Source organism: Numenius arquata, chromosome 1, assembly GCF_964106895.1.
Source record: "Numenius arquata chromosome 1, bNumArq3.hap1.1, whole genome shotgun sequence".
NCBI classification, from domain to species: Eukaryota; Metazoa; Chordata; class Aves; order Charadriiformes; family Scolopacidae; genus Numenius; species Numenius arquata.
Genome location: NC_133576.1, coordinates 75734779 through 75806867, shown reverse-complemented (window position 1 = coordinate 75806867; position 72089 = coordinate 75734779). Strand labels below are relative to the sequence as shown.

The window sequence follows — 72089 nt, the reverse complement described above, 5'->3', positions numbered from 1 at the left end:
CAAAACTTGGAGGTTTACATTTTATCTTGCTAAAAAAACATTTCCAAGCAAAGATCAGAATCTCAGCAGAGCTTACCTAGGTCAGGGCAGAGCTCAGCCATCCCATAATGCAGGTGAGGAAGAAGCTACCCCTATCGGTAGAGTGAGCAGGCTGATGTAGGGCGGGTCCCTCTTCTGGTAGTAAAACTGCTTACTTAACCTTAGAGATTGACCTTTGACTGCTTCAGAAGCCTAATGCCAGTTTAGCCTAAATTTACTTTGCATCATCAGCGAGCTGCTCCTCCCTGGCCTCAGTCAGCTCCTCAGTGCTGAGAAATTACACTCCCCTGTGAGGCAGCAAAACGACAGACAATCAAACTGGACTGGCCGTGGGAATTTCAGGCCGCGTCACCCAGATTCTTCTGGTGTAAAACACAGGACACATTATATTGGAGCTGGGAGGAGGCAAAACAGTGTCTTTGCTACAACAACTAGAATCTGCAAAGTCTTGGTCAGCAGATTTGTTTCAAGGGATCAGCAGCCTCCTAAGAAGTTAATCTGTCCCTTTTGATTTCGATTTAAAGGGCTTCCTCTTGAGAGCGATATGTCTAATTGTCCGGAAAGAAAATGACATTGCAGCTGAATCCCCACCTCCCTCACCCTCTGCCACCTCCAGTACTCGCTCACCACCTGAACTTTTGTTCTTCTCTACAGGCCTGTCCACCTCACACCACACAGGGCAACCAAAAAGTCTGTGTCTGACCCACCTGGGAAAGGCAGGTTATCCTGCAGGATATCCTGCTGGGAAGCATCTCTTCCACCATCAGCAGTGTCTGGATGTCCACCGGGCAAACTTCTTAGTCTGGACCTCTGGGTTTGAGGCATTAGTCCACATGAGAGTTCACCTCCATCACGATTCACAGCAGACTCACCTGCATGGTCTGTCAGGTGCCTCTCCTTCCCAGGGATTTCAAGCAGAGTAAGGGAAAGCACAAAAAAAGCCCACAGACTTAGTTTATTTGAGGGTAATTGTTAAGTGATGAATTGTATGCAACTGTAATTATAGTTAATACTAGTACCAAAGCCTTGTAATGTGTTTGTTTGCTAGAGAGATCTGTAAACCAACTGCACTCCAAACTGGAGGCTTCTCTCTGCTTACTCTGCACAAAAAAAATAGCGTCTTTCCATCGAAAAAGGCAAAACCAGGTTTTGAGAGATAACTGTGGGTTTTTTTTTTCCTAAGCTTGTAGTTCTAGAACATAATATACAGATACTTCAATTACCTGATATAATTGCATCCTTGCAAATAAAAAAAAGGATCCCCTCCCCCAATACCTGGACAGGAATATATAAATATTTACAACAGAAAATTAGGCATGGAAAGAGAAATAAAGTAGTCTTGATTACCCAAGTCATCCTCTTTCTAACACGTCAGATTTTGAAAATAAAGTACACTTTCTTTTGACAGTATCGAGGTTTTAACTTCAGTTCTTAGGATATTTCATACACAATAAGGTCACTCCTGCTCTGCTTCTATGGTTTGCTCCTTCACAGTAGCTGTAGAATTTGCCTATCAAATGATTTTTTATTTGTAATATTAACCTTGAAAACAAGGAAAGAAAAAAGTAAGGAAGTTTGTCACAAATATATCACAGTACTGCAAATGAGAATAACTACATGTTTTATATAGCTTCTTAACAAGAACATTAGGGCTGAGTCCAAAACTCTTGGCTTTAACCAAAGGGATTTCAAATAGAACAAGTATATATAGAAAAAGAATCCTATTTTCTTCTTAAAAAAGGAAAATGTGCTTTCTTAAACAAAAGAGCGTGTGATTTCCTGGACACGGACCCAAGTTATAGTGGGGAAGGCTCAGAAAGCTCCAAATTAAGTATCGCATTCATTAAGGATGATTTAAGAAGTTGATTGGGAGAGGTTCAATCAGCCCATTTAGCCTGGTAAATCTAGAAATGTCAATGCAAAAAACCCTACTCTTTTTTGCTTTCTGCTAGACAGTGTCACACAATCACAGGACTGAAAACATGTTGCCTGCAGAAATGGTAGACAGCGATCACGCACGATTTGGTTGTATTATGTCAACACTGATTGCCTTGTCCAACAAGAGGTTCAACGTCCATTGGCCACCGAGGTGCAGTCCTTAGCAGTTGTTTCACATGTGTGAGCTTCGTCTGCTTCTAGTGCCCAAGGATACACGAAGCCTTGGCTCTCTTGCTTTATAATATTCATTGAAGTCCAACCTAAAGCTAAGAAACCGAAAGCTTTTGTCGGACTTGGTTGTCAGCAATTTTATCTCCAAAGAGGGACTTCACCTTTTTCCCATGTTATATGTAGAATGCAGGCCAGGCCAGCATTAGACCACTGTTTACTTCAAAAATACACATTTGCTATAGGCTACACAGCAGCAAGGAGTACCCAGCACAGCAGAGCACCTGCCCAGCAGGGCAGTCGGTGACACTGACCCAACCAGCTTCTACCAATTTAGAGCAAAACCCAACTACAGTCTAATTACTGCTGACAGCTCTTAGAAAACGTTGGCTCAACTTTCCCCAGGGAGGGAGAAGTGCAACGTTTCGACCCAGATGGCAAATTTCTCACAGATTTAAAGCCCCCATGTCAAAGTCCAGGATCACTACAACCTCCAACAACAGTCACCAGTATTTTTTATCTGGGGACACTGTTCTCTTTTCCATTAGACCTGAAGATGAGGCACTGAGCTCCTTTTGACAATGCAGCAGTTCATTCAGTGAGGCTATAGCTGAGCCAGGTGGAAACTGGAATTCTTAATGATAGAAAAGGCTGCAAAATAATTAAAAATACATGGCTGTTATGAGCCCCAGCCTTATCTTAGAAAGCCACAGTACATAAATAGCACACATTAATACGGAAGTTGTACTTTGTCTGCACTTTGAATTACAATTTATAATCCATATGAAAACATTGAAGGATCCTGGACTATGAGGCCAGAGCTGAAAATGTATCATTTGCAATTCTCCACTGTCCTCTAAAGGCTGTTTCAGGAATTTCAGCCTCGGAGTTTGAACAGCAAATTGCTTCTGCTCTGTGTCCATGTACTAGACAGAGCACAGGCCAGCAGGCTGAAGAAAAGTGGGAGGTTTATGCAGAGCTTCAGCTGGAGCTCTACAAGCCCTACAAGAGATCGGTCTGACCAGAGACACAGAGAGCCCACGGCTGTGGGGTGTGTGACGCTGCTCTGGCAGCATCACTGTCTCTGGCAAGGGATGGGATCAGCAGGATTTCTGTTATTCTGCATCCTGATACATCCGGTTCATGCTGCTCCTGAGGCCTGGAAGTCCCTTAGCATGTCTGGGCACCTGCTGCAAATAGTAACGTGCATCCAAATTAGCTTGCCAGGATGAACTTAAAAATTTGATCTTGTTTAGTACCTACCTATGCCTTTATAAGGTGCTCTCGGGGAGTTCTTTATTTATGATGGAGAAAGGTCAAGCCTTAAAATAAGCCTACAATTACATAATTGCCCATTAGGAAACCCTATAGTTTAAGTCAAAAGCACCTGTAAACTTCTTCTACACAGCTGTTTCTTCTGAGTCACTTACAGTATTGCCCTTTAATGGTCTTAATTAAGGAAATGGTAACATTTTTTCTTGTCTTATACTTCCTGGCTACCATCCAATTACTCTTTTTGTAATTATTTCCTATTCTGTTATTAATGTTTGGTTTGCTCTTTTGGTTTGCAGGAGGCTTTGATTTATTTTAATTTCCAAAACTTTTTGTCTGTGAAATTCTGGAATCTGTCCCCATGCTCTAGGATACTCCAGGATAAGTTTGGATCTGACAGGTACCATTCTTCTGCCGCTCCAACTCTCACAACTGCTTTGCCACTTTCAGAAGATAGGACATCTTGCTAGTAAAGGTGTCTCTTCACGATGCTAAACCTATTTTTTGCTTGTTTCTTTGGTGATTTTGAAATGTGTATCTGCTTCTTTTGCCCACAGGGGCTTATGGAGGAGATCTAATCAACTATGAGGCAATGAGGTAACGTGGTTGACAGAAATACAGAAGTCTTGGGAGTATGTTGCTTGTAAGGCCTGTGCCATATAACACTGGAGTACAAAGGCAACATCTGAATGCAGTTAGGAGGGTGCCCTGGGCAATTCAGAGGGGATGTTTGTGTAATGCTGTGGTTGTGATTATTTGCTAACTTATGGCTTTCTAAAGGATCCACCTTTCTTGCAACTCTTGACTAATTTCATCTGTCAAGAACTGCCTTCATAACATCCTTTTAAACACTCCTTCCTAAATGTATCAAGGATCCCATAACTCCCCATGACCTCTGAAAGGGAGAAATGAGGAGACCAAGACGAAAGGGAATCTGTGACATAATTTATTTTCAGAATGTATCCATCTTCTTAATTTTTCAGTCCTCTCTTAAAACAAGAGTGATGAGAGGTTTAGGTAGTAAAGTCCCTGCATGTCTCCTCTTCAGTTGCTTTGGGAAACACTGATCTCCAATGGTTCTTGCAGCTCAGTTGCAAATGGGTCTTACAGAAGCGTGGGGCTTGTTTTGTCTGCAGCGCTTATGAAATCCATTTTCTGTAACACCTAATGCCCTGTCTGGCACTTTGAAGAGAAACAGCGTTGGCTCATCCATTCCAGTGTAGCTGTGAAATCTGTATCCTGTCTTTTTCCATTGCAAATAAAATGACATAATAATTATATTCATAGCAGTCTAGTGACACTTATTAATTATGTGCATATATTATGTACATACATATACATGTACACAAAGGGTATAAATTTATACTGAGTTAATACCTTTTACAAGGTAAGAAAAAATATTTCAGTTTATTTACGGATGTTTTAATAATCTGGATCACAGCCATCAAGAAGATATTCTGGTTTTGTCTTAAACTTTAGCTGTATTTGATAAAGTCACAATGAATGGGAATTCTCCGGTTTTTCTCATTTATCAAATGCTATTTTCACCCCACATTTTATAATCTCTATTTATGCCTTCTGTTCTCCACTAAAGGGTGCAATTTTACCTCTGTCCATCTGATGGTTAAATGGCTTGTTTTCTAGAGAATTTTATTTTCTCCATTTTCTGCCCATTATAATATGCTCTAATTCTTACTTTTACACACCAGATTGTTAAAGGAAAGTTCCCATTTGCCTTTTTAATTGCTGTTGTAAACCCATCTGTAATTTCCCTCTGTTTCTTTACGCCCTTCAGCACTGTTCATGAGAAACAAGAGGTAAAACTCAGTACAAATACCCTCTTTAAAAGACTGAATGCAGCGCCTTGTTAGAAAGCAGAGCAGAAGACTGTGTTTGTTGCCTCACTCTTGGCAATTTTTGGAAAATCTTTAAAGGGCCATGAAGTGGCCTTGACTAGTTTTGGGATCGTTCCCACGGTAGAAGAGAGGGATGCTAGATGCCTAACTACCTTGTTCTTGTGGCATGTGTCTCAAATGCAAATAATTGGTTTTAATTCTCCATGGCACTGGAGAATTTCACACATGGGGGAATCACCTTGTGACAGCCTTTTCCTATCATACCTTTTAATATTCAGGCTGATGGTAACAATCACTCCAATCGCACTTTCTATACTCTAACGTTTCACTAACTTAATTGCTGTTCTGATGACTTCTGAAGGAAAACATTTAACAGAATTTGTTCCACAAAGACCTAAAGTAAATTAACTGCGCAGTGATAGAAATTTCACCTCCTACACTCAGATTTTAGTTTTAATGTTTTTCTTTCTCTGCTCTTTCCTGAGCATCTCTTCGGTCACCATTTGCTCTTTCAGGATCCCTGCTCTCTTGTCTGCTCTTCTCTCCTCTCCTTTTGTGAGTGATTACCCATCACCTCAGTTTCTTTAACTTTCCTGACCTCTGGATTGTCTCCAGCCCCGTACACCTCTGCTCCTCTCTGACCTTTCACCTGTACTCGAGTCTCTATTTCCACCTGTGTGGAGCTCAGATTTTGGCCCAATGATTTTAGGAGAGAATGTTCAACACTGGGTAGTTAAAATGCATTAGCAAAAAGCTAACTTTGGAATAAAAAGAAGGAAAACAAATACTGTTTGAGGCACCTTTGCTGCTCTTCTGGTGAAATAAAGTAACAAGTTAACCCTCATGAGTGATTCTGATGCCTTAAAGACTGCATTGCTCCAAGCTAAGATAAAGTAGTTAAAATTCTATGTCAGGGAGCCTGGCTTAATATTTTGGAGAGACCAAGTGGTTCATGTGTTAAATGTGTAGCATTCCCTGTCAACATAAAACTAACATATGCTCATTATATTTTAAAATTGCAGTTCAGCAATCCCTCAGAGTGACAAATGACTAGTTAAATCAACGGCTGCAGAGATTTTGCATTCTGAACTACTACAGGCAGAAAGGGAATATATTGCTTTGGCTGTCTATTGTAATTTTGCTTTGTTAAGTAGGATAGAACAGGTGATGGTTACAAACGCCTTCTAGAAACATTGCAGGATTATTTTCTCTGATTTCTGCAACAGCAAGTTCTTATATCTGTCCCTGCTCTACCTACAAACGCTTGCACATCTCTTTCAGCTCTCCCAACTCTTTTTTCCCCTCTCCAATGAGCAGAATCTCATGAGAAGTTAAAGTGGTATTTTAGGTTTCGAGCAGCCCAAAAACGATTTTTAAAATGAATTAGGCACTTCTGAGAAGTCTCTGACCACCTTTACTTGTGTGTGAAATATGCTCTGTCATTTCTGAGGCTGCTCTTTCGGGTGAAAATTGAAATGAGTACAAATGTGTGTACAGCCACAGCTGGCCTCTAAGGTCAGCATGAGGAAACATGTAGGAAATGTCACAGAGAACTCCAATCTTTAAGTGTAGAAGTTTTTTAATAAGCTTCAATTTTCTGTCCAGGTACCTCTCTCGTTTTTTTCCATCCTTCATTAACTTTCAAGTCTTAGTGTGTTTAAAAATTTACATGTACACTTAAAGAGTGTCCTTAATAGAGAAAATCGTTATTAGATGTGGCACACTAGAAGCTACAGTTTTCACACTGACCAAAGGTAAATTTTGACAGAAATGTTATTTTGAAGGGCTGAAAAAAGTTGTCCAAAAATTGTACATCTTAAATGACCTTTCACAACCAATTTTAAGAAAATAACTCATGTAGATTTAGGGGTTTTTTATAAGGAAAAGTATCCTCCCGTGTAGAGTTGAGACACCTTGGCATTTGCTCACTGCATCCGGTATAAGGGGAGAAAATCCACAGGGCCTTGAGTGAAAAACCACTAAAATAAAACCAGAGTATGATTATATTCTGTCCTTGATCTCCTATCCTAAACCTGTAACTAATTCACTGAAAAATGTATTCTGTCATGGGCTTCTGCATTTCCTAGTGGATGTTTCTAAGATATTAAATTGCATCCTCCTGTGTGTACCCTGAGGCAGGTGAGCTGTTGTAACTTACAGAGGGAGATAAAATCTTCAGGGGCTGGTTTTTAACTTTTTCTTCCTCAGAGTTCATATTGGTTAAGTTATAATTTCCGTGTCAGTTATCATGACAAATTTCCCTTGTCGTTTAAAAGAATAAAACATAAGTATTTGCCAGTTCTATTCCTTTAAATGCATTTATGATGCTGGTATCCACACTACCACACGGATGGCCCTTCATTCCAGGAGAGTTTTGTGTATTGTAGGACATCCTAAGGTGGGTGATAATTTTATCCTCAGTTTCTGCATTTCTGCTTTTTACTGCAGTTTCTCAGAAATTTCTTTAGTCCTTGGCAACTCTGAAAAGGAGGAGGCCGAGTGTGTGGGGTGAATCAGCGACAGCTCTGGGATAGGATGCAGGCGGCAGGAGGAGCTGGGATTGTTTCAGCCCAGAGACGGGACTGCTCGGGCCCTCAACCTGTATTTATATTTTCAGATACTGTAGCTCCAACAGAAAACAAATTGAAATTACCAGCCAGAAGCCTGCATTACATACCTTAGGAAATAAAGAATCGCCTTGAAAGAGTAAATGTGTTATTAATAACGATAATCTTTAACATAGATTGTAGTAGATAAGCAGTTCAGTGTTAAAAAATAAAGTAAAAAATGAAGTGAAAAGGTAAAACTCCTATGTTTCTCTTTAGAAATGTACCTGAATGGTGCTGCTGCCACCCACTGAAAGCTAAGCCGCTTGTGCAGTCGCAGCAGGAGGAGGTTGTCAACTTTTACACTAAGTATGCACATTTATGTAGAATTCAATATTGGTCTCCAGGCACAAATGAAATGTAAGATCCTTTCTCTCATACTTTTGTTGCTGAATTGCTGAATCCCAGCAGCCTGACAGTGGCGAAGCTGCCACAGCTCCACAGCCACAGGTCCCACCAGTAGGAAAGCTCAGGATGCATCCCCCATAAGCACACGCACACGGAGCACACGTACACACCATGTATGTGTATATACACGGCTGTTCACACGGGCCAGCCCAGACAGACACACAGAGCACTCATGTGAACACAGGCAGCACCAACGGCCTCATCCTGCTCCCGCTGTGGCCGAGGAGGATGGAGGCCCATTAGTGGGAGATATAAATATAAATAAATATATAATAGCATGATAAATAAATGATAAATAGAGTGACCAGCAGAAGTAGGGAGGTGATTGTGCCCCTGTACTCAGCACTGGTGAGGCCACACCTCGAGTATTGTGTCCAGTTTTGGGCACCTCAATACACGAGAGATGCTGAGGTGCTGGAGCGAGTGCAGAGGAGGGCAACGAAGCTGGTGAAGGGCCTGGAAAACAAACCATATGAGGAGCGGTTGAAAGAGCTGGGACTGTTTAGTATGAGGAAGAGGAGGCTGAGGGGAGACCTCATCACTCTCTACAACTACTTGAAAGGACACTGTAGAGAGGTTGGTGCTGGTCTCTTCGCACAGCTAATTAATGACAGAACAAGAGGGAATGGCTTCAAGCTCCAGCAGGGTAGGTTTAGACTGAACATTAGGAAAGAATTTTTCACAGAAAGAGTGGTCGGGCATTGGAATAGGCTGCCCAGGGAGGTGGTTGAGTCACCATCCCTGGATGTGTTTAAGAGACGTTTAGATGTGGTGTTGGGGGATATGATATAGGGGAGAACTTTGTAGTGTAGGGTAGATGGTTGGACTCAATGATCCCAAGGGTGTCTTCCAACCTGGATGATTCTATGATTCCATGATTCTAAATATAGTCTATATTAGTGGGAGATATCTCCCACTAATATTGAATATATAAAATATAAATATATATAAAATATAAAAATAACTTATAAATATCTATACACACAAGTAGAATGTTTTGCATCAGGAGGTCAGCCAGAGAGAGAGTGTGCAGGGTTCTTTCTGGATCTCAATAAGAAATGCCTGACAACAAACGGCTTAACGAAAGAGCTGTTTTAATATGACAGAATAAAAACAGGAATATAAATAGGATAAAAAGAGGAATACAGGTAGCCAGTAAAGCTCATGGCCCAGCAGATGCTGGGCACCCCATGTTTGTGCAGCACTGGACAGAGCCTTCATGGGTTTTCCCGTGGTGCACTGTGCAGGTCTCATCTGTGGAGGGTTTCCTTCTTCCCACACCCTGGTGCGCAGGATGGGCTGGCACGGGGCGCTCCTTGGGTTCCCATACAGCGGCTGCTCACACTGACTTTCAGGCTGCTCAAGTGCCAGGTACCCAATGAAGCAGACACGTCCGTTCAACATCATCAACTCCTTGAATACACCACCTTCTGCAAGGTTCACAGCACAAACATGGATCTCTCTGGTAGCTGGGCTTAGGCACAGTCCAGCCAGCAGCTGACGCCTGGACCCTCACCTCCAGACACATACGTCCTCTCGCTGCAGCATTTGCAGTTGTTGGTACCCCAGGCACACCTCCCACCTGCAATCCCACTCCAGTCGCTGCACTCAGACCCCCCCATCACACACACTTGGGAAAAGGGAAAGTGACTTAGTAAGGAGATAGGACAGCCTGACCAGCACCCTCAGCCCTTTTTATCTGCTTACCCCACTACTTTCCCCACACTTTCTCCTTCCGAAACACCTTTGGGTCACCTGGTTAAATTGCTGCTGGAGAAAAGGGTGAGTTGGTTTTCCCAGCATTCTTGGTTGGATGGCTGCTCCGCGCAGTGAGGCATTTCCAGTGGCAGCATCCTGAAGTGCAGTTGGCCGTGGGCAGCACTGTGAGCATTTCTGTTGTGAGCTTTATAAAAATCAGTCTCCTCCTTCATATCGATGAAGATTGTTTCACAAAAGCCATGCTTTGTGTTGCAGAGAAGCAGTGCTGGGTAATGCCAACAGTGGCCCAAAGAGGGAAGACCCAACTGCAGGTGAAGACAAAGCAAAAATCAGCAAAAGGGGAAAAAATGGCTGAAATTGCCATAAAAATTGAAGATGACATTCCTTGCTCCCATCCACTTCCAGGGGATCTTCCAGCAGATCCGGTCCAGTTACTCTGTGGCAGGCACTCAGAACCTTCCCCCCAGCCCAGTGGTCAGAGAGGGTCCCAGAGCGGTGACGGCTCTTCCGCAGGTACAGGCACAGGTAAATCAATCTCTGAGAAAGAGAGAAGAATGGATGCCATTGCCCAAGAAACTGAAGATCTCAGGAACAGTTCCTGTCCACTTCCAGGGGATTTTCCTGCACAGCTAATCAGGTTATTCCATGCCTTGCCTTTCAAGTATTCACAGATGCATCAAGTATCAATGTTCTGCTCTGGTTCGAGCAGAAAATTCCTCTGAAACTTGTCCTCTAGTTCTGACATTGATGTAACATCTCTGGCCTGGGGACTGCCTAACGACACATGGGATCACACAACAGGTCTCTCAAGGCAATGGCCAAAAGAGTGCCCAGGCAGCTAAATTTTTTTTCCAACAGCTTGAGCTGCAGGAGAGCTTTTGGTCAAATATTTTGGTCAAAACGCAATCACATAAGCTTCGTAGCTCTTTCAGACTTTAAAAGAAACCCACCACAGCCACAAACACAGAATCCTCTTGTCTATCAAGATTTTGTGATGCTCAGCATCCTTCAGCTTTCCTTTGACGCACAGAATATCACTGGTTTCAGGATGCATATTCTCCTACAACTGAAATGCTGCCTGCAAGCACTCCCACGAGGGTAGCTGCACTGGCAGGTCTTTTAAGGGCACAGGGTTAAAAGCTTTGCGTGTTTTATTTAAAAAAGCAAGGACTCCAAGGCTTCCACAGTGAAAGGAATCCTGGTGTCTGGAGAGCAAACCTGCTAGTCCAGGGCTGCAAGTCGGAGCATTGTCCCCACGAGGGTTCACCTCTGTCATGACTCACAGCAGCCTCAGCTGCGTGGCCTGGCAGGTGCCGCTGCTTCCCAGTGCTTCGAGTGGAGTAAGGGCAAAAGGCAAAAAAGGCCACAGACCTGGTTGATCTGAGGGCAGTTGTTAATTAATGAATTGCACACAACTCTAAGTAGAGGTAAGATTAGTACCAAAATCCTGCAATGGGTAGGGATCTGCAAACCAATATAGTCCTAACTGGAAGATTCTCCTTTCTTACCCTGGGGAAAAATCATCATCTTTCAATTACAAAAAGCAGACCACTTGTTTGAAAGATAATTGTGTTTTTATTTTTCTAAGCTTGCACTTGTGGAACATAATAAATGACCTGATATAATGACAACTTTGCAAAAGAAGAACCTCCCTCTCCCCAACATCTGAACAGTAATATATAAATATCTACAATGAAAAAATAGGGAAGGGAAGAGAATGAAGTCAACATTAGCCAACTCAGTTTGTTTCTACACTTCTGATTTTGAACATCAATTATATAATTCAATTCAATCTTTACCAACACTTTCCTTTCACAGTACTGAGGCTTTAACTTCATTTTTCAGATCTTATGTGCAATAGATACACTCCTGCTCTGCTTCTATAGTTTTCTCCTGTACAGTAACCATACAATTTCCCTGCTAACTTTATTTCAGTTTGTTAACTTTGAAAAGAACAAAAAAATTAAATATAAGTTTATGTCTCCTGATACAAAGTTTCTCACACAGTCAAACACATCACAACACTGAAAATCAGCATAATGAAATGCTGTACAGCTTCGTAACAAGGACATCAGGTTTGGGTCCTATCTGTTGACTTTAACAAAGGCTCTCTTCAAATAGAACAAGTACATATAGAAAAAATAACCTTCTTATTTTCTCGTTAAAAAAGGAAATGGTGCTTTCTATAAACAAAAGATGCAATTTCCTTGACACAGATATAAGTTACAGTGGAGAGAGCTCAGAAAGCTTCAAATAAAATTGGCAATTTTTTAAAAGGATGATTTAAGAAGTTGATTGGGAGAGGTTCAATCAGCCCATTTAGCCTGGTAAATCTAGAAATGTCAGTGTAAAAAAACCTACTTTTTTTTTGCTTTCTGCTAGACAGTGTCACACAATCACAGGACTGAAAACATGTTGCCTGCAGAAATGGTAGACAGCGATCACGCACGATTTGGTTGTATTATGTCAACACTGATTGCCTTGTCCAACAAGAGGTTCAACGTCCTTCGGATACCGAGGTGCGGTTGTTTCACATGTGTGAGCTTCGTCTGCTTCTAGTGCCCAAGGATACACGAAGCCTTGGCTCTCTTGCTTTATAATGTTCATTGAAGTCCAATCTAAAGCTAAGAAACCGAAGGCTTTCGTCAGAACTGGTAGTCAGCAGGACCAAGAACTGCTGGACGATTCCCTGAAGGAAAAAAAAAAAAAAAACAAAAGATAGTAAGATGACATCAATGGCGTGTTTTGCACAGGGATGCTGGGTGGTGCCCAGGTCTGGCAAGGAGGCAGAGGGAACACAGGAAAGGGCAAGCACAAGCATATATACCCAATTGTTAGCAAATGAGTTATGCTAGTTACTCTGTAAAAACCCAGAGCTTCATTTTATCTTCAAGTGTCTGCTATGCACTTCAGAGTCTCCAGTGTGAACAGCTTGGTCTTTTAAACAGACCCCTCCTTGCCCTGCTGGCATCCTCTATCCGTCCCAAGGCTCCCAGAGAAGCTGCCACCACTGGCCTGGCCCTCCCAGGGCAGCCCCACCGTACCTGGGAGACCATTCAGGACCCAACCCATGCCAACAGAAGACCTCACCTTGTTTTCCTGTTGCATGTACGATGCAGGCCAGGCCAGCATTAGACCACTGCTTGCTTCAAAAATACATATTTGATGGGGGTTATATAGCAGCAAGTAGCACCCAGAACAGCAGAACATTTGCTGATTAGGGCAGTCGGTGCTACAAACCCAATAGCTAGACTCTATGTGTTTGGACTGGTTTTTATGTGGGACTTGCACTCAGCATGCGGGAGACATGCTTTTGGACCCCATCCTCCCATTTATCTTTAACCAAAGGACTGCAGGAGCTCCACAGAATGCAGGAAAGGAGAGAACTTTGGGAGGGATAGGATGACTCACTTGAAGAGCTCATTCCTGATCTCCATTAAATACTAGCATGGACATGCCCATAAACTAGAGGACCCTAATACTTCCATAGATGACTAAGGCTGGCCAGGGAAGTCCTGCATGGAAAATCCATAGTAGTGCTCAGCAGGAATATAGGCCAAGCAGGCAAAAGCTACATTGCCAACCTGTAGCAATCCACACAAACTACAACCTCCTCACAGTCTACACTTCTTAAAGAATTTGGCTCTATTTTTCTCTGGGAGGGAGAACTGCAATATTTGGACCCAGGAGCAAATTCCTCCCAGATTTGAAGTCCTCACATCAGAGCTAAGGATCTCTATAGCCTTCAACAAAAGCCATGAATATTTTATAACCTGGGTACCCTGTTTTATTTTAATTCAAACTTCCACGTGAACTGACCTCTTTTGACAATACAGCACTTCACCCAGGGTAGCTATGGCTTGGCAAAGCTATAGACAATACAGAAACGGATCTGATGCAAACCACCAGAGAGAAGGACTGGGAAGTGCTCTGCACATGCTGTACAGGTGCTAAGTCACAACTATAACTTTTATAAAGAACAATTGTACCCTTGCAAGATAAAATGAACATATGCATAATAACCCAGCAAAATCACTTTAACCTCATTCATTTACCTAGGGAAACAATGCATGGTTACGTGTTTAATATTTGTCTAAATGTGTATTTATGAATATTAAAATAAGAAAGAAAGATACAAGAAATGTCAACAGCAAAATAGAAGAAAGCAGGCCCTACAGCTTTAAGTCAAACTTGGTATCAACAATGGAGTTGTGGTAAAGTTAGGATTTTTTTTAAATCCTTAGGCATGCCAAAGGTCATAAATAAGAGAAGTTAAAAGGCACATTACATGACATCAAGAGTATCTCATGTGTCAAAGTCAAGAGTTGAGTTGGGGTTGCTTTTTTTGGTTTTCAGTTGACCTGGAGTCTAACCCTGAAAGGCTGCTGTGGCACACAGTGCTGTGTCCCCCTGTTTCATCGCCTTCTGGAATGCCTTCCCTGAAATCTAACAGCTGATTTTCCTGGGAAATAGGAGCTCTAGAATCAGATATAACAAATTAAGACAAAGCCAGAATCAAAGAAAGATACCCTGTGCATGTTCCCCCAAACAGCTTACCCACTGCCTATCTCAGTGGGCTTAAAATCAAGTCTTAGGCCTTTAACAAGGACCCTTTCTGCACTATTTAATAGCAATGACTTGCAAAGATGGTAAGAAGAAATGGAATGCAGAAGGAATTCTATCTTTTTTTTTTTTTTTCAGATTACACCAGAAGATAGCTATTACTTCCGCTACAGGAGGAAAGGGGAGACTTACATAAAAAGACTATTTCTTTTTGTCAGGGGAACATACATGATCATAAAACCTGCTGTCTACTGAGGAACAGTGAATATGGGATTCTAAGTAGAGAAGTAAAAAATTAAGACTGCACACATGAATACAGAAGTTACACCTACTCCATATTTTAAATTGATTTCTACATATCAAAGTTCAGCATCCATATTTAAAAAATATAATCTAAGGGGCACCTGGTAGAAGTGAGTGAGTATTCGCAGCTGTGAGCACATTTTGGGTATTGAGTCTTGAAATTCTTTCATCCTCTTGTTCTCTTCTTCATCTTCTGCTGCCGTTACACCCCACTTGCCCTACACAGAGACCAAATGAGTTAAGAGGTCAAGTGATGAAAGCTGCTGATTGAGCTACCATATGCCTGGCTAAACCACCATGTTTAATACAAACCAACCATTGCCATCGAAAGCCAAACACGGAGCCTCTAATTTTGAAACTATCAGTCGCCTTGGTGGTTGTACAGCACATGAAAGAAATCTGAGGTTAGCAAAGCAGGTGAGTCTCACACCCGCACTGCATGTCCCACAGACTGACAGTAGGAAGATAGTTATGGAGCTGTGGCATTTTTTGCAAAAAGGTTCAGAATATTAAAAGCCTTTTCCATTTCCTTCACCTAAAACAGCTCTAAATTTCTCATCCTCCAAAGCCCACTGCAGAATGTATTCACCTAGAGGTTTTGGGCAAGACAGAAATGAAAAGTTATGTTTGAATTTGTTTGAAACTAGCTACTGCTGATGACTTTCACATTTGTCCCAACCCCGTTTTTCATTTTTGCTGTACCTTTACATGATATTTAAAATCCTCCATACATCAAAAGACAAGTATATCTGCCTCAATTAATTTTCATGTTCTAGCAACATCATTACCATACCTCAAGCTCACGCTGTTTTTTCCTCTCTTCAAATTGCAACCTCAGCTGCAGCTCCTCCAAAGCAGCTCTGTACATTGCATCCTGGGCATTCTGGAGCTCAATGATCTGATCAAAAACAGCTCGAAGCTGGTTGAGAAGTACCTGTGAAACAATTAAGCAACAAGACAATGAAAGAGTTGTATAGCAAAAGAGTTTTAAGTTACTAGTACTCTTCAGAACATGAGTAAATTAAATCTTTTTACACACAGCTGGAGAGACTGTTTTGCAAAGCCCTAAGTCTTTGCATGCATCAAGTTGTTGCGTGATGACACAGCTTCTTAGGACCAAAAGCAACTGGCCCACACTGTAACAAGTTTTCTAACCAGCATCTGTCACTGTGTGTGGAGAGTATGTCTAGCCCCTACCATAATAAGTCCTTATATCAGAGGAATAAAAATTACTTTTCCCCTTGCTCCTACAACATAAGAGAAGATGGCTCCTGACACACAAGCCAAGACCACAAAGCTACAATTTAATGCAAAGGAGAAGACTTACCCTGGAATCACTATCCAGCAAGCACCGAGCTATGATTGTGTCTAGAAAAACTTCATGAGCTGCAATGATGTGATCCAAATCCTGTGCTTGTTGGACCTTGTTCCAGAGTTCATCCCACGAACATTCAAGCACCTGGAGCAATGATTCAGGATTGGGCTGTTTTGATTTGCTAGATGACAAGCTCTTTGAAATTTAAGACACACACAACACATACAGAATATTAAAAGTACTTCATTTTTAAGCAGCTAATTGGGTGGATAGAGTATACCTCAAATGTAATGTAATACTGCATTTGATGAATGAAATGGACCATTTCTGATGCCAGAACGTGACACTGATGCAGCACCCCAGAAAGCTCTGTAAAAAAAAAAATCCAAAGAGATGGCATGTTAAAGACCACAAGGACAGGCAAAGCCATCAAACCAGCCTGGTAAACTTTTTCTACAAAATTGAATACTTCTTAAAACAGACACTAATCTTGGATGGTAGCAGCTGGCAGCAGATGAGCAAAGAACATTGCACAATAACTCCTAGAAATTGTGAGCCAAAGACTGTGTGCTCAGGCAGTGCTGGAAACTTGCTGAGGTAAAAAAGACACTCTCGGTCCCAAGAGACCAAAATACAGTAAATGTGCCATGAGTCCTTTTGGTTGAAAATCTGAGGCCACAGATTTACAGCTGCTTCCGGAGCCTCTCATCTCTTACCTTCAAACCACAGACAGCATATTTTGTATTACTTAACTACATTACTTAACTACACTGAGACCAAAAGAGAGGGTGGTTGTGACAGAGGTAGGGAATTTGCAGCTTATGTGGCCCAGGCTCAATTCCCTGATCCATCAGAGAGACTTACAGGTAAGTCATTAATGGCCTCAGCTGCTCACTTGTAAGAGAAGGAATCTCTGTTGCAGAAGAGTATTATCAAGATTACCATCAACTGCAAAAATTCTCTGGAATGAAGATACTCAGCCTTGTGAAATCAGGCAGATACCCAGACAGAGGAAGTAATTTCTAAAAAGCTGCCAAAGTAATTTGGCACTGCAGACAAGCTGTGAGACTACTACGTAAGAAATTCTACGTTTTCGTATCTTGGGATGTTACAGAACTATCCAATGATCTGAAAGATATCACAAGCTACTGTGTTCTTTATGTCTTATGCCTTTCCAGGAAGACTATCCCTAACACATTATGTTACATCTACTTTAAGTAGGATCAATGGAAAAAATCCTCTAAGATTGGCTAAACAACAGAAATTCCTCAACATTGGTGAGTTGGATACATCTGTGTTTCTTCTTCAAATTACTGATAGGAAAAGAACGAGCTTGACACTACTGTCTAGAACTACGCCTTTAAGGCATTAAAATCCCTGGCTGTTAAGACTTTTTGGGAACTGTGAATAAAGCTATCCTTGAAAGTCAAAGCTGCATTTTTGTGGTTGAAAAACAAAAGCTGTTTCCTCCTATCACTTACTGCCTTCCATTTGCTGCTCTGTGACTGGAAGGGCAAGGTACTATTTTGGAGGGAGAGAGAGAAAATAAAAGCAAGTTCTACTACTTCTTCATAAATCGGTGCTGGGGTGGACTCTCCATGTACTTTGGAAAAAATTCTACTCACAGTTTCCAACTTAAACATGCCAGTGAGCAAGAAAGACTCCTGTCCCTCCAGGCAGAATGCAGTACGGGTCTTTGTAAACATACTCTCCTTTGTCAGAGGCACAAACTGAGAAATACAACACTCGCCTCCTTCTGCCAGCAACAGCTATAAGAGCTTGGCCAGCATTTTAAATGTATGCATTAACTAAAACACAGCTAAATCTAAAAGCAACAAGAACTGAGCTTTTACTTACAGATGACTGCTCCATGGAAAAGCATAAGAAAGGCCCCCCAAAACGTGACTGGGGGGAGTAGGGGGGTGAAGGGCAGGGGTACAAAGGAAGAAAACCAAAATTCCTCCTGATAACAGAAGAACAAACAAAACCCTAGCAATGGGAGACAGCTCCAGGCTGAAGACCCTCAGGTGATGAGAATAAAATCTGTTAACTGCACCTTAGTCTGAAAGGGAACAGAAAGCAGAAATGCAGTAGACCACTGGTTTTGAGTCAAACAAGCACTTATTTGGGGAGAGGGAAATGACAGTAAACTAAATCCTATCTCACAGAAACAGAAAGGAAACCTAGTTATCCTATACAGTTCCAGAGATCAGCCTTGTACACTGGAGTAGACCTTACAAAAGCTTGTTTCCCAGTGACCTTCTGAGCCAAAGTGTCCACTCTCACCCCCAAACAGTTCCTAATTATAAAAATATAAATACATCTTTGTAAATATTACTATGCCATAAACAAGCAAAACCCTTAATAGCTATTTTTTACTAAGAGAAATATAGCTAGGTAAAAAAAGTCAAGATGGAGCCAGTACAGATGCTCACAAACACGACTATATTCTCAGCTGAGAAGTAGGATCAAGAAGTCCCAGTCCATTAAACATACACCAGGGCCACTACAATTAAGAGCTGTCCTATTCCTACTCAAACATTTGTTTCTCTTATCTTAGCCTCTTCTGTTCTTAGCTAAACTAAGGAACAGGATTGAGAGAAGGTAAAACTAGCAAATTCAGAAGTGTGCATGCGTGAGATTTACTACTTCCAGCACAAGAAAGAGGGAGACACGAAGTACATCAAGAAAGATGAATAAAAGGAGATGGAAGAGTAACAGTCTCTTCCAGAGACACGAGATGCTTTGTTCGCTCACTGCTACAAAAACTCACAACCAAGGATTAAGTAAAACAAACAGAAAACTTCCATTTCCAATTATGTTATTTTATCTTCATCTACCATTAAACAGTCAATCAAGAGAAGCAACAAAATATAAAATTTATTTGTCCCAACAGGTTCTTTTTGCCCCCTCTTTATACAGTTTAAAATATGATGCAGTCATCTAAATCCAGTTTATAAGTATGTCATTCATTTGGGCCTCTCTCACCTGGCATACTTTTCAGAAGCTTTGCATTGCACATGTGCCCTTTCCATATATCAGTAAGAATATACTCCATTCGCTTCGCTCTCCAAAGGAAATTAAATACTCTTAGATAGTGGCTCATGCACTCACGTGTAAATACCTACAAAACAACCAAAACATCAGCACAAATTTAATAGACATACCATGTGTCCTGAAGGACTAAGAACCTCTTCACAGTCCATCTTACCTGACCCATGCAATTTATAGGTAAATATTGTCAAAACAAAATCCCTGGAAAACCCAGAGCTTTTGGAAAGATCCACCTCCCACACCCCTAGGGGCTGAACTGAGTTACCTAACATTCAAGCAAGCAAAGGGCACTGCAGAAAGCATAAGAAGGGGTGAATATGACATAGCCTAAACATTTAATTCTTTTCAAACTACATATGTTCATGAAAATACCTTCTGCTGGTCAGACTCACATTTTGGGTTTAAAAAAAGTTCTTTACAAGTTCTTTATAGAGGCTAAACGCATTCTGATCAATAGTGCAGCTATTTTCTCAGCAGTTCTAATGAACACTACCTATCAAATTTCATTTAGACAGTACAAACAGGTTCTCTTCAAATATATTCTTCAGCTCCTTGCAAATTATTCCAAATTAGCAGCTATAGACTAGTAATAACGGAAGAGGAGCACTCCATTTATTAAGTACTTGCTAAAACCTCTGCTAGAACAAATGAATTACCGACTTTCAGTAATAAGTGTTTTAAATGTAGCTTTTCAGCACTCATGGTTAATTTATAAGAATTGAGATTTTGGCTCAACTCAGCTGCACCAACAGTGGGTGCATCCTAGATGCCAAAAAATGAAGTCTCTCTGATCTTACACTCCAGAATAAAAAAGGGTTATTTCAATAAAAAAATATTTAGCAATTCAATTCATTATCTGAGACACGTTCACACCTGACAGTATATGACATTACCGTTGCTATTGGCCCATCAACATGATAGTCTAAGCTGAAGACATCCCATCCAGTGTCCCCAGGAGATACCTGTATCAAAAAGATATGCTACTTTCAGTGTATAAGCAGAACACACTAGTGCTAAAGACCAACTCTTGCTTACTCTTCCATTCTCCACAGCCTATGAAAAAACAAGCATCCATATCCACACAGGATACAGGGGCTCCTTGTCAAGAGTAGCAGGATTAAGCAAAAATGAAGAGAAGTTTGACACAAGGGTGGGAATCACCTGACCCAAATGTTGATGTTTCTACTGTCAATATTTTTCCACTGGAGCTAGTAAAGGAAATAAAAGGAAGGAAAAACAACTTACGCAGGACTCAGCCTAAGGTATAGACTTATTTCAGATGCTACAGTACATCAGTTAGCTCCAGACCCGGAGGTGGGAGTTTCCTCATTAACTCAAGTTTCTTACCAGAGGTCTCCCTTCATGAAACACACTTTCATTGCTTCACTCTTTTTAACTACTGGTGACAAAGAGACCACCCCCTGGATTCTTGTAAGAGCAACAGCAGTAGCAGCTGTTTGCAGAACCTCAAATCAGGGCCACCAGCATCAATTACTGTTAGACCCCAAATACTCAATTTCGTATTGTCAATTAAATGGCTGTAAACCCAGGGCTTGAAATACACATAACCAATAGGTTGGAAATGGGAAAAAAAGGGAAGACTTATTAAATAAGATTTACATAATTCAAAGTAGACTTCAATGGAAAGGTGGGGGGAATGTATTTACTACCTACACATATGAAAATTTTATTTCATATAGAGGTCTGCATATACACACACACACAAAAAGGTATGTTTCAGGTCAGAGTCACCATAATGCAACAGACCTCCAGAAGTCGAACATCCAATCGTTTGAGAATCTCAGGATTATCAAACTGGGCATTCGTTGCCCTCACTGCTGTTTCAAGGATTCCAGTTAGATTATGCTGATATAAGGTTGTAGCCGGTCGTGCAAGCTCTGGCCTGGTGGTTGTGAAACAAACAGTCATGGCATATTACTGAGATATTCTGTAGCAGCAATTCGGTAGTAACTGCAGCACGCAGTGAAATACTCTTCTCACAGACTTTCAAAACCTCTCGTCTTGCTCTTTCAGTCTTAACCACGAAGAAAATCAATGAGCAAAATATTTCAAACTGTCTATTCATGGGCAGCAATACACTTGAACATCAGCATGAGGAGTAACTTTATCCTCATTTAATGCTAGTAATTTGAAATTACCAGGATTGCTAGCATAACCATTATGTAATTTGAGTTGCATTCATATCTAGAATGAGGCATATTACATCATTAACACATCAAAACAATAATTTCATTTTGGTTTTGAGAGACTTACTGATAGCCATCTCACGGGCTTAGAAGTGCTGGCAAAAGCACACAAACCCATAGCCTCTTTGTAACTTAAACTTTCCAAGGAGTTGCATCATGCAAGTAACAAGCACTTTGCACTGCCCCTCTCCCCAGTGATCAGTACTGGAAAGCACCTCACAGCTTCTGCTTAAACGTGATACTGACTCCACAATCCAACCTTGGTCTGCTTCACGCTAATTTTCACTTTAAAAAGCATGGTCATATACAAATTGTCCCTAGACAATGATGATTTTGATTTACAAACAACTTAATGGAAGCTCTATTACAAAGCCTGCCTTCTAGGCCAAAGGAAAGCTTTGTAAAGCTTTTTCGTAGACTAAGTTTCATCAGCAGCATCACAGTGTAAAAGCAGTGAGCTTGCAAATACACTTCAAGCACTGAAACTGATCCTTGTCAGTGCACCTGAGTGCTTAAAACAGAGGCTGGTGGAGCATCAATTAGTTTTTTAAAAAATGCATTGAGGGGTTTTGACAAAATGTTTTGGACCGAACACCTCCAAAATACAGAAGCCTAACATTCACAGCAATGCTAACTACTGGCATCAAGAGCAGCAGAACTTTTCTGCTTGAACTTGCTGACAGGCGTAAGAGAAGTGCTAACATCCTCGAGAGTGTCACAGGGTCAAGTGTAAAGATATCTATATTAACGCAACTTTTCAAGACATCATGAAATGGTACTGTATGTACTTCCTACCAAAAAGGAAGACCAAAGCTTAAGCCTCAGGGTCAAAGAAATTAAACCCAAAATAGAATTTAAAAGTTGTTCAATTAAACCTTTGAGTAATAAATACTTAAAGGGTCCTCTTCCAAAAGCAAAACAGTTTCTGTGCTGTTCACACACATTTGCAAGCATCACAAATTCAACATAATTACCCTTCCTACTCTCTTACTTGAGCAAGTCCATTAAATGCCTGATAAAGTCTCCTTGACCAAGTAGTAAGTAGCGCCTCATGGCCTGCATGTGTTCTAGTAAATTATACTTCTTATTGAGAACATCCAGCAGGTATTTGCTGGTCTCAAAATAAGCTGCATCAATTTTCTCTTGAAATACATTTTCCAGATCTGTGAACAAATCAGCAGCTAAAAAAAAAAAAAAAGAGAAAAAAGTTAAAATTAAGTAAGTATTTTTCCAAAACTGAGGCAAACATGCTTTGGAATTGAAATACACAGGCAGAGAAATTGCTATTTATTCTGGTCCACTATATTATACATTTGGCGTAGCCAAAGTGAAAGCAAGTCTACATCAGCCCATACTTCAAAATTATTACTTTTAATCTGTGCCCAGCCTGTACTCTCCAATAAGAGCCCACATTATTTCATCACTTTTACACAGAAAGTGATGGGTTTTTCACTTGCTGAAATACTGCAGTTCAGAGAAAAATAACTTGAAGGAGATCTAAAAGCTCAGAGTTAGGGAAAAGCTTTGTTGGGGGGGATCTAAACCAGAAGTCACTTCTAAGGGTAAGGGAAAAAAAAAAAGAGAAATCAAAACATCAGTCAGAACATTCAACAGAAAAGAGTTCCCACATAGAAGTCAGAATGAGAGAGGAGGGAATATGCTTGCATTATTTGCGGGATAGCCAGCAACCTTATGTTTTCTTCTCCACCTTTAATGCATGGCAATTTGGGAGCAGGAAGTAGGGCACTGCCCTTTAGTAGGAAGTGGATTGCACTCTTTTCTACAATAACAAGCTTATTAAGAAAGGGATTGCAATAAGGCTGTTACAAGATAGCAAGAAGTGTGGATTCTTCAAACAACATGGAGCAAAACTCCAAATACTGGACTGCCAACTATCATAAAATTCAGACCTTCCTCAGCATTAAAGGATATACTCTCAACAATTTTTAATTACATAACTACTGCTCTAAAAGTAAAAAATGAAGATCCAGGTGCCAAATTAGTGTAAGAACACCTGCTTCAGGATTAGTTTCAACCTGTACTGCAGCCAGGAAAGATTAAAAACGAGTTTCATGTTGTTCTGATGAGATTCAGCCTCAACTAATAAAATGCTTTTAAATTGAAGAAAGAAACAGTGGTTCTAATAAAGATGTCCCTCTTTAATGAGGGAAACTTCACAATGTCTGGTTCAGTGACATGTTCTGAGGTTTCCAAACTCTCTTTCAGCAACCCGTGAAGCTCTCCATAAGACATGAAGTGCAAGCATATGCAGAGATGTCAAAGAGATATCCTTCTTCCCCAAATGTCTTCTACAGTCCCTTGTCAGACAAGATGACCAACTTCACTGTTCTGCATCTCTGACTTCCTGTTTTAATACGTTTTTTACATTTTAATTATTTCAGCATCAAAAGGAAATTAGAGAAACATGAGAGTTAAGGTTCCAAAGCAAATTAAAGAAAGAAAAAATACTGCCAAACCAATGAAACTTTCAGATTTATAATAAGAAAAAAGTATCTAGAATTCAGGCCAGCATTCTAGCTTTCCAGCATCTTACTATAAACAATTATCTGAAGGAACTCTGAAGATATTCTTAGATGGCAAAAACAAGAGGGACAGGATGCATTTCCAAAATCATTGATGCAGAATGTTCTTTCTGGATTGGATGAGTAAAATGCCCTGAATACAAATGCAGTATCATGCAGAATTAAGGCAATGCAATACTATGAGGTATTCAGGCTACAGACCTTAAGCTCAGCACGCCTTCAGCACACTGCAGATATAGTGGACAACATCCATTTCTAAAACTACACTTCTAGCTGAAACTCAGCACTTAAGATAACATACTTGCTTTGAAGCGCTCATCCCCTACATAATGGGGAACCTATATTTGTGCAGTTCTTCTGTTCAACCAAGGAGAGAGAAACACAAGTGCAAATTAAAAAAATAATATTGGAAAAGCATGGCCATAAACACTGTGTAAAGTGGTGAAAGCAATGTAGCCAAAGGATGTTTTTGCCTTTTTCAGGAGTAGCTGGCAAGATGATGGCTCAAATGCATTTACAGCCCTTATTCACTTAACCTTGATCCTCTCTGCACTTTAAGCACATCTTTGACTAGGCAAGCGGTGCACACAGTACAAAAATCACATTATTAGATGAAATACTCTTGCAGATGTGAATGGGATTTTATTACTAGAACACCTTACATGGAGGTACCATGCTAAAAGTCCACGCTGTGAAGAGTTAACATAAAAACTAATCCAAGGGTAATTTGGAGGAAAAAAAAAAAAAAAACCCAAAGAAAAAAACCCCAAAAGACAATACCTCAAACCAAGCTCTGAAGTTGCATATAATAAAGTCATATTTGAGAACAAGAATAACAGAAAAGATATTGCACAAGATGTGAAAAATTGCAAAGAAGGATGTTCTTAGAAAACTAAGTAAAGAACTCAACAGAAAAACAAATGTTTAGACAATTTTTCACTTAGCAAAAGATGAATATACTAGCAGGGCACTATTATAAACTATTAAATGAGTTATTAGAAGAAGCTGAAGAAGTAAAAGATCACCTTCACCAGAATAAAGCAAGCTGTCCTTTCTCACTGATGTAACAGCATCTTAAGCATTACCTTATCTTCTTTGGTAAATATTTACACATAAAGACTCCTTCTTTTAGATGTTTATTATTTGCTGTCTTTCATCATAACAATGCTAACTTCATTGCAAAGAGTATGCAACCAAAGAATAAACCCAAATGGTATATAAGCTCTTATTCATTAAAACTGAAATCTCTTCTAAATAGAAAGAAATAATCTGAAGGAATTCTGACAGTGAAGCTGTGGTTTAAAGTTCAACAGTTGGCAATCCCAGTTTTAAGTAATATTCTAGAAGAATTGTGCTAACCTTCCACACACTCAATTTTTTTCTGACATATTATAGTGGTAGAGTATATTTACAGAAAGCCTTCTGCCCTGCTTGTTTTTACTGATCATTCTTTTATTTACAACTAATGGCTTATTTATTCATTTTTAATCACAGAATTAATTCAGTATTATTATGGAATCGCATGATGAAGTATATTTGATGAGAAGTTGCAAGGATTAAATTCTTACTGCAGCACTCAAGAATATTCCCTTCTCCCATCCTTTCCCTCCCAGCAAAAGTCAGCTGAAAGCAGGTTGATCGTGCCTGCTTTGATTCAGAAATCCAGTAGCAACCTATCAAATTAAGAAAAGAAAATTACACCTGCTTCTTCATACATCTTTTGTAAAATGCAAGTATCCATTAAAACACCTATACTAAAATTAGGCAGATGGGACTTTTGTATTCCTTTACACCCCACTATCCAAAGTGTCAGTTCACAGTCTAAACCACATGTTGTACAGAGCTCATTTCAAAGGGAAGAAGTTGACCAACACGGATACTCTACCATCTTTTGAAGACTCTGTAGACTTTGCCACAGCAATCATCTTTGTGGATGGAGTTTGATCGTGACAAACTTGATGCAAGAAGTTTATGGATTTTCCTATTAGGAGGACCTGAACACAAAAAAGGAATTTTGTTTTTTGTTTTTGTTTTTTTTTTTTAGTTTTTTAACAGTGATTTGCATATAAGAAAAAAAAAAAGAAAAAGCAAAGCCACACACACACACCAGGATAACAGCATATTTTGTCATCTTTCTGTGCTCTTACTTTCATTATCCCAACTACAGCAATCCAGAAGCTCAATGCTAACATAAAAAGGTTTTAAGCACAAACTTCTTCTTCTCCCTTGTCATTTCCCTAAACAAAGTTTATCAGTTAAGAGAATGGAAAGAAGAAATAGTCTTATAGTCTTCCTCAGCAAACAATTTTATTAATGTAGCTATTCTTAAGATGATTTATTGTTAAATTTGGTCTCTATTTTATTAGCGGAAATCTAAAGAGCAGTACAGGGCCAACAAATTACCAGGACATTAACTTTTGAATTCATACCTTTTTTGATTGCTCCATTGTAATAAAAGAAGGGATCATTGATTTCCTCAAAGTGTATTTGTCATGCCACAACCGATCAGTTTTAACTGTAGGATCTGAAGCTACAAAAAACTGTAGATTGAAATAAATATTAGAAACAAAAGATGAATGTAAACTTTCTCCCACTGTGTTTCATTTCTGTATTCAGAAAACTGTAAAAATATTTCCGAGTTGTTCTTTTAACTAAAAAGGGAAAAAAATGCATAGATAACATGCAGAGTTGTCCTGGCAATTGATATGTAAATTGTATGTTGACCAATATGAACTCTGAAGAAAAAAGTTAAAGAACAGCTCACGTAATTTTATCTGCTCTGTACGTTAGGAAACCTTGACTACCTCAGGGTAAAGTGTACTATCTGTAAAGCATCCACTATGAAATACAGAAATGTACAGTATTTTGCAGCAATTAATTATACAATTCAGAATATTATATACATATATAAAAATATATTTAATATATAATACATATATAATATATATAATATGCTTTTATTTTACTGGTTCTATTTTTATTCAAGCCGCTTTGGATTTACTCCTATTTTAACAGATACAGAACTGCAGGGAAAAAAAAAAAAAGAAGAAAAAAAAAAAGAAACCCAAACAACCAAAAAACCACCAAATCCAAGAAATCCTCTAATTGAACTGGTGATCAAATGCTAAGGTCTCTCAACTCCACATAAGAGACTACCTTCATTTGTAAGAAACTAAAACTACATCATTAGTTCTGTTAAAATGACTTGTGGATGGATTCTGTCCAAGATACACATTTTTTGGACAAGAACTTTTTTCACTGCCTCCAATGCCATTTTCACCAAGAATAGTCAACTGTCTTTGCTCAAAAACTGTGTAAGAAAATTGTAGCTTTCAGTATACCACATCCAACAGTGATTTTCAGTATTAAGAACACTCTTACAATGCACATGTAAATTTTTAAACGAAGAGCTGAAAGCTAATGAATGATTTAAAAACCAAAAAGACAACACTTCACATGTCTGAGGTATAGCTGGAAAAAAAAAAAAAAGTCGAGTCTATTTTACACTTCAAGCCATAAAGGTTCATAGACATTTCACACAAGTCTCCTAATGCTGACCTTAAAGATCATGGGTAGGTGGTATTTGTACTCATTTTAATTTTGACACAGGTGAACGGTTTCAGAAATCAGACAGCATTTCACACTCAAGTGAAGTTACTCAGACATGCCTCAGAAGTGCTCAATTCATTTTAAAAAATGATTCGTTGGCTTCTGGGAATCAAAAAAAGATTTCACTTTAACAAGACTGTACTGACTGGAGTCAGGAAAAAGGTTGGGAGAACTTAAAAAGGCATAAAAAACATTTATAAGAAGAAAGGGGAGAGCTACCAGAACTTGCTGTTATAAAGTCAGAACAAGTAACTCTGAAGAGTTTCTAGAGGAACTCTGGAACCATAAACCTCTTCTACCCACTTTTACAAACTGAGGTTATTTATGAAGCTGACGATAATAGCAGGTAGTCTGTAGAGTAGAATATTCTGAACTTTATTCCAAATACAAGGCTTGCATTCTGAACAGTTGCCAAGAAATTTGCACACATTACTATTGTTACACCAAGCAAGAAAAGATAGAGATGACTTTGTCTCTCTTCAGAATCAAGCATCTATTGTTAGTCCACCATTCTGCCTCGACTAAAACCCAGGATATGGTTCATTGAAGAGAATGTACTGCATCATTGCAACCTCCAGACATCACACTGACTGAATCCATGAAGAGAGCCACACTTCATGTTGTTATTGTATACATTACTTACTCGTGTTACACGTTTCCATCACAGTCTACTTTTCAAATTCTACCCTAAACTTCCCACAGATTATAATCCCACAAAGTAAACAGAGATAACATATTTATTGCATCACATGCATTACCTCATGGTATGTATCTTCCAGCTCTCCATCATAAATCCAGCGATAAAGGAAATTCAGTACAGGATGGGATACTAGGCCAAGAATGTGCTGAACCAGAGATCTCATATATGGATCTCCTGTTTTAGTGTAGGCATGAACTGCTGAGGCTAGTTCACCCCCTTTTCTCCCTGTAACATCATAGGGGAGAGGAAGAGAAATGTATGAAGGAAAAATATACACACCACACTTAAATTCAGCAGCCATTGATTTTAACTAGTCATACGTCACTCAGAGCTTGCTGAACAGCAGTTCTAAAATGTAACAAAAGCACATTTTTTTAATGTTGACAGGGAATTCCTAGGTTTTAAGGCATGAATCATTAATCTCACTGAAGTATTAAGCACAGTTCTCTTGACACTGTATTCTGTCTACTTTATGGCAGCTTGAAGGAATGCAAATTTCAAGACATCAGTTCACACACGAAGACTGACTTTATGCTTCTTTTGTTTCCCACTGCCCCCACCAGAAGAACATTAAAGGAGCCTCAGTATGCTTCCCTTCTCTCCTCTACTTGACACACTCTCAATGTTCTGTGTGCATACGTGCACACAAACACACCCTTCCTGCTTCTTGGTTACAGTTCCCCACGTAGTTGCTTTAGGCATTATCTCTTGTCTTCTTGCAATTGAAAAGTAAGAGACTGACAAAAAAAAATTAAATAGATCCAGTACTTGTTTTGTTGTTGTGCCACACAGAATAAAAGTTCCTTGCAGCACAGACTGCATCATTAACAATATTCATGAATGTGTTAAATATAAAGCCCACTTTTATTCCAAAATTGTTACCAATTCCAATAATCAACATAAAACAGATGTTGTAAGCTTTTGTTGTTCAAGATACTCTTTCCAAAGGGCCACAATCTCCATTACTTTTTGAAGACAGCCAAGCTGAAGTATCCCTCAAGAAGGAGCACAGCCTATTGGCTGGTTACTGGCCAAAGTTGTGGCTAACTCCAACACCACTCGTCAGCTCTTCCTTGGGGATTGCCAACAGAGCCACACACTATTTGCAGATTTGTGAAGTTTTAGCGTTTCACATGGATCTGCAGACAAGTTGCAAATCACTCCTATATGACACCATATAGAGAGGTACAGAGTAAGACTCATACACAGTGAAGACACTGAGCCAACCATTTCATACTGTATCAGTGGGGGTTTTCCAGTGTAACGCTATCTGAAAGATGACTGAAATTGAATAATTGAAAACAGTGAAAAGTGTGGCTTAAAACTTGAAGGATTTCTCAAGTACATTCAGGTTTTAAAAAAAACTATCCAAAAAGTGTAAGTGTATCAAAAAAGCCCTATAATTTGTCACATTTTTGCTTAAACTAAAAGGGAGAGAATCCTGTGGATTAGCCGCTCAAAAATTTCTAAAATGTAACAGTAATATTACTGACATCCGTTTTTGGCATGCACAACCACTCAAAGTTATATAACTTCTCCAGAAATGTTAAATGAATGTTAAACAGACCTTGACAGTGATCAACAAGTGCTGCAAGGGTCTTTAACCTTATTTTAGGATCATACGTCCAGACTAGAAGACGGCGAAGTGTTAAACTGCTCTCCAGTCCCAAATTCACGCCTTGATCATCTTCCAATTGCAACTGATCAAATTAGAAACAGAAAAACGCATAAAATAAAAATGGCAAAACTGAAGCAGAACTGCTGTTATATGTTCTTGCATTAAATCATTGAGCCAAAACCCAGGAGCCACACAACTGGAAACAAAAAATCAAGTGCTGGTGAAAGGACAGAGACAAGCAGAAATGTAACAGGGCAGACAGAACGCAAAGGACAAGAAAGTTAAAGAAAGCAAGATGACAGATAGACAGATAGATAGTCACAAAAGGAGAAAAGAGAAAAGGAAAAAGGAGCAGAGATCCTGAAAGACAGCAAATACTGGCCAAAGAGATGCTCAGAAAAGTGTAAAGAAAAACATCTAAAGGAAAGGAAGGGTGTAGAAGGTAAAATTTCTAATACTGCACAGGCAGCTTATTTTAGTTCAACATGGGATAAATTCTGTTCAATGCCTTCCTGCAGAAGCCATCAGAACTTAAATTAGGTATATAGCGAGATTAAGGAACTGCTACCATTGAAAAATCTGTCATAATGCAACTACCATGAATCTTCCAATACCACAGAAAATGAGAGCCAAATATTTGCATCTGAGATGCACATCTCATAGAAGTACAGATGGGATAAGCAGGACAAGAACATAACCTAAGACTACAGAAGCAAGTTCCTAGAGCAGTCCAAACAGATAAACTCTTAGAAAAGATGCTCTGTTTTTTCCTGTATGCCACAACCAATCCACTCCATGCTTTCAGGTCTAGCACATTTTTTTTGCCCAATACAATGTATCAGTTAAACTTAAGACTAATGCTATCCATATAAAGCTCAACCTTAAAGCCAGTTAAATTCATAAGCTTTTGGATTCTCCTTCGTATCTATGGTGGGGTTTTTTTTGGGGGGTGGTGGTGTTTTGTTTTTTTACACTCATCTTGGAAAAAGAAGGAAGTTGGCAACGACAAGAAAGATACATGAGGAAGAACTGTCCTTTGTCTTTAGGGAAGAAATTATAAACCTCTACCTTCATCACAAAAATTTTAAAGAGGCTGACAATTTGAAAACAGTCTGGAAGGAAAAGATCTGAAAAGCTTATGGAATACCACATAGAACACTCTTTCAGAGGAAGAAACACAGTTGGGGGAAGGTCTGAAGACATAATATAAAGTTATAGAGAGAAAGACAACACAGAACCCTTTGATGAGATTCTTGTTACGTACTACTATGCCTGAACTGCTAATTGGAACTGCAGATAACAACTCCTAAGCTGGCAGCCTGTATGATCTCCTGAATACAAGAATGTAGCATGCACTCAATTCCAAGACAATTTTCTACATGTTTTCAAGGAACTGAAATGTACAGTTTTGTAAAAAATGTGTATTTCAAAAAAGTTGATTTTTTTCCATCGCTTTTTATTTTAAAACTGAGAAGTCACCAAGTTCACCTCTGGGATAATCTGGCACAAGTCTTGAGAACACTGACTTCTTTCTTGAAGATTTCTGCTCCATTAATTATGAACATAAAAAATGCCATCCTCTGTCAGAAGCCTGACTAGATGAGCTACTACTCTATCTCCAATAATGACAAAAGGAAGTGCTGTACAAGAAGAGCAAGTAAAGCTGACCCCTCTCTGCAGAGGTCCTTGATCCTTAGGGTCCTTGAAGCATTCAGGATGTCAGAGGATGCTCAGTCCTTCTAACAGCAGTTTACAGACCTGCCTTCAATGAATTTGTATAGTCCCTTTTTCAACCTCTTGATACTGCCTCTTGCCTGAGACATTTCACTCTGCCTCACCTTGTCAACAACATCAACTAAAACCAGTGCCAGCACCTATCTTTGGTGCACACTGCTGACCCTTCTCCATCCTGCAACATGAAACTGTGCTTCCCAGCCTTCAAGTCACAAGAGAGTCTTCTCCTCCACTGTTGGGTCTCCTTCCTTTCTTTCACAGACTTTGAGGAGGAATCTTGCCAGGGACTTCTTGAAAATCCTCTGGGATTCCCTTCAGTCAGGTGCTGAAGGACATTAACAGAAACTCCAGTCTACTTGTGAAGCAAAACTTTCCATTACAGACACTGTATTGACTGTTTCCTACCACAATGCATTTAATCAATGTGCTCAATACACTCATGAACTCTAACACTGGAGATGAATCTGGCAACGAACATGAAGAGCAACAAGAAAAGCAGTAAAAGGAAGACTGGGAAAAATGTGGATCCAGCTACTGAATGGTGTTGGGAAAGTGGTGACAAGGAAAAGTGGAAAAGAGTGAGGTGCTCAGTGCCTTCTAAGCCTTGTTTTTTGGTAAGATTTGCCTTTGGGAATACCAGATGTCAGCTCAGATCCGAGGGAAAGTCTGGAACAAGGGAGACATACTCCGAATGGAGAAGGATCAGGTTAGGGAACATCCAAAAAATTGGATATACCTTAGTCTATGAGATCTGATGGGATGCACCCACAAGTGCTGAGGGAGCTGGCCAATGTCACCGCAAGGCCACTGTCCTGGTTTGAGGTAAAACAGAACTAATTTTCTGTTCAGTAATTTTTCCTTTTTAGCTGGGCCTCTTCTAACTAACTAAACTCTGAAATTAACAGCATATTGTTCAGAAACTGCTCACTCTCACAGTGGTAAGACCTGATAATACCAAGGAACGGTATGCAGAGAGGCCCTTGCTTATACTTATTGCTATAACAACCAAGGTCACGTAAATTTGTCATTTGCCCCATTGGAGGGTCGGAAGCGGAAAAGCATAGCGGGGTCACACCTGTAGGGAGAAGCAGAGAGGACAGGTGACCCAAAACTGACCAACAGGGTATTCCATCCCATCTGCATCATGCTCAGTATAAAAGCTGAGGGATCAAAGGGTCATCTCTTTTCCTTCAATGGCCGACATCTGAGGAGGACCCTGTCTGTTCGTCTGCCTTTGATCCCGATCCGAGCAATCCTGACTCCAGATCCAGAATCCAGCTCCTGTCCATCACCGAGTCCAGCCTGGGACTTTTCCCTGTGCCTGCTGGTGACGTGATCATCACCCTGCGAGCTTGATACAGTTCTGTATATACTGTATACTTTTCCCCTCTTTTTTTTCCCCCTTTTTAAATTATTTATTATTTAATTATTTATTAATATTTTCATTAGTTTATTTTTTTCTAAACTCATAAATCTCTTTAATCTCTTCCTCTCCTCTCTTTTCCTTAGAGGGGGGAGGGAGGGGCCATCTGTCATTCTGATTGGTCAATCTGGTCAAAACCACGACAGCCACTCTTGATTATCCTTGCAACATCATAGTAATCAAAGGAGGTTCCTGACAACCAGGAGAAAGCAAATGTCACTCCTCTCTTCAAGAGGAAGGATCCGTAGAACTACACACCAGTGAGACTCACCTCACTCCATGGGATGCTGACAGAGCAACTAACCTGGAAACCATTTCCAAACACAGGGAGGACAAAAAGCATTTCTCAGGAGGAAAAGCTCAGGAAAAGGAGGAGGAACATTTGTGGTGATGGAGTTTGTCTTCCCAAGCAAGTGTTAAGTGTGCTGACGTCCTGCTTGCCAGGAAGTGACTGGACGTTTGCCTGCTGATGGGAAGTTGTGAATGAATTCCTTACTTTGCTTTTCTTGCACGCACAGCTTTTGCTTTCCTTATTAAACTCTCACGAACTTGATTGACTTGTCTTTTTGCCTTCCTTCTATTTTCTCCCCATTCCCCAAGAGACAGGGGTGAGCGAGAGGCTGGGTGGGTGTTTGCCTGCTGGCCACCAGGGTCAACCCACCACAAAGGCAAATGCAGTCTGAAAATAAGTGATGCCAGAACTTTCCTTCCATTTTCGCCTTACATGCTTCCCCTCTCACCAGACTCATCTCTTGTTTTGAAAGGTTTAGTGGAGCAGGAAAGGTAGAGGTAGCTGCATTTCAAAGAAGTCATAAATATTTTCATGGTCAAGAAGTTTTAGAAGAAATCAAAGCTCCAGCAAACTAAGAGAGCAAACATATTTTGGACAGAGTAGGAAATAATTATAAAAAGAGTTAACTGGATAGTAGTCAGGAAAAACAAGCAAAAAGTATCTATGACAGGCATTCCAGAAGTCAGGAATGTCAAAGAACAGCAAGGTGAGTCAAAAGAAATAGATGCTTTGAAAACATTTACAGAAACCTATGACGTAAACTACAGATTTCTGTTAAGTCAGAATTTTAAATGCATTTTAATTTAACTTTAGGTTAATTCTCAGAATAAATTTTGCTCAATTGCAGATAATGAACTCCTTGAAAGTCCCATATAAAAAAAAAAAAAAGTAAGCAGAAGAAAAAAATAAATCTAATTTTTATTTTAAAGATAGCATCCAGTGGACAAACTGCAAGATTATTAGCACTAAGTTGGTCTATACATCACAGAAAAATAATAGAACACTGAAAGACCTTACCCTCTCAATACAATGGAAGGGACAAAGAACACACACACAAACTGCCCCACACAGGACAAAAAGTTGGAACAGCTGTTACTAGCTGCTGAACCACGCATTGCTTGAAATATAGAAAGATTTTGTTTTCTCCTTTCAAAGATGTGTGATGCTGTTTGGGATTTGAATGAGAAAAAAACCATGCAAAATAAAATTGACAGAAAGGATGAAAAAAAAAAAGGGAGAGAGGCTTAGAAATACACATTCTATTCCTTGCTTATGTAACACATCAAATAAAAGTAAATTTCTAAGGGAAAAAATGTTCATTGGTACATACATTCAAGAGTAAGAAGTGCACAAGTCACAGAGAATTGTGTCCACTGTCAATAGAAACTGATGTACATTCTTTCCTTTCTAACAGGGATAAGCATATCTTTTAGGAGATATTCAGATAATGTAAAGCAAAATAAGGAAGTTAAATAAAAAACAGTTAACTTACCTGAGAATGTAAAACAGACAGAAGTCTGTAGTATTCTTTAAGTTCCTGATGTAAGGCTGCACAAAAACTCTGTATGTGGAGAAAAAAAAGAGGAAAAAAAAAGGAAAAAAAAAATCAGGAAAAATCTTTCTGGTTTAATTTAGAAAAACTTTTATCCTAAACTATCTTCACACTGTGAAGGTAGTTAGAAATTTCCTAAAAGGAAGCAAGCTACAAATTTTAGCACAAAAGCAAACTATTAGAAAACTGGCCAATGTGTAAGTGCTTCCCTAAGAGATGCACAGACCTTCTCCAAGAATATACACAGTCAAGTGACTTTCTGTTTTTTTGCTGAATAGTTTAATCTGTTGATAGAATTATGACAAGCGTAACTCTCAAAATAGATATATCATCTCAATAAAGACATTAATAACTACCATAGAGATGTGCAAATCATAACATGACCCAGAAGAAATTTTCTTTAATAATCACATAAAATACAGTATGTAGTAAAGCAATAATTTCAATTTCAAGAAGGCCTCTAATAACAGAACACGGAAGTTAGGCAACCATCATTATATTTACAGTATAGACTATATGACATGAACAAGAAAACACAATACTCTTAAAAGAATACTCCCAGTAAGTGCTGCTGGATGAAGTACTCTACGTTTTTGGCCTTTTATCAACTGGCAGTTGTATATGATTCTTCACTTGGCATGGAAGAAATGAATAACGCTTAACTATATCCTAAGAAATCTGTAAAATGTGCAGAAGTTAACAGGCCTGAACTAAAGCAAAGATTCTCCTTTGTAAAACAATTCTAAGCACAGCTACTTTGGGCTGTTTAAAAATAAATAAAGACAGATTTTAAAAACAATTCCTGAAAGAATACTTGTTTAGTAACAGATAGTTTTTCACAGTTTGGGTTTCTGTGAGTTTGCTTTGGTTTTGTAATGTTCTTAACCTAACATACACACTAAAAAAATCATGCAACACATTTTATAAAACAGAATTTAAAATATGGCTCATTAATTTTGGACTGAGTTGAAAAATTTGAACTTTAATCACTGTTAGGATTTTTTTTAAATTGTTTCGTTTCTTTTTTGAAGAGTACTTACACACACACACAAATTCTTCAGAACTGATTTCTTATCCAATTCTGAGCTACTGATTTTGATTATCTATTTAATGGACTTTTTAAAATATGAAATTCCCGAGGACTTTCCCCTCAACCCCTTTTGAAATCATCAAAGTCAAAACAATTTGGAAAAAAAAAGGAAAACCTCACAAAAAGAATCCAAGAGCTAAAAGTAAAATATTTATTCACTGGAGTATATAAAAGGGAGAAATCACTACTATAAGCATAAGGAGAAAACAAATCTTTCCTGCTAAGAGGCCTACCTGTTAAGAGGCTAAGAAGCCTAGAAGAAAAAAAAAAAATCATTAATCTTGCCATTGTATCCTTTATAAAGAAAGAGGGTTCCTTTCCTCAACTCAACATCATACATTAGAAAGAAAATTTAAATTCATTTTATTCCAGAGGATACTGAAGGGTAAAAAGAAAACCCCTTACTCGTAACTCCACTTTTCATTTCTTCTCACTTGCTTCTTCAGTACATTTTTGAATCTATGCAAGTAGCACTTGCCAAGATAGAGGGCAGAGTAGAGCCTCCGAGAAAACATTCCAAGGCACTACACATCTACTCAAAAAGTGAGAACAGTAATCACTGACTTTAAGTAGCCAAAAGGATTCAGGATTGAACTGGCCGTCAACTTTTCAGAGAAGCTTTAAAAGTTAAAATTTACATCCACTGCCAATTCCTGCATCACAAACTACAGATCTTTTGTTTCCCAAACTGTTACTGAAAACTGGACATTATCCTAGAATTCTGATTTTGTCTACAGCAAAAGAGAATTCAGGAAGGAAACTGAATGCTTGTTCAAGAGAAAAATACTAAAATGCCCCACTACCTCAACTGGATCTAAATGGGCAAAATGTCAAAATACAAGGCAACTTATATTTCACTGCTGTTAAGTCTCTTTGCTCTCTGAGGACAAAGTAGACCTTAGATACTAAGCAGCAAGGGTAGAAGAATACAATGTTAAAGTGTAGCATTTCTACTCCTAATAATTGTCAATATCTGACATTTTGCATGGTGAAAACAGTCACCAGAATCATAATAAAAAAGGTGTCAGACATCTTACCCTACCTGTAGTTTGAACAAGGGTTTACGCAAGCATTCTTTAAAAACACTAAGTAAAAGTTGCTTTAGAATGCAACTTGTCCTATTCTTAGGTGTGCAGTACCTACAACTGTCAGCTATCAAAGCCATGAAGACCAATGGTATGTACTCTTTTTGCCCAGATACTGACAGCAGGAGTAGAATATATTGTTTCATTTTTACACTTATGTCCCAGAAATATATTAAGTGCTTGCCACAAGCAAAATTAACAGCATTAGAGCTATGCAGATTCAGCTAACTAACTGCACAGCTTTCTGCACAGGATCCAAAACCTGCATATGGTAGCTAAGATATTGCATGTTTAAAGTCACTGAAGAACTAAAGTTCTCCCCTTGCTGTAAATTTGGAGATTAAAGCCAGAGAACAGTAAAAATAAGCATAAGCAGGAAGCTACCAGATAAAGAATAGGAAACTTCACCCAGATATAAGGGGGAGAGTCTGAAGAAAATGCATATACAGTAGCACTACCATATAAAACATGGAAATCAGCATTGGATCACTACAAAAGTTATTATTTATATGTAACTAAAAGGGTTACTTAGAATAAGAGACAGAAGGGAACAGAATAAAACATTAGAAAGTAGGAAGCACTACAGCGTCTCTACTGACCTCTTAAGAAAAAATAGATTGAAGGGAGAAGCACTTCAATTTCTTGGCAGATTAGGTAGGATGTTATGGCTAGAGGCAAGGATAACATTTCTGTCGACTCAGAAGGGATAATATCCAGTTTTACAGAGGGAGCAAGTGAGAGGAAACGGGAATGCCTTAGCAGTAAATGTGCTTTTGGGTATTACAGCAGCTGTGAAGTTACTGTAGACTACAAATCATGATGATGAAACCTATAAAAACAAAAATTAATATTCTTTTGATGCTGTATTCAAAAGAAAGGGCAAAAGATAATGGGGTATTTGCATTTTATGTAAGTTATGCAGTATTAACACACAAACATCAACATTAGCTAATGAGAGTGTCTCCTGCAGAGGTCACTAACAACCAAACTGATAATTAGCTCAGGGATGCCACCATCCCATTTAAGCAATCTTTTTGTTTATTAACATGCATGAGTACTTAAAAAAATAAAAAAAGGAGATTAAGAAAAGGAATCTCTGCATGATACTTTCCAGCTACAAATGACGGGGGCAACTCCTCCTTATGACCAGCAAGAGCAAATGCCTTTCCCTTGCCTTCAGACTATCATCTATGCAGCCCATAAAAGGAGTAAATCAAAGGATGAATTATCCAAGCTCCAAAGTTTATGCACAGTTCTAGTACTGCATTTTACTCAGTAATTTCTAAGGGAAACAAGACCAAAACATTGTAGCAAAATCAATTTTTCAGTTCACCTACCTGTCCCACAAGTCCAAACGCACGATCCAAACTCCTCTGGTCTGTGTATTTTCTTATTTTATTATGTAGCCACCCCAACTCTGCAAGTCTACTTGTAGTATCTCTGAGAGATTTGGACAAGCTCACCTACAAAGTTAGCAGAAACAGTAAGTTGCAATTAAATCAAATCTACCACGCCAATACTTGTTTCTTCATGAAAGCCCCTCTTTCTCATAAAACACACCAGTTCAGGAAACAATCGTTCTACATTCTACAGCAGAGATGGTGCCAAAAAAGCAGACAACCATGTAATTATCATAAAATTTATACACATAAGCATTGAAAAGGCAGCAGCAACAAACTACTGGCAGCTTTGTGACCTCCCCTTTTGGAAATCTTAATGTAACAGTATTCATACTCTTTCTACATTTGGCAATTATGGCAGTAACAAAAAGGTCTTCAGAAAAGAGGAAGAGATCTCAAATTTTACGATGTAGAATCACACTTCATCTTATCTTGATAATCAGCAAGACTGAAAATATTAGAGCTATAGGAGTCAGTGACTGAAACTAATGAAGAAACCTAGTGAAAATAATTAGTTACTACTACATGTGAAACAAACCTTTAACAGAACAGAAATGACCCAATGCCAGACAAGGTACCAGGAACCAAAACTTACAGAATCCAAATTACAAGTTTAAATCCAATCCACTAGTAACAGGTTTTATAAACTATTTAATCACGTGCCTCTGAGCTCTTCTACTCTGTTTCTACTTTTTTTTTATACCACTTCATCCTGCCACTTCATCTTCTCACTTCATACTGCAAGCCTGCCAACACCCTATTTAACTATTGCTACAATTTTCACCTGAATTAGGACATTTCTTCCTTTAAATTACCAACACATAAGACACTGTTCCTCTTGGTTCTTACTTGAGATTTGCTTCTACAACATTTTGTCACGTTACCCAGGAGCACCACCATCAAGTTTTCAAAATTTTATCGGGCAAAGAAAAACAAACAGTCTGACTTATACATTAGGCCAAGAGGCAGAGATTGACTTTTGCCCACAGCAATTGGGCCTATTCCATCTCTACAGACAATTTTAACTTCGAGAGCCAGCTGGAACAGTCCAAACCAAAGCAAGGAAGTGCATTAACAAGCTAAACAGATTGCCAAAGAAACAGAAATCAAGCTCATTCATTTGGACTTTTAGTTAGCAGTACCGGCATTCTCTAAGATTAAAATCAGCTACAGAGTGTGGTAGCCACAGCAATGTGGGCCTGAACCAGGCAGCAGCTATTGGCTGTAAGACCAGAGTTCAGTCCCTGGCCCTCTTGTTTACATTTACAGGCACAGCTTCAACTTTTTGAACAACTTCTCTAGGATAAATTCTAGCCCAAACAAGCATGATCGGACACAAAAATCCTGCCTGCAGCTAAAACTGAAGAGATGACATAAGAACTACTTAGAATTCTGCAACTACAGAGTGCTTGGCAAGCATTAAGTACAATACACATCCGCTGGAATCAAATGAGGAACAAGCAAAATTGGCTTAGTGTTATTACATTTGTATCTCCTAGATCAAATCAGAAGCTGCTAGCTCATACAGTGCTGAATGTCACCAACAGATCTAATATTAATGTTGACATGAGAAAACATTCTGGCAAGAATAACAGTTTGAAAAGTGTGCTTCTTTCCGGAAAAAACAGACTGTGTACAATGATATTCTCTCTGTGCAGCTGAGGGAAAACTACATACTTCAGCTACTTTTTTGCCTAACATGCATTCAACACAGCTACAGGAGGTATGATCTTGCTCCTCCTTGATCATCAGAAAAAGTTCCAGCTCTAGTCAGTCAAATAATTTCATCTTTGCTGGGTCCAGTAGATCAGGATAAATGCCAATAAGGAAAAAGAATGGAAGACAACTGACGTCACAAAAATAACTGAAGACACAAAGTTCTCAGGAAAAAGCATTACTGACCACAAACCATGTGAATAATCAAACTCCCTGCGTTAACAGAACTAGGAGTTCAAACTAAGGCAGTTTTTCACCTATTTGATATGAAAACTACACAGAAAACTAATGAAACCCATAGTGCAATTTTTCAATCACTGATTATGTTTCCTCCACGTACATCTAGAAAAATCTATTATGCTATCTTTCCTTTGCCATATCTAATCTAACCTATATATATGGAACACAATTAACTCAGTGCAGGTGTTGAGGAATTACATACTTTGCAGCATCTACAGGTGCAGAAGATGACATCCTTAAGAATCTGTTTATGATCAAGAATGAACTGATTTAACAAGATTTAAGTTTTCCATTTTCCCCCTCCACTAAGCAGCCCTAAATGTCATTGTAATGTTACAGGGCACTATAACTGAAATACAAGTCACCATACAGTACCTTTCCCTCCACTTTATAGCAATTTTCAGAATTGCACATTTTGATGTTTTTGCCATCTATTCCCTGGAAGACATATAAAACATCTCTTACAAGGTTTGCTTCAGTTATTTCAACAGAGCCTAGAAAGAAAAAAAAAAAAAAATAAGAACAGCCAGTATTTAGATTTGTTGGGACAATTAGTTTTGATTACAACTTCAAAAAGCTATTTAGAAGCCTAGCCAAAAGAAGAAAAGAGAAAGCCTGTGTTTATAACCTGTAAATAAATTTTTTACGACCTCTTAACAACCTGACAGGAAAGCCAAGAACTCCCTTTACCTGCCTCTACTGATATCTGGGATTCTCTCAGAGCGGGTCTGCTTGTATGACACAGGGCATGTTATATTTTAACAAACACTTCAGCCAGTCCTTAAAATTGTTATCTTTTCTGATTCAATCACCAGTGTAAGTTCTGAGACAAGTATCAAAATAACTTTATCTTTCTTTAAACAAACAGCTGAAGCTGTTAAATGGGACTTACAGAACAATCTCTTCTACGTTTAGCTAGGAAAACAAGAGTTAATTCTGAAGGACGAGCTCCTTGTTTAAAATTGGCTTTCAATCACATATGCCACTGCTCAGCAAAAAGATGCATCAAAACCAGACTGCCAGCTGCATAACAGCTATAGATCTGGCAGATAGAAAAGTGCAAATACTGTTTCTGAAGACAGATATACCTTTGATTTAGTAGAGCTTTTGCTACTGCAGCATACAGTTTGGGTCTGGCTCATATCTCTAGTTAGAGGTTAGATTATGTTTCAGATTTAGGATATTTACTGATATAAAGGAAACAAAAAACTGAAAAAGGTGCTGCGCAGGCCACTGCAACTCCTCCCACCTTCTACGAGCAAAACAGCATCATCTGCTTTTGTAACTTCATTTAAGATATGAAGAATTAATTTCAATGACGACTATTCAGAAATTGAGATGCTACAACATGCTTCTCCTAAATCTGACAGTGCTCATACTCTCATCATCCCGGAATAAAAACTACAACAAAAAAATTCTGTTCTTATTTTGACAAAAGGAGCCATCACCTCAAGATGCTGTTTAAAATTGAGACTCCCCTCATAATACTAAGATGTGCATGAGAGTAGCTAGTCCTTTTTAGGAACTCTTAGTGAAATGGTAAAAGACTCAAGTGCATGTTTCTTTAATTGGTAAATAATACAACAGGTATTAATATCAACCATACAGGGCCCCTGATCATACTGTCTGTGTAGGTGTAGCAATAAAAAAACTCCAATTAACAGCAACCAACTTTAGAAGAAAAAACCCACTTTTAATTAGTTAAAAGAATTTCATATTCATAGAAATAAATCTTCTTGACAACAGCTTTTTATACCCTGAATGCATGCCTACTTCTATTTCTACATCAACAAGTGACTACATTTAAGACAACTGTCAGTCCTTATACTCATCCACATAAGAATCACCAGTCACAGCCGCTGGCTGACTGACTGAATGAATGAAACAGGTTTGTACTGCTCTTTATGGCAATTAGTACAACAAAAATAAGAGGCAGTGCTAGATTGTATATAATTTTATATATTTTTCTACATTTATATGTATTATAGAATCATAGAATGGTTAGAGTTGGAAGGGACCTTAAAGATCATCGAGTTCCAACCCCCCTGCCACGGGCAGGGACATCTCCACTAGACCAGGTTGCTCAAAGCCCCATCCAGCCTGGCCTTGAGTACTTCCAGGGATGGGGCATCCACAACTTCCCTGGGCAACCTGTTCCAGTGCTTCACCACACTCACAGTAAAGAATTTCCTCCTAATATCTAATCTAAATCTCCCCTCTTCCAATTTAAAACCATTACCCCTTGTCCTGTCACTACATCTCCTGACAAAGAGTCCCTCTCTGGCTCTCCTGTAGGCTCCCTTCAGATATTGGAAGGCTGCTATGAGGTCTCCCCAGAGCCTTCCCTTCTCCAGGCTGAACAACCCCAGCTCTCTCAGCCTGTCTTCACAGGGGAGGTGCTCCATCCCTCTGATCATCTTCACGGCCCTCCGCCGGACCCGTTCCAACAGGTCCATGTCCTTCCTGTGTTGAAGACTCCAAAGCTGGACACGGTATTCCAGGTGGGGTCTCACGAGTGCAGAGTAGAGGGGTAGAATCACCTCCGGCGACCTGCTGGCCACACTTCTCTTGATGCAGCCCAGGATGTGATTGGCTTTCTGGGCTGCCAGTGCGCACTGCTGGCTCATGTTGAGCTTCTCATCCACCAACACCCCCAAGTCCTTCTCCTCAGGGCAGCTCTCTAGCCGTTCTCTGCCCAACCTGTATTTGTGCCTGGGATTGCCACGTCCCAGGTGCAGGACCCTGCACTTGGCCTGGTTGAACTTCATGCGGTTTGCACGAGCCTACCTCTCAAGCCTGTCCAGGTCCCTCTGGATGGCATCCCTTCCCTCCAACGTGTAGACCACACCACCGAGCTTGGTGTCATCGGCAAACTTGCTGAGGGTGCACTCTATCCCACTGTGCATGTCTCCGACAAAGATGTCGGAGATATTAAATACATCGTATATATAAATAATAAGTATTTATAAATATTACATATATATATATACATACACACATACACAGACATGCATCCTCTTGCGCATCAACAGTATTGTTAATTAGGTTCTAAATGCCAGTTGCTGCCCTCAGATATACCAGTACATCTCTGTTTGGTCTGTAAGCTGTTGCTTTGTGCACTGTTACTCACAGATGCAGGGGCTGGCAGACAGGCTATATTTTAGCTTCTAACTATCCACGCTTCTTTATATAGGAGTTATTACAAAAAAAAACCCAACAAACCAACATAAAACCCCACATCTCTTATCTTTCTTTGCCAGAGAGTAACAGGACCGTTGGATGACATCATCTCCCATTAGCTCTCTTATTCAGAAAAATCTGCCACTTTTACAGTAAAAGTAGAGTGGGTTGAAACTTGCACAATGGCCACAGAGAGATCATCTGTTAAACAATTTATCCTTAGTTACACTTGTGTAAATTCAGAATAGGCATCAGTTTCATGTCTACAGCCACTTAATCAAGGAAATAAATGAGTAATATTTATTTTTATTGACAGTATTTTATGTCAATTGCTCTAAATACAATCACCGTAAACGGTGCACTAATTTGAAGAAAAAACAGTTTTAAGAGCTCTATATTCCAGTGCACATTTCCAGGTTTTAAAAGACAGAATCACAAATGGATGAGTCGATTTCCAGTATCTGAGGGGAGCCTACAGGAGAGCCAGAGAGGGACTCTTTGTCAGGAGATGTAGTGACAGGACAAGGGGTAATGGTTTTAAATTGGAAGAGGGGAGATTTAGATTAGATATTAGGAGGAAATTCTTTACTGTGAGTGTGGTGAAGCACTGGAACAGGTTGCCCAGGGAAGTTGTGGATGCCCCATCCCTGGAAGTACTCAAGGCCAGGCTGGATGGGGCTTTGAGCAACCTGGTCTAGTGGAGGTGTCCCTGCCCATGGCAGGGGGGTTGGAACTCGATGATCTTTAAGGTCCCTTCCAACTCTAACCATTCTATGATTCTATGATTTCAACAAGTTTTATTCACTGAGCTCACTTTCTGACTTTCTAAAAGCAGTAGCATCTTCTGATCATCAAAAGAGTGATCGCTACTCAGAAACCAGAATCACCTGATTCTGACAAACACTGCAATGAAGTCAGTCTTTTAAAAGGTCCAGAACACGTCATCAAACCGATCACTGCAAAAAGAAATTAACAACCAGCCAAAGAGATTGTGGCCAAATATACCAGCCCTGCGTATTTGCCTCTATCCTTCTACCGAATACATTCTAGCAAAACACTCCTCTAAAAATTCAACATGCTATAAAACTATTTCAAAATCATTAAAAACAATGGTGAATATAGATAACAATTGTAAAAAGTTGTCTTTAACAAATGCATCTTTGCTCACCACTTGTATCTCCTTCTCGCCTTGACCTTGGCACACCACGGGAGACAGCATTTGAAAAGCCTTTTGAGGTAGCACTTTGTAAAGAAGGCTGGCTGGCAGTTAGAGTCCATGCGAGACGTGACCCTAATTGCTGACGGAGGCAATCTCCAGTGCCTGGAGCTTGATAGGATTGTCTAAAAAGACAAAAGGAAGAAACGTATTTAAAAACTTTGATTCTATACCCATCACCTGGTTTGGGGTATGCAAATTTTGAAAAATGCCCCAAGCTTGAGTTTGTTTTCTGTGGATGTTTTGTTTGTTTTTTTAATAAAGGAACCTTAAAAAACAGTGCAGAACATACAAGCAATTTATTGCTTCCTATAAGCCGACACTTTCCAAAAAAAAAAAAAAACCAAAAAAACACAACTGTAGAAAAGAAAGGAAGTGTGACTTTGATAAATACGATTTCATATCAAAGATTGACTTTGTTCACACTGAAGCATGTAGATATGCTGAAACAGATTAAAAGTCAACTATAATAATAATAAACAATAGTCATAATAAGCAACAAATATTTAAGTTTTGTTATTACTTGAAACTGTAGTTACATACCAAAGAACTAAAGGAAAATAGAGAAAAAGGAGAAAGTTCACTTTCCTGCTACTCTACTGTTCAGGACATTTGTGTGAAGTGGCTGAAGACGTGATCAAGGAGGGAGCACCTAGACAAGCTCCAATTTCCCTCCTCAAACTTGTCAATTCTTCTCACAAAAGTAGCCTTAAAATGTGAAAAATGTTAAGACTAGAAGTTAACTTTCTGATTATTTCTGTATCATGATGATGAAAAATAAAGCTGAAAATATTTGCAAGGGATTTTTGCTGCTGACCATTCCTCTCCCTTCCCCCAACCGAACACAAACATTTGGAAACATACACATATTTTTAAAAAATAAATGAATTACACAAAGCTGTGAAAGCACAGTTGCAGGGAGAGATGGAACAAGATTGCAACACAGGTGTGCATGTAAAAAAAGTCAAGGAATGCCCTTCCTGTCTCAACCACCACATCATAACTCACAGGACGGTCACACATCATACTTAGATGATTGTAACTAATGAACAAGAACACAGCTGCAAGACAGAGCAACTCTGTTATGCTTGGCATTTCTAATGCCTCAACTAGAGTACAACACTGAGCTTAGGCTGTTGTCCTTCAAGAAGAATGTACTCTAGAAACAAAGGGAAACACGTACAAAGAGAAGTTCAGGAGGAAGGAAGCTCACAGGAAGATCTAATTTGGGTTGCCCAGCTCACAGACTGCAGGACTAAAGAGAGAGCAGTGGAATTGCTATAAAATGGAACAGTCTGAACAGGTCAGACCAAGAATATTTCAGGAACAGGGTGATATTTTTAAGCAAGCAGATATAGGAAATAACCTCACTGACATACCTTTCTATACTGGATCAGAATTATATAATGGTTGAGGCTGGAAGGGACCTCTGCAGATCACCTTTTCCAAACCTCCTGCTTAAAGCAGGGTCAACTAGAGAAGGCTGCCTCTCGTGTACCATTCAGTCATGTTTTGAATATTTTCAAGCATGGAGACTACACAACCTTTTTGGGCAACCCAAATCAGTGTTTCACAACATCCCCATTGCCCCCAAACACACACCCCACTGTTGTCCCTAAATGAGGATCCTTCACCCCATGTGCAAAAAAACCAATCAACACACTGAGTTGAAATATTTGTCTTTACTTCAATTCTGTAGAATTGGGTGCCAGGCATTTAACAACAGCCAGCACACCACACAGTTCTGTCAGTCCAGTATTTATGGTTATAAGGCACAGCTGATTGGTGAGCTACAGTTCCTTTACCATCCCTCATCATACATATGCATTCAAGTTAACATTTTAAATATTTTGGGAGATCCCCCTAATCAGCATGCTCATTATTTACAAAAGGGTGTATATTTTAGTATTATAATCTCCTAAGACTCCTCTTGGACACACTCTTATCTAGACTACATTGCAAAGACTATACATCTTGTCATCCTATACTTAGATCAGAGACCAGGAGTGTACTCCCTCTGTCGGCCTTGTTCGCCTTCAGTAAACTCTTGATATGGTAATCCTTCAACAATTCAATTTCTTTGATCTAAGTTTCAGTTAATTGTTTCTACCTCTAGTCCAAGTCCAACTAGTTTTAATTTCAGGAGTCCAGCTGAAGTTCAATCAAAGTTCAATTACAATTTTATATAAAGCGCCTGTGTAACTTTTAACCATATTCTTTTGACATCACCACCTCACTGCAAAAGAAGTTTTTTTCCCTTATGGTTAACTGGTATTCCCAGTCTTAAAAGTTCTGCCAATTGCCTCTTTATCCTTCGCTGGGCACTACCAAGAAAAGTCTGGCTCAGTCTTCTCTACTGCCCTGGGTCAGGTATAATCACACGGGTAAGATCCCCTGAGCCTTTCCTTTTCCAGGCTGAACAGCCCCAGCTCTCCCAGCCTCCCCTCAAATGCCAGATGCTACAACCCCTTAATTAGTTTTGTCATTCCTTCTCCAGACTTTCTTCAGTCTGTCCATGTCTTTTTTTATACCATAACTGGACCCAGCATTTCAGATGTGTTCTCACCGGTACTGAGCCTCCCCCAACCTCCTGGTGATGCTCTACCTAATACAGACCAGGAGGCTGCAGCCTTTTCTACCACACATTGCACACTCGTGTTCAAATTCGTGTCTACCTGGAACTCCAGGGCCCTTTCTGCAAAACTGCTTTGCAGCCAGTCAGTTCTCAGTACATACTGGTGTCTGAGGTTATTCCTCCCCAGGTCCAGGACCTCACTGAACTTCAGAAGGTTCCTGTCAGCACATTCCTGGAGCCTATCAAGGTCCCTCTGCATAGCAGCTGAATTATCTGCTTTATCAACCACTCCTCTCAGTTCTTTATCATCTGCAAAATTGCTAAGGGTACACTCTGTCCCATAAGGTGGGATGATGGTGTATAGGATCCAATTCTTGGGTTACACCATTAGTTACTGGACTCTAACTGGACTTTGTGTCACTGATCATAATTCTTTGATCCTAGCAGTCTGCCTGCTAGGTGAGTTTTCAGTCCACCTTACCTACTCTATATTTTATTAAGTTTGTCCATAAGGATGTTACAGGTAGACAGTGTCAAAAATCCTACGAAATAAACCAAATTCACTGCTCTCCCCTTGTCCACCAAGCCTGTCATCTCATTATAGAAGGCTGTAAGACAGGTCAAGCATGTCTTCCCTTTCTTAAGTCTGTGCTGACTACTCCTAGTCCCCTTCTTGTGTCTGGAAATACTTTCCATGATTAGGTGCTCCTCCATCACCTTCCCAGGTGTTGAAGTGAGGCTAACCAGTCTGTAGTACCCTGGATCCTTCTTCTTGAACAAAGCAGCAACATTCGATTTCTTCTAATCCTCAGGAACCTCCTCCAGTTGCCACATTTCAAACATTACCAAGAATGGCCTCACAATGACAGTGGCCAGCTCCCTCAACAGTTGTGGATGCATTCCATCAGGTCCCATGGGCCCTGAACATTCTCCGCCAGGGGTAAATTGGGAGCTGTGAAGATTTTCTCAAGAGTTTCAGGGTCCTGAGCTGGTCTTACCAGCACAGACCAAGACAAAGAAAGCACCAAGTACTTCAGTGTTTTCCACATCATCTGTCGTCACAGCCCCAGCCCCTTGAGCAGCAGGCCCATGTTTTCCCTAGCCTTCCTTTATTCCTTATTCTTTCTGTTGCTCTTTATGTCCCTTGATAAATTCAACTCAAGGTGAATTTGGGCTTTTCCTGCACCCTGGATGCCCTTCTGCACCCTCCCCTGCTTCCATCTTTTGTACACTTTTTCATGTCTGAGTTTTGTGAGGAGCAACTTGTTCATCCATGTAGGCCTCCTGCCACCTTTGCTTGAATTTCTGCTTGTCAGGGTGGACTGCTCTTGAGCTTTAAGGTGATGACCCTTGAATACCAACCAGCTCTCAGGTCAGGCATTTGGACTACATGATCATTGTAGGTCCCTTCACACTGAACTATTCTATTATCTCCTGAACCCTTCTTTTCTCCAGGGAAGTCTCTCATAGGGTTCCTCCTCCAAGCAGTTCCCAGAAAGAGGCCCAAGTCTCCTCTCCTGAAGTCCAGGGATGGAATCCTGCTTTTTGCCCTGCTTCTTCCTTTCAGAATCCTGACCTGCACTATTTCCTGATGACTGCAGCCAAGGCTGTCCCCAGCCTTTGGCTTCCCAACCAGGTCTTCCTTCTCTGTAAAAAGCGTCAAGTCCAGCAAAGCACCTCTTCTTGTCATGTCCTCAATCACCTGTGTCAGAAAGCTATCATCAGTTCACTTCAGAAACCTTCTGGATTGCTTGTGCCCTGCAGCACTCCCTCTCCAGCAGATATTGTGGTGATGAAAGCCCCCCACAAGCTCTAGAGCCTGCAAATGTAAGGCTTATTCCAGTTGTTTAAAGACCTTATCTACTTCATCCTGATAAGGCAATGTACAGCAGATGCTGACTACAGCATCACCCATGTTGGTCTGCCCTTTAATCATAACGCATAAAGTCTTAGCCAGCACCTCATCTGTCCCTGTGCAACGATCCATACATTCTTGCTGCTCTCTCATGTAAACAGCAATTTCCTCTCCTTGCCATCCTAGCCTGTCCTTTCTGAAAAGCCTGTATCCACCCTCTGCAACACAGTAGTGGTACAAACTGTCCCACCATGTTTTTGTAATCCCAATGAGATCAGAGCCCTAGTACTGCACACAGACCTCTTAAGTTCTCCTGTTCCCCATGCTGCATGTGTTAGTGTGTAGGCACTCCAGCAAAGTTGTGCTGATGTCCCAGAAAAGGTATGAGAACTTCTTTTATTAGGTTGCCCTCTCCCCACTCCTCATTTGTGTGTGCACACTTGGGTGGACCCCCTTCTGCCCTGCTCTGTTGCTTTCAAGGTCTCTTGACAATGCCACCCTGCACCTTTTGCTTACTAACCTGGTCTGCCACCTCCTGATTCAGTTGTGGGGCACCATCCTCCCCTAATGTTCCTAGCTTAATGGTATCTTCTACTTGTGCATCCAAGATACACCATACAAACCTAGTACTGACAAAGTCAAGTAAGTATTTGTATTGTAAAGTATATTAATAACAATAAAATCCAGTTGTGTCAGCACTGGTTAGTAGTTCTGCAATATGAATTCTATACATCATCTCAAATACACTGTATAAAAAAAAATAATCTTCAACTCAAAATAAAGCTGTGGTACTTTCTGAAAAAGCATCTATTCCAATTTTTTGTTTGTTCTGGGTGTGGGGAGAAGAATTAAGAGACAAGAATATGGTGTCTCTTTTCCAATTATGAGACAGGAAAGAAATTAATAAAAGTTTCCATAAATTCGCCTTTTATTAGCAATGTGGTCAAATCATAGTCCATGGAGCTTGTTAGGACAAAATAATATGGCTTTGTTCATTTCTGCATCCCTTAAGATGATTTATTTCCCTTTATAATAAAAGGGAAATTATAGTCTCTTGAGTTTTTCTGACATTAACCGCAGCTTTTTTGAAAAGTGATGTTCCCATTGCTTTAAGATGAAGGCTTTATTTGCAGACTGTTTCATTCAAGGCTGAAACAGCTATGCAAATAAGTAGAGTCCTCACTATTACAAGTTCTGTAACATTCTGTTCACTCTTCCATGCTCAGCTTCTATGAGGCAATGTATACCCAGGTATGTATTACAGAATTGCTGTTGAACCACTCCCTCTCACAGACCAAACACGTTCATTTCCCTCTGTGGAACAGACTCTGTGCAGTTCATCTCTGTCAGGCTTTGAAGAGCTGCAGGGGTAATACAGTGCGATATCCAATGGCACAAGAAGGGCTCAAATTTTGAGCATGTAACTGCCTGTGTTGGCTTATTTAACAAAGTCAATACTCAGGTAATCATCTTACGGCTTACAGTGGACAGCTTCTACTCATCAAAAGTCTGAACTATTTGGTATTTGAATGTTTCAGTTTCAAATGTAGATTCATCCTGGTATGAACAGACAATTAAACTACTGCTGAACAGTAAGTGGTTTAGAATTTTTTTTCTAATAGGTAATTTTTTTAATCAACTCTACAAGAGTTTGGTTTGTTGGTTTTTCCCCCAAAAAAACCCCTGTCCACTCAAGATGCAAGACTGCTCTAATATAACAGCCAATGTGCTGTGAACATGCTTAAAAAAGTCAGACCATGCAAGAAATGTCACCCATTTGAAAACAGAGGATGTTAAGTCTACTAATTTGACACTGAGGAATGCTTTGTAAAAAGGAACTTGAGTGACTCTAAATCCAATGTGTTTACAGAAGAAAAATAAAGACTACTTTAAAGTGTTTCAGAGAATTGAAAAATTTGTAAAAAGACTTGGCACTAAAATCCAGAAGAGTGGATTCAGTAAAATATCAGCTATTCAGCAGATAGCCAAGATTAAGTTTTAAGAATGGATACACTTGGCCAGCCATTTATGGTTTCATACAGTCATATGACAGCACTTGATATATAGAACTGTTCAGCTAAGGAACTCAGTTTCCATGCAACTATAGTGGAATTTCCAATGGCATACAAAAGGGAAGTGGGTAGGGAAAGAATGAGAAGGAGGAAAAAAAAAAGGGAAAAAAAAAATCAGATCCTGTCTAATCTTCTCCAAACCTATTTGTAAGGTAAAACAGTTCAATTTACCCTGGAAGGAGCGATTGTGGAGTTGGCGTTGGCCCATTTAGGGCATACAGGCTGATGCTGCTGATCCCACTGCTCCCCATGCTGCCAGAACTCTGGGCAGACTGAGCGCTGCGGTCTTGGTAATTCAATGGAAGGCTTTGAGGCCGGGCATAGTAATAAGGGGTTGAGTGAGCATCCCGGGGCAATGCTTGAGCAAAAAGTGTGGCATAACTTGATACCTGAAAAGGAAAGAATTTGAAAAGGGAGGAATAAAAACAAAAGATTTGTGAGTTGCTTTAAGTCACATCTTCACTTAACAGGAGCGTAATATTCAAGAATGAAAAAAATAACTAAAGACCATGTTTATGCAAAGAGGAAATTGTTGTTACAACTATAATGACAAAAAAGCAAATTCTTTGCAGTGAGCAAAAGTACTTTTAGCAATATAGCTTATTTTTGCCTGCTAATTGTCATTAGCAATAGCTGCAAAAAGCACTTTGGTGCTAGCAGAGCTGCAACCAGAGGAGGAATTTTGCTCTCCCTACTCCATTTCAAACTCATTAGCACCTGAGCAGACATTACACCTCCAAGCAGAAAGCAAACAAAAGAATCCACTTATCTAATGAAGTCGCAGCTTCAGCTTCAAGTGTTGGAGAGCTCACCATTTTACACTTACTTAGTATTAAAAAATTACACAAAACACATTTGCAGACACTTGTGTCAGGTGTGCTCTTCCTTTCAGCCACACGCACAACCACCACAAACACAACCTGAGGTGGTGGTTAAGTCTGGATAGTGAGTCTGATGACATCTAAAATAAGTGACACATTTGCTGTTTCTCAGAAGTAACAAAGGTCTCCTCACTTACTTTGTTAGACTGCTTACGTGGATCTTCACTAAGGCTAAGCAGGAGGTAGAGTATTGACCATTTGTTTTTCAAAATGCCCTTTAAAAAAAGATGAAGACAAACAGAAATGCATTTGTTTCAACTCTTGATAATAATGGATTTTTTTTTTAATTACCCAGCCTACTAACATGTACACATATAAATCATTTTTCCACACAAAGAAGACCAACTCAGAGCCATGTTCTTGGTAAACTGGCAATGTGCACTGCAGCCTCTGTATTGCTAATTTTATTGATTTTTCTCTACTGTGTTCCAATCGTGAACTTTTACCTACTCCAAGATCAGCAAGTGCGCTCAATTTAAAATCCATACCAAGTAAGAAAGACGTTTATATAGAGTTGAACTTTTACCAGCATTCCCATACACTCTCACCATTTGAAACATCTTTGATGCAGATGCAACTCTAACCTAAAGCTGAAGGAGGAAAGCTTTTGGTACAATTTTAAGCAAAGAACTGTCTTTGCTTCACTTTTTCCTTCAGTCTCCTTTACAGGGAGGCACCAAACATTTGAGGCTTTCAATTTCTATTACTTTAAATGCCATTTAAGAGAGCTACCGAGATTTTCACAGCTTAAGATAGAGACACTGTTAACATGAAACTTAAGAAATATGCAATATAGTCTCTAGCAAACAGATAATAAATATTCAGATACATAAAAACTGTTAGAGTAACACTCTCAGCAGCTTTAGATCTCAGCAGAAAGCTTACCAGCAGAAGAAAGAATAATGCTAAAGCCCAAGCTACAAAAAAGCACACTTTGAAGAGAAGAATTATAGCAAATATTAAAATGTTTTATTTTAGATACGAATATGTTTCTAGATATATTACTGTGTAGTTCTGTGACACTGATACTTGCACCTGAATTGATCAAGGACACAGAACCTTATAATGGAGAAAGTCAAAGAAACTCATAGAAGTTCCCACACAATACTGATCAAGCAACGGTCTGGAATACTAAGCAACATTGAATAAAAGGAAACTTTAGTCATACCAAGATTCAACAAAGATTCCATCCCTTATGAAGCAATGTAATTCTGTGCTATCAGTCTTGCAAAAAGCACTTTCAAGATCACTTTGAAATTCTCTTTTTTAAACACATTTTCATTCCCACCTCTTTCTATTTTTCCTGTTTCTCTGCAAATTATGGACTTTGTGTGTATATGTTACACGCTGTAAGAATTTTGGCCATAGAACACTTCTTTCTTCAAGACAGAACCCACTAACTAAACCTACTGAAGCTCCGTGTTATTATATGAGTAGAAGGAGACAATCTACACCATTATGTAGAGCAAAAGTCTATTATCTTCTGCTGCATAACTAATGCAGCAACTCATTAACAACTGGTGAAGAAGGAGCAACAGCATTGCCTCTTCTTCTACTGGCCAGGATACAATAAGTATAAATGCCTCAAGAAGGATGGTTTTGCTCAACTGGCAAGCTGCCACTAAAATAAGCACTGACCTCCTTTTCTCTTTAGAGTAACAGATGAAACAAAGTTAAAACAGATTCACACAAGCTTTTTTCTTTCTCTGAGTGGCTTTCAAGAGAATCGCTGGAGGAAGAAAAGGATGCATTGATTTAGAAAATGCATGTTCCTTCTATGCCCTTCCCTAAGCTCACAGGGAAAAGAAATGATTGTCCACTACTAGTAATAAACCAAACAGCAGACAGAATAATAATTGGTAGAGTGAATTTTAAAAAAGGCAGTATTCAGATGATACCATTTAATGTACACAAGATGCTTGCACAGGAAAAAAAAAAAAAGACAGAAGGCTAAAAGAACCTCAAACATTTGAGCAGGCAGCAAAATATGAGGAGATAACTGATGTAAGCTTGCATTACATTCAGAAGAATAACCAAACTGCTATGAACACATATAAGGCATTTTGTTTCCAAGTTTACAGCCACTATGCTCCGCAGCTATGTTGCTTGCCAAGTGCAATGCTATGGCAACACAGTACATAAACTACAGAAATACGCTACAGAAAAATCTGTATTAAAAGAGCAAGATCACATAGTGTAATACAAGCAAGAAGAGGCTGAAACCAATGGCTGAGATCACTGGAACGGATGTCTGCAAAACAGTGACACTTGCTTCACTGCACAAACCAATGCAAATAATTCATAAACCCATAGGATAAGCAAAAGCAGAAGAGTTACACAGTAACTTTAGACCCAACCACTAATAAACTAGTAAGGTAAATATGGGGGAGAGGAGGGGCAGAACCAACTTCAAGTCGGCATATGCTCCACAGAATCACAATTTTGTAATCTTAAAATCTTAGTATTATCCTGTAAAACTCAGCCATGACCTGTACGTAAATACATTAGTAAAAAGCAGAACAGAGAAAAACATTTCACCTAAATACAAAATAAGGACAAGTTTTCTCTTATACAGAAACATTAACTAATTTTTGTTGTCAAAAATCAGGTACGTGCAAATGACAACTGTGAATTTTATTGCTCACCATATTCCACCCTGCTAAATACTCGATTTTATGAAGAATCCAGAACAGATTAGCAGCAGCCATTTTTCAGCTACCTCTGCTAAACTTCTATCCTCACATCTTTCCTTCCTTTCACCTGATCCACCTTCCTGCATTATGGGCTTCCTATACACTAACATCTTCTGTCAGAATATCAACATGCAGAATTACTAACATCAGAAACATTGGTGTTGGCAGAATCATCAAAGTCAGCAAACCCTTTACCTTCAACATTAAAGACTTGGAGCACTGAAAAATTCAGAAGCATGAGGACTGTTTAAGCTCTAGATAATAAAATCAATGTACTTACAAGGCATTGCTATAAAATAAATGACAATGAGAAAACTCATCGGTTTTACATATAAAAAAAATGAACACTTCTATTTTTACAGAGTTCCTTCCTTCACATGAAGTGCCCCTTCAGGTAACTGGACTCAAACTAAAAATGTATCCTTTATTCTTTTCTGATTTACAATTACATCCAAATTAATTTCTAATTAATAGCAAACAGCTCATAGTCAAAAAAAAAAAAAAGAGTAACTTGTAAACTTTTTCACAAAAATTGCATAATGGTTGAGGTTGGAAGGCATCTCTGAAGATCGTTGAGTCCAACCCTTCTGCTCAAAGCAGGGTGATCTACAGCAGGTTTCCTATGACTGCATTCAGTCACGTTTTGGCTGTCTCCAAGGATGGACACTCCACAACTTTCCTGGGCAACCTTGTCCACTATTCAACCATTCTCTCAGTAAAAATATTGTTAATGACCCAAGCACTCTCCAAAACAACTCTGTAACATTAGAAGGATGCTTATGTGTGTTTTCAGTTTCTTTACTCTTTATACTTTTATTACACTACCTGTGAACCGAGTTTTCTGTAGAGTTCTGAAAACAAAGCAGCATCTGCTTCCCTTCTTTGTCGCACAACTATTAAAAAAAGAAGAAATATAGATTAAAAAAATTGAAAGAATTATAAGTCATCTCTGAAACTATGTATTTGTGGTAAATTGGAAAATACACCCAAGAAAGTACAGTGATGCTTAACTGTTTCACTGTATTTACTCAGAGTTTTGCTTGTTTTCAAGTTACCTGCGTTCCAGCCCTGAAAATTCTTGCATCAAAAATAATGCAATGCAAGTACCTGTTTTTCTTAGAGCAATAAAAACATTCACCTTCTCAGTAAGTGCCCTTTGAAAGTCTAGTCTGCCATTCTGTAGGTTTAGGGAATTAAAAGATGACTGAAAGCAGGTATGAGTCAAAGTATGCTATAAAGCCCTTGACAAAATTAAATGTAATTGTTCCTGTTTTAGGCAACAAAAGTAGTAATGCCATTTGCTCAAGTCGAGCAAAGTCAAGCAGAATTCAAGGTTGCATGAATTCTATGATTCTAACTGCTACATATTAAGAAAAATAACAGTCTCAGTCACTGTCAGTTACATAACAAGTCTTTGCTCAAAGGAAAAGCATCTTCAAGCTTTCAGATGTCTTCAGAAAAGCGATGTTACATCAGAAAGAGACTTGTTTAAAAAAAAAAGGATAAAACAAAAACCTCTGAAGAAAAATTAATAATAAAAAAATTGTTAGAAATGTTAATTAACATCAAAAGCCACTGCTAAGTACATTTTGCCAAGTAAGCCACTTCCTGCCTGGTAACTCCAAAATAAGTATAAAGTTCCAAGGGTATATCTAGTTACTTGTTACAGGACCACTAATACCACCCTACAAGCTGAAGTTTGGGAGAAGGAGGATGAGGGAGATAGCTCTCTTCAAAACTCCTGGCAATAGATCCAAAGAATATATGCTGTGCTGGCTAGTACTAGCCAAAGCACGTAGAAATTCATCATGCAGCAAGTGTATACCGTAGAATACAGTGTTTTAGAGTGGCATCTAGAGAAATTTTCACGGGCATATTTGCCTATCATCAAGTCATGGAAGCTCTACATCAGCAAGAAATACACATGTACTTTAAAAGTTAAAACCACTGACTTCAGTTACCCCTCTCCCTGCCTGAATATTCAAAGCTCAAACATGAAGCTTTAATTTAATTAGCACACTTCAAGTAATTGTTTCTGGACATTCTACTGTAGAGCAGATAATCTGCTGAAAGCAGTATTTGGCTTTTCAAGAAGAATGCATCACATCCCCATTGGATTCCCACAGTGCGACACTTGACACAGAGCAGCACAGGGCACAATGGAATGTAACTGCAACATAACTTACGCTGTCATGATCTAATGTTTTGGTTTTGAGAAGGTGGTTGCAGATAAACTTGTAGAGAAACTGAAGGCAAAAAGTATCAGGTAAGTCACGTAAACAATTCCATCAATTCCCAGGATGCTCATTCAGCAAGTTTCACACAGGTGCTCATCAAAGCCAGGCTGGGTGGGGTTTTGAGCAACCTGGTCTAGTGGGAGGAATCCCTGCCCATGGCAGGGAAGGGCAATGATCTTTAAGGTCTCTTCCAACCCAAACCATTCTATGATTCTATGAAGTTAGTTATGCCAAAATGTAATATTTCTAAAATGCACACCACAAAAATATCATTCTTCTAAAAAGATCTATGAATTCATGAAGTCTGAGTATTATTGAAGTGAAAGAAGTGCATTAATTGTCCTTATTTTCATGGTGGCTAAAATTCAAAGTAATTGGCAGCAAGGGAAGTCTAAGCTGAGCATTCAGAAAAATCTGAGCTGTGAATACAAATAGCCACTTAGGAATATTAACTGGGGAATTAATGGAATTTCCATCATGAGATTTCAGGGGGTGAGCATTAGTAGTGAGCATTAGTAACAGATTAGGTAACTATCTGTGAGGCAGAGTTGTCCTATGGTCAAGGAATAAACTGGTCACGTAACTTCTTGAAGAACTTCCATACCTACTTCTAAGAAAGATAAACAAAGATGCACTTACGCTCTTTCTTGATTTTCTCCGCTACAAGAAATTCATCCCGTTCAACGGTGGGAGCAAAGTTACTTCCAATAACCCTCACTGCATACTGAAACTGTTGGGCTACATCAGCTGAAAGAAAAAAGAAAAACTCTCTCAGTGCAAAGTGTTAAAGTTCTACTAAAATAAATAAATAAAAAAGTTAAGACGTGAGATTGCATTGCTATGGCTGAAACCAGCATAAACGTACCTGGGTTAGATCAGATAATGTTATACTACAATCCTTACATGCACTTCTAACCAGAGGGCAGTAAAGTCCAGTTTACCCGTGAGCTTATTATCAGTGCCATACTTCAAACACACTCACCTGTATACACTCTGCAAAATAGTTACACCTAAATTTGTGAACAAGCCTTTCCTATTCTGTGCTGACAGAAGAGACACTTAGGCCTACCCAGTTATGAGAGAGCTTTAGCACACTTCAATTGGCTCCCCCCTTCTCCACAGATGGAAGTGTTGGGGGACTTGGCACTAAGTCACGCAGTTCAGCTCACACATAGGAACAATATAGCGGTGTCCACCAGGCACACTCTCTCACCAGGCACCAAAACTGGATTATCCTACCCATGGATCTTTACTCGGATATCCACAACAGTGGTTTTACCAGTTTGTGTGCTGGTTTTAGGTGTTTTGTTTTAAAACCACTTTACATGGTTTCACCACTTAAGTTCAAAGCTAGCTGAGAGATACTGGCATATTCCAATGCATAATATAGATACTAATGGAGAGGTTACAAGCCAGTGACCTCCCTCCACTGCTCCTTCATCATGCAATAATTCTGTTTTGAATATTGTTGCTGAATAGTATTGGTTTAGTGCAAGAATCTCTGCTTTCTGGGAAGACTAAATAGTCTGGTAACATTGAGATAGGGCCAGCTGAGTATTAATGCCTCTACAGCACAGTCATGGTCCTATATATTGACCTGAAAAATCAAGCAAGCAATAACCCTACAGACATGTCAAGTGCCCTTACAAAATGTCAGATAAATTTCTATTCCTCATATAGGAATAGCTATAATAACATGAAGGGAAAGGTACATAAGAAAAAGCATAAATGCGTTGTGTCAGCTACTTGAATCCTTACATTTCCTGACTTCATAAAAAAAACCAAAACACACCACAAAGCACCATGCATCTAAGCAATTCTGCACATTAAGTTTGTTTTGTATATAACAATTATGTGCGCATCAGACTCCTCATGTGCTTTATGTAAGGACATTTATTAAGTTAAGCAGTCAGCTTTCAGAGAAAGTTGTGGAGTAACACAGCAATGGTTCAGCTGAGGAAAAAGAAAGGATGTTGGCCTGGACAAATACATACAAAAGGAACAGGAAAAAAATAGAATAGGATGAAGATCCTCTAGAAGCAGAAATATTTTAAGCATTGAGTCAGCTCTTAAATTAAATTTGACATATTATTATAATGACTTAACATGGGCTACAAATTAAAAATAAAATTGCTAAAAGAGTTCCAGGTCAAGCATCTTGGATGAACTAAAGTCAGGAGAATGATTCAGGGTTGATACCGAAGTACTTTATCAATTATGACATGTATCTAGATTAAATAAACTGCCTCAGTGATTATCCACTAAAAAGCAGGAGAGAATGGATCTCCAGTAAACTAGTAAAATACAAGTTCTAGAACAATATAAAAAGAAAGAAGAAATTAAAAAACCCAAATAAATAGATGTCATCTTAAAAAAAAAACACACACAACAAAAACCCAACACCACACACACAGACACACACTCCCCAAGCCACAAGAAATTCCCTCTATGGTTCCTCCTTGCTCATTAGATGCATTACCCTGGTTTTCCAAGGAAAATTATGTTGCGAAATGAACTTTTGTCCACCTGCAACACCCTATCCCTTAAGGATTGTCCTTTAACTTTCTAACTAATTTGATAGAGGTCTCAGGGATACCAAGTTAAACAGATTTCATAGAAACTGGGAACCGGTAGAACAAACATCCAAACAACTCTCCCTTGGGGAGCGACTGCAGGGAAAGTTCAGTGATTAAGTATTCTCTCTGGTCTCCAGCACAGAATTAGCAGTATCAGGTACTGCATCCTGCCCAGAGCGCAGCCAGCAAGCACACAGGAACAGAGAGCTGGGGGATGAAGGAAGTACAAGCTGATAGTATTGCAGCTGAGGAATGCAGGGGGTTTACTGAAGAGAAGACTTATGACAGAAATCCACAGGAAATAAAGACATATTTAACTTTACTGAATGAACTTGTTTCGTATACATATATGGTCTTGCAGTATATCACAGTATGTGTATCTTAATAAAAGTATTGAATAAGAAAATATCTAGTTGATTAAAAAAAATAATAATAATTCTGCTACATCTGGACAACTGATGATTATTCATTCAGCTGCTTCTGCTAACTTTTCAGTTTATTATACTGTGATTATCAGTAAGCTTAACACCTGGAGAAAAATTTTAAAATCAGAGCATTACATTTTATTTATTTACACTGAATGACAACACACATTTTTTCCATGTAAACAATGCTGCATTTACTGTGTTTATTAATTTTTTAAAAATTCTTTGGTTCATGAATCAAAAAATATTTAAATGCCATGCTTCCTCTCTTTTTTTCCCCTGTGGTTTCAGGGCTTTAGATTAAATTCAAGTGAACCAAGATCCACACAATGAGAAATCAAGTAGGTTTACTGTCTTTAGTCACTTGATAAGATCATTATAAAATCCAGAAAAGATGTGTACAAAGTCTCTATAGAGACTCTCTGGAACTTCATTTCTCCAGAAGAACTGCCTCTGAAAGACAGCTATACATTGCCACAAGATTGGGTGGGTTTGCATTGGTTTTTTGGGGTTTTTTTCGGTTGATGATGTTGGAACAGGAATTTACCTCAAAATAATAGAAGAAAATCATGGACTTTGCCATTTGTGTGTTTTCCAATCTGCCTCTGACACTACAGCTTTTAAAAGACTACCTACGCTTCTAGTTGTGTGGTACAAGGGAGTATTGATGGCAAGACAGAGTTAAAGAAACACAAGAAGTTTTCTGGACAGAAACGTTGAAGATTTAAACAGAAGTCCTCAAATTAATAAAAAACACATCACATACACTATTAACAGCAAGTAGCAGGGTTTTTTCCTGTAATGGGAGAGTTTTAAGATGGACATACAACCTTTTATAATTACCTTCTATTTCAACACCAACCACAACAAGACTAGTTAAAACAGAGAAACTTAGTATAGTCTTTTCCATACTGCCCTAACAAGGCATCTGATAAAGATATCTAGTTAAAAGACTACAATTCCATCAAAAAGTTCTGATTATTAAACCTGTTACATAACTTTGTTCCATATCATTAGTAATCTGTTCTTCAGACACAGAGATTTGTACTGGAAATTCAAGTGCATAGCAAGACTGTTTTTATATTATATTTTATTCAGATTTTCATGTTTTATTCATATCAAGTCCAGCTTCTCTTTTACAAACAAAACTCCCTGCTGTGGGAGTTTCTTCAGCAGATTATTTCTTGTAAGTCTGTAAAATAACTTCAGTACCTAAAGCGATTAAACATAACTTAACAGGGATATCTGTCAGTAAAATAAAGATTCACACGGTTTACAACTAACAGACATTTAATTGCTTCCCTCCTCAAAAAACAGCCATTATGACAGCAGACAGGCTAAAAATATGCAGCTATATGTGTACATCCTTCTTTGTCAAAAAGTGGTTACAGCATGCATTTATTATGTAACTGCAAGCTCAACATATCTGATGCATGAAATCAATGCAGAGTAAGGGAAGAAACAACAATGGTCATCACTTGTATTCCAGAGTTTGATCAGAGCAGTGAATGCAGATAAAGACAGACACTCCCTCACAGACTATACCCCTTAAAGTAATATACACATACATATATAATTAATGATACTGGCAAGCAGCCATACAGCTGAAGAAATAGTACTTATGAATCACAAAAAAAAAAAAAAAACCAACCACAAAAAAACCCCCATAAAACTCTCTCCTTTGAGTAGAGCAATCTACCAATAATTCAAAATCTATACTCCACCTAACCATTCATACTTTTCTATGAACAATGCAGTATTAAAATTGAACTACTTCAGAGGGCAGATAACAGCATTTTAAAGCTGCAGAAAATGCAAGTGTAGCACATGCAAAAAAGCATAGAAGCAATGCACAGGAAGAATTTGGTGGTAAAGAAAGCAAGCAGAGATAGGACAAAAGGGGAAGTTTAAAGGAAAAGTTCAAAATGCAGAGACACTTGGCCAATATACTTCCAAGAAGCCAGTATTTCAGAGAAAATGCTGAAATTCAGCAAGTCTTTGGCTAAAAAGAAGCTTCTAACATTACCTATAATTTTAGGAAGTGATCTGAAATTCACTTTACAGTCTTACATATTTCTTTCAACACCATCAGCTATGGGTCTATGGAAGTTTACAGAGGAAACAAAAAACAAGTCCTAAAAACCTAGCAATTGAAACATTGTTTCCAAACATTAATGTATCATAATTGTGAGAAACCTGGTTTCCTGGAAATAAGAGACTTGGTTATTTTAAATTGTCTGTAAGCATAATTTCTGAAGTATAGGACGATTCTAAAGAAAGCAATCTCAACCAGGCAGTAATGACTTTCTTGAAAGACTTCAGAGACTAGCTAACTCTCTCCACTATCTCTTCTTCCAGTCAGCTGTCATCTCAGACAACTGCTTTGCTTAAATGCAGATGCAAAATTATTGTAAAACAATTTACACGATAAACTGTGTTCAACACTACGTGTGGCACTGACCAGCTAACAACTATTGCTGCAAACTACGCAGACACAGATGCTGCCATCTAACACATGCTGAAGGAAAAAGAAACCAAAACAACCAAACTTCTTTACTGTAACAAAGTGTTTCCTAAACACCTAATGTGCTACTGTTGTAAAACTAAGCCTGGAAGAAAAGCTGTCGAACTTGAGAACCTTCTCACATACACCACGAGCACATACTGAGTTTGTCAATACAGTAATGCTACTGTATCTTCTCTGTTTAACTATATCAAAACTTCTACATCAGTATGAATTATTACCAGGGGAAAAAAAGCAATTGCATTAATATGATGTCATATGCTGATAAACTAAAATACCAGTCTAGAATGCTGTAAGTGTTACTGGTTTGGTTTTTTTGTTTGTTTGTTTTTTGTTTTGTTGTTTGTTTTTTTTTATATGAGAGAATCTGCACATATTTTAAGCAAAACTGCTTGTTCCTGTAGAAAGCATTGTGTTTAAGAAGCATAATTTTAGGACCAGTCCAGTTATGAAGTATTCCTGAAAAAAAATTAAATTTGCATCAGTCTTCTGCATTAGTCAACTACCTTAAATGTCTTGGCTGCAAGTTCATTTCTCTCAGAAGGAAAAATATCAGTAAAATCAAATTATAAAATGTAAACGTAAAAACATTCTGTCCATGCAAGTTTTTATTTGAAGCATTTTAATTTTATTTTTAATTGACCATCTTTCCAGTCTTCACACTCCTCTCCTGCAAAGGAAAAAAAAAAAACCAACAAATGCACAAAATAAAACCCAAACCACAGACACTCCCATGCCTTTCCTTACTTAGAAGTTGTCCACGAACTTTGAAGCAAAGCACAGGAAAGATAACTATTCTTTAATTCTGGTTCCTAATGTATTGTCAGTAAACAGATTTTTTGAGGAATGTCCCACTGGTGTATCAGCAGCTCTGTCACACAGTCTTCTCAGAACATTCCCTTCACTATGAATTTTTGGCTAACTTGTCAACTTGCATTTGATTCTGTTATTAGCATAGATAAACCTCCCCTGCCCTCCCCCTGGTATCACCTTTTGAATGGACATTATGCTTACCTCCCAACATGAAGTCTTAACATATAGTTCAGAGCTAAAAAAAAAAACCTAACTAAAAAAAAACAAATAGCAATAACAAAACCCTCACTGACATTAGAGAGATTAAGTTAAGGCCATAGTATGGATTTCATGTAGCAAACTGCTCTCTGAAGACTGAAATACCACTTTCTAGAGCACATGCACCTCCAGAAGCACTTTGGCACATCAAAATATTTTTAGGATTCAAAAATGAATATACGTAACTTGAATATTTACAGCAATACCATTCGATTCCATTGGACACACAAAGAGTTTTTACAACTGACAAGCTTGTACAGAAGTCTGCAAAGTCTCTGACTAAGATTACCAAGAGGTTTGTGAAAGACAGCTAAGAACAAGAAGCTTTTTGTCAGAAGGACTAAATTCACTGTTCAAAGAGAGGCACGCAACCCTGTATAACTGCTGGAGTCTACAAATAAGGGGAAAAAAAGAAAAAAAATCATGGAAATTACTGCACAGCCAGGCAAGCTCTCTGCAAGATCAGGTATTAGCATAAAAGTGAGATGGACAGCCTGCATAAACACAGAAAGATTGATAATAAAACACTAACACACTAGTTCTTAGACACTGTGAGGACATGAGGAAGAAAGAGATGGGCAATGGCTCCAACGGCAGAGAGCCCCAACCAACCACAGTGGGTGACCGCAGACACCCAGCGCCATGTGAAGCAAGCTTTAAGCCCTTCATTGAGAAATGGCCAAAGCACAGGAATAAAGAGCTTTCAAATCTTAGTTCTACAAAAAAAAAAAAAAAAAGTTGAGGTAGACTTTTGTATTATTTTAAACAGAGTTCTTCCACATAACTCAGCAGACCTTGTAATGAATTTCTCAGAGGCAGAGCTGCCACAAAAAAAAAGAAAAAAAACCAAAATCCACAACAGTAACTAGGCTTACACAGCTGACTGATTCTGGAAACTAAGCAAGCCATCTACTTAATGGATAGTCTCAAAAAAGTGGGAAGAGAGAGAGGATAGCTCCATCACTGGGACCCTCTGCAGCCACATTCCATCATAGCACTAATTCACTTCAACATAAATCTTTAACAAGTGGAGAAGGTGGAGGCCTACTAAGGCCGTCACAGGCAGAAGCAAAAGAATCCCCAGCAGATAACAGGCTCCATCAAGATTACGGAGTATTTCAGGCATGGGATCGCAGAACGTAGACAGGGGTGCAGAGCAAGACCACTCATCCCACATCGGCTGTTAAGTACACTACTACGATACAAACATTATACAAACGGAATCCTTCAGTTCCTTCTGAAGCCATAGCCTCCTCACAAACATAATAAAACACAAGTGCTAAGAAGGAACATAGCCAAGTATATCAAACCTTCTGAAGTACAAACTCAGGGAATGCACAGGCAGGGAGAACCATTAGATCCGCAAATTTCAACTCCTGTCTATTACTTACCCAATTACATCAGTACCTTGTATTTTACTACAGCACTTACTCCAGGAAGGTATCAAAAGCTAGGATTTCAAGAAATTAACAGCAGGCTAACTACACAAATGATTAAAGATGGCTGTTTGTACCTAGCTTCAGCTTCTTGTTACTAAAATTTACTAGAAATTTCTCTAATAAAGATCTCTTAAGTATCTAAGCTTTTTTCCCCCCTCTAAGCTCTAGAAATAACTGAGCATCATAAAGTACTTACCAAAGACTAAAGTGATGATATTTGTAAAGTTTGCTTCAAAAAAGTAAATGTGTATGCACAAGGCAGCCTAACTTCATCAGTACACAGAGGGGAGAAGCTGCATGTAGTCCACTAAGCACACACAAATACCGTACTTCAAACTTATCCAGTGCTGAAAGGAAATTAGAGTTACAGGCCTGAAAACCAGTGATATGCTAAATAACTTGTATGGTGGTTTCCTTACCACCTAGGGATACATGCATTTGTCTCAAGACAGAACACTGGTACTAACAAAATTCCCTTATTGTCTTTATTTGTTCTTTGGACACAGAAACCAGGGGGGAACAACCACCACACACGCCTTTCATGACTGAGATTTCTTTCACGGGCTTTTTGATTTATCAGCCTCTATGCACTTTGAATCAATAGCCGAGCTGATGACAAACTAACACACGCACTATAGTTGACTGTTTCAAGAGAAGTCTTATGTTAGAAGGTCGAGCCTTCAGTGCTAGAGTCCCTCATAACACAGGAATAAAGAGCAGGGTAAGGATGGGCTTCCAATCTGTGACACACATAAAAATATGGATGATGGTAAACGTGGCAGACAACCTACACAATTTTTTTTTTCTTTAAGCTGTTACTTCAAAGAAGTCCTCAGATAACCCACAAGTGAACAGATGTAATAGGCTACAGGTTGCACACAGCAGCTTACCATGATTTGGATCAAAATTTCACCTTTCATTAGTCACACATGAGACTTCAGATACACAAGTAGAATCCCAGCATGCAGGAATAGGTTCAACATTTAATTAAAAAAAATAACACAAACTGGAGTTCTCTTCCATGTTTTCACACATACTGCTTGGAAATAAACTTATTATTCCAGTCAGAAGAGGTGGAGATGTATATAATCTACAGATTCAAAAAGGAAGTGAGCCACCTCTCCCCAATACCCATACCTTGATTGATAGATGAAGAGGTTTCTTCCCATGCTCTGTTTATGTTTAATAAATATCACAGACCTGGATAAGATACTCAATACCAAGAAACAAGCTTAGATTCAGTTTAGACTGCAGTCCCTTTCAAATCTAAGAAAAAGAGTCATGAAGAAAACAGGATTAGGCAATATAGAAATAATGTCCTCAGAGGCCTCCACTATTCCAATAAAGCAAGACAATCTTTTTCAACCTTTTATTTTTTTTCCATCCTGTTCTTTTTAGAAGATGGACTAGCACAATAATTTGACATTTCTGGTAGCAAGAAGTTTGAAGTGCTCTTAAATAAGAACATATACCAACTGTATCAGAAAAAGCTTCCAAGAGATGTTAAAAGCAATAAACAGCTTTAAAAGCAAAGCTAAAACTGCACCTTAGAATTGTAAGCTGATGTGAAATATCCTTTAATATTCAATTAAAACAGTTGCTAAAAGAAATGTGTTTTTATTTAACCACACAAGAGGTATTAAACGGTTTAGAGGCTACCATTGATTTGGGGGAGATATGGGAAGAGTAGAAAGTTGCCACATCCTGATAAAATCTCACACCAGGAATCCCGTCACAGAATTATTACCGAATGACAAGTCTGGAAATGGGAAAATCTATGGCCTGGCAGAAGACTTAAACATGCAATGGAGACAGAAAAGATTTTGGAAAACAAAACACAACAATCAGCTGTTGGTTATAGAATCATAGAATCATTTAGGTTAGAAAAGACCTTAGAGAAAAGATCATGGAGTTCAACCAATCAACATAATGTTTCTGTGAAGGAGTCCCTACTCAACCTTTCAGTGAAGACAAAAAAATTCCAATTTCTCCCCAACTCTTCCAAGCTTCTCAGATGAATCACAAAATCACAAAATGGTTTCAAAGATCTAGTATGACCCCCTGCCATGGGCTGGGACATATTTCACTAGATCAGGTTGCTCAAAGCTCTGTGCAACCTGACTTCCAGGGATGGGGCATCCATAACTTCTCTGGGCAACCTGTTACAATGTCTCATTGCCCTCAGGGTAAAAAATGTCTTACTTATACCCAATCTAAACATACCCTCTTTCAGCTTAAAACCATTACCCCACATCCTGTCACTTCAGGTCTTTGTAAATAGTCTCTTTCTGTCACTCTTATAAGGTCCCTTTAAGTACTGGAAGGGCCTATAACATCTCCTGGGAGCCTTCTCTTCTCCAGGATGAACAACCCCAACTCTCTCAGCCTGTCTTCACAGGAAAGGTGCTCCAGCCCTCTGATCATCTTCATGGCCCTCCTCTGGACTTATTCCAACAGGTCCATGTCTTTCTTGTACTGGGGACCCCAGAGTTGGACACAGTACTCCAGGTGGGGTCTCGTGAGAGTAGAGCAGAATTGCCTCCTGCCACCTGCTGGCCACACTTCCTTTTATGGAGCCTGGGATACAGTTGGCTTTCTGGGCTGCAAGTGGACACTGCTGGCTCATGTTTAATTTTTCATCCACCCACATCCTCAAGTCCTTCTCTGCAAAGCTGCTCTTAATGCTTTCATCCCCCACTCTGTACTGATACTGGGGGTTGCCACAACCTAGATGCAGGAACTTACACTCAGCCTCGTTGAGCTCCATGAGGTTCACACAGGCCCACACCTCAAGCCTCTCAAGGTGCCTCTGGCTGCATCCCTTCCCTTAAGTGTATCAGCTGCACCATTTGGCTTGACATCACCTGCAAACTTACTGAAGGTGCACTCAAATCCACATCATTAATAAAGATATTGACCAGCAGCAGTCCCAATACAGACCCCTGAGCGACACCACTTGTTACTGATCTCCATTTCAGCATTGAGACATTGACTGCAACTCTTTGGATGCGGCCATCCAGCCAGTTCCTTATCCATCTAACAGGTCATCCATTAAACCTATACCTTTCCAATTCAGAGACAAGGATGGTGTGTGAGACCATGAGGTGCTGTCTCCAAGAGGTGTAAACGTAAAGTCTGAGAGACAGAAAAACAACAAGTATTTTTGCACCTTGTCACTAGTTTTCTAGACTTCTAAGGTAGCAGTGATTCACTTATAAGCCATATCTTAGTTGGTTTGAACCCAATTCTTTACAACAAGTCAATATGCAGTATTTTTAGTTGCTGTCATGGAAATACATAAAGGTAACCAGGAGAGACTTGTCAGAAAAGAATGGCAAGGAAGCAGAAAAGAACACATAAAAGACTTTACAGCCACTACTCATAAGGGAGAAAGCCATCTCTCATTTAAGAAAATAGACAGAACAAAAGCCATGGCATGAATTTGTCTGGTGAGCAATGCTTATAAACAGAGCAACTTAAACAGGAGACTTAGCAGATGCACCTCTTCCTTCCTACCCTCCAACTGCTTACTAAAAACAGAGTCTTTACCTTGATTGCAACAGATAGAAACTTACGCAAACAGGCAAAAAGAGATTCATTCCCTTGCTGGAGCATGGCAGCAGCAGGAGGATGCAGAGGACCTGTAGAGGACCTAGCCGATGTCAACGGCTGGACTTGACCAGACACCGGGGGAAGGCAGAGATTCCTGAACGTGTACACCACCACCTCTCATCCCAAACACCCCGGGAGCCGAGATCCGCCCCCATCTCCCCGCAAGTGGAGGGCGTCAGCGAAACGCTCTGGGGGAGGATGACACGAACCCCCACCTCAGCCCATCTCCCGCCACCCAGCCGCCCGCAGCTCCGGCTGACGGCACCGCTGCCGTGCCCGGAGCCGCCCGGAGGCCCAGGGCGGATCGCCCGGGCTGCTACCCTCCTCCTCGCCACAAGCCCCACCGGGCCAGGGCGGGCACCAACACGATCCCCGCCGAAGGGGCTGAGGGGGCCGCCCTTGGCGGGGCCGACACCCGCCCCACCGGCACCCCTTCACCCCACCACCACCACCCCGGGCTCGCACACCCTCCTCCCACCCCCACGCTCGGGGGCTCCAACGGCTGTCGGTGAGAGGAATGGCGGGAGAAAGCCGTTACCTTCGCTTTTGCCCAGGATGCGGCAGCAGAGGTTCTGCAGCAAAACGTTGGGGGATTTTTGGTCCGGAGTCGCCATCGCCGCCCGGGAGGCAGGAGGTCGGGGCGGGGGGGGGGCACGGCGGGATGAGAGAGGAAGGGAGGTTGGAGAGGAGGCGCGCCCCCCCTGCTCAGCAGCGCAAGGACCCGGCGACACCTCCCGCCCGCCGCCTAGGGCGCCATTTTAACAGAACCCGCCGAAAGCCGCAGCGGCGGCAGCCTCGCACCCACAATGCCCCTGCGCGCCGCCGACAACACGCTCCGCCGCGCCGACGGCGACGACGACCAGAGGTTCCGGGGGAGGCGCCGGACCACCTTCTCCTGCCCCTGCCGCTGCCGCCGCCCGGTGCCGGGGCTGAGGTGCCGGCCGGGCCTGGCACACTGCGCGGAGGCGGCACGCAGGGCCCCAGGCCGGAGGCGATGGGCCGGGGAGGCTTTATGGCAGCCTTCCAGTACGTAAAGGGGGCCTACAGGAGAGATGGGGAGGGACTCTTTGTCAGGGAGTGCAGTGATAGGATGAGGGGTAACGGTTTTAAAATGAAAGAGGGGAGATTTAGATTAGATACCAGAAAGAAATTCTTTACTGTGAGGGTGGTGAGGCACTGGAACAGGTTGCCCAGGGAAGTTGTGGATGCCCCATCCCTGGAAGTACTGAAGGCCAGGCTGGATGGGGCTTTGAGCAACCTGGTCTGGTGGGAGGTGTCCCTGCCCATGGCAGGGGGGTTGGAACTTGATGATCTTTAAGGTCCCTTCCAACTCTAACCATTCTATGATTCGATGATAAATTCATGCTAGGTCCAGTCCAAAATACATAATTAGGGAATAATTGTTCTTCCTGGGCTGCTGGACTCTCTGTCTAACCCACCTCTGCTCTGTCCTGTATGAGGTGCTTTGAAACGCTGCAGCAGGCAGGTGGGCTTGGTGTACCACTGGCTATAAACAAATATATTCTTGCAGTGGAACACACTTCTTTCTGGCAGCTCCTGTTGGCTTCATTATCTCTGAATAGCCACAATTTTGTATGTATGCCTTCTACGGACACATCCGTGCAGGCCTTTCATTATGGGAATATTATAGATGAAAGCAATGGCTCATCATCAGCGTTACTGATAGAAACTAATCATGATGACAAGCCAAGAACTGAAATTCCTTGAGGATGTATGTCTTTTTGTTACTTGGAGCATTGTAGTAGGACCATCATAGTCTTACCACTCCCATTATAACTCTTCAAACCCTAGTGATGCTTTCTTTAGAGAAGTAAGATAGAACCCAAAATTAATAAAGTTATCAGAACCTTTTCCCATGTGAATAAGGGCAGGGGTTGTAAACTGCATCTCTAATAATTCTGAAGGAAAAACTTTCAAAGATGGTGTGATTTTTTTTTTTGTACCGAGCAGCAGAAGAATCCCTGTTCCATTCTCCACCTGAAGCAAACACAGTTGTTTTTCTACAAAGAGCCGGTGACTCACTGATGCTGACGGTCACTTCAGATTTAGATTCCATCACGCAAGGTGTTAATTTATCAAGCAGCAAATATGGTTGCTCACATAGGAGAAAAAAAACTTTGGCAACGATATCAGGAAGTGGTGTTGCTTTACAGCATCTTTAAATTCCAAGGGAATCCAGCCACTGACAAATATCCTGTTACTGTGGATATTACTCATTCTTTCTGGTCATGCTGGCTGTTTTACCTATGGCAATTGTGTCACTGTGCTGAAACCAGAACACATTACGGAGCAGCACAATAAGAACATGTCGTTAAAATGGGCTCACACGTGTGTGCCTGCAAGCAAAAGTGCAATTACTAATCTAAGCTTTTCAGCTTCCGCAAAACCACATCCTACATTATGCTTCTGAAGTACTGTAATAGCTGTTCATTCCGTTACATTATTGGAAATGTGTCTTTTCATTTCTAGCTTCTTTTTCCTAAGGAAATGAGGCTTATACAGTTATTCTGTGTGTCAGTGCCTCCTCATAGCTGTTGGATATCTTTCAACCAGGTTTAATAGAGGGATAGAGTTCTTAAAGATATTAACAATAAAAATTTTATGGAATTCAGTGGTGAGCTCCTAAGGTCCAAGTTAGTGCCCCCTTGAACAGAAAGGTAAGGAGAACTTAGTTCTCCCTATTGTGTTTGCTATTAGCAAACCAGCTAATTGGTATACACAACCTGGATAGCACACTATACCTAGCTCTGAACCAGCTACAGTACCACCTACTTTTTGCCCGGCCTGAAGGATGGAAGACACAGGAACTGAAGGTGTAAGGAACAGAGAGCTCTAGAAGTCATATGGCAAGTAGTCAGAAAGAGGCAGGAGGGGTGCAGATTGCTGGGAAATAGAGGAAATTAAGCTTCATTAGTTTTGCTGCTCACAGAACTCCTTGCTTTTTCTTAATGAAAAGACTTAATCCTGCAATCCTGTCTTAGAACTGCTAATTCTGATAAGGCAGATTGCTAGTGTGTGCAGGTTATTGTGGTTTTACCAGCTGCAGTACAGCTATGATCACATAAATCAACCTAAGATATCCCCCAGCATTTTTATGGGCATACAGAATCATGGCTTAACTTCTTTCATTTGTGAAAAGTGAAAAAGAAAAAATATCAACTCTTTTTTCTTACCGTATACCTATAAGCTCAGCTCACCTTGCTGCTTGGCCTCTGAGCATTGGACAATAAAAAAAAAAAGTAATTGCCATTTTTCATAGTAT

The 72089-nt window shown here is 39.7% G+C and overlaps 1 protein-coding gene across 2 annotated transcripts; it reads right to left on the bottom strand.

Moving 5' to 3' along the window:
* Positions 1-11564: 11564 nt before the first annotated feature.
* On the bottom strand, positions 11565-69586 carry TUBGCP3 (tubulin gamma complex component 3). Of its 2 annotated transcripts, none has more exons than XM_074145558.1 (22): positions 69345-69586; positions 57799-57906; positions 55748-55815; positions 52367-52444; positions 51520-51737; positions 44799-44971; positions 40826-40944; positions 38432-38557; positions 34860-34928; positions 29868-30000; positions 28359-28525; positions 26421-26531; positions 25877-25985; positions 22440-22629; positions 21009-21144; positions 20135-20203; positions 19176-19311; positions 16468-16556; positions 16200-16331; positions 15666-15806; positions 14974-15090; positions 11565-12695 (listed from the first exon to the last, which is right to left on the bottom strand). In XM_074145558.1, the coding sequence occupies exons 1-22, from the start codon at positions 69418-69420 to the stop codon at positions 12537-12539; spliced, it is 2724 nt and encodes a 907-aa protein (XP_074001659.1). In that variant the 5' UTR covers positions 69421-69586; the 3' UTR covers positions 11565-12536. The 2 variants fall into 2 exon arrangements, with proteins under 2 accessions (XP_074001659.1, XP_074001668.1); XM_074145567.1 differs by having other exon boundaries at positions 11571-12695; positions 51520-51706; positions 52363-52444; positions 69345-69420.
* Positions 69587-72089: the final 2503 nt, after the last annotated feature.

What these genes read in the sequence shown, in the direction of transcription:
- TUBGCP3 (XM_074145558.1), bottom strand. Translation starts at nt 69,420, where the DNA reads ATGGCGACTCCGGACCAAAAATCCCCCAACGTTTTGCTGCAGAACCTC. An exon ending in TGTCTGTTTTACATTCTCAG is followed by an intron (nt 30,001 to 34,859) that starts GTAAGTTAACTG and finishes TAATTTGATCAG; the next exon opens with TTGCAATTGGAAGATGATCA. An exon ending in GCTTCTGAAAAGTATGCCAG is followed by an intron (nt 16,557 to 19,175) that starts GTGAGAGAGGCC and finishes TTTTTTTTACAG; the next exon opens with AGCTTTCTGGGGTGCTGCAT.